Source organism: Trematomus bernacchii, unplaced genomic scaffold (assembly GCF_902827165.1).
Source record: "Trematomus bernacchii unplaced genomic scaffold, fTreBer1.1, whole genome shotgun sequence".
Classification (NCBI taxonomy): Eukaryota; Metazoa; Chordata; class Actinopteri; order Perciformes; family Nototheniidae; genus Trematomus; species Trematomus bernacchii.
The window spans coordinates 2,588,536-2,659,738 of record NW_022987641.1 but is presented as its reverse complement, the minus strand read 5'-3'; the positions used below and the strand labels follow the sequence as shown (position 1 = coordinate 2,659,738).

At 41.0% G+C, this 71,203-nt stretch overlaps 6 protein-coding genes across 9 annotated transcripts in view; 3 read left to right on the top strand and 3 right to left on the bottom strand.

The window, feature by feature from the left end:
• The window catches only part of tspan11 (tetraspanin 11), a 14,858-nt gene extending 11,518 nt beyond the window's left edge, over nt 1-3,340 (bottom strand). For both annotated transcript variants that reach the window (XM_034133643.1, XM_034133644.1), the window contains exons 1-2: nt 3,145-3,340; nt 1,232-1,335 (exon numbers count right to left, since the gene is read on the bottom strand). In XM_034133643.1, coding sequence (XP_033989534.1) covers nt 1,232-1,318 — 87 coding nt within the window. In that variant the 5' untranslated portion in view covers nt 1,319-1,335; nt 3,145-3,340. The remainder of the gene's footprint in view (nt 1-1,231; nt 1,336-3,144) is intronic.
• Nucleotides 3,341-7,689: 4,349 nt separating this feature from the next.
• LOC117484849 (E3 ubiquitin-protein ligase TRIM39-like) lies at nt 7,690-10,143 on the top strand. The gene is given in 4 exon segments (XM_034133286.1): nt 7,690-8,764; nt 8,767-9,065; nt 9,203-9,218; nt 9,917-10,143. Coding segments are annotated over 4 exon segments (1,617 nt in total).
• An 8,058-nt stretch (nt 10,144-18,201) lies between these two features.
• On the top strand, nt 18,202-33,213 carry LOC117485054 (protein arginine N-methyltransferase 8-B-like). The gene is made up of 11 exons (XM_034133650.1): nt 18,202-18,540; nt 18,720-18,817; nt 19,937-20,161; nt 21,877-22,032; nt 22,660-22,723; nt 24,066-24,208; nt 25,079-25,166; nt 26,332-26,447; nt 29,276-29,426; nt 31,909-32,030; nt 32,956-33,213. The coding sequence occupies exons 1-11, from the start codon at nt 18,531-18,533 to the stop codon at nt 33,037-33,039; spliced, it is 1,257 nt and encodes a 418-aa protein (XP_033989541.1). The 5' UTR covers nt 18,202-18,530; the 3' UTR covers nt 33,040-33,213.
• A 551-nt stretch (nt 33,214-33,764) lies between these two features.
• cracr2ab (calcium release activated channel regulator 2Ab) lies at nt 33,765-49,306 on the bottom strand. Of its 3 annotated transcripts, none has more exons than XM_034133648.1 (18): nt 49,218-49,306; nt 48,150-48,505; nt 45,971-46,082; nt 45,342-45,531; nt 45,089-45,235; nt 43,053-43,143; nt 42,747-42,842; nt 41,720-41,907; nt 40,871-40,942; nt 40,655-40,703; nt 40,464-40,546; nt 39,220-39,889; nt 37,764-37,902; nt 36,753-36,834; nt 36,075-36,189; nt 35,500-35,601; nt 35,342-35,418; nt 33,765-34,129 (listed from the first exon to the last, which is right to left on the bottom strand). In XM_034133648.1, exons 2-18 carry the CDS (start codon nt 48,300-48,302, stop codon nt 34,042-34,044), a joined length of 2,454 nt encoding a protein of 817 aa, XP_033989539.1. In that variant the 5' UTR covers nt 48,303-48,505; nt 49,218-49,306; the 3' UTR covers nt 33,765-34,041. The 3 variants fall into 3 exon arrangements, 2 of the variants coding, with proteins under 2 accessions (XP_033989539.1, XP_033989540.1); XM_034133649.1 differs by having other exon boundaries at nt 39,220-39,796; XR_004556192.1 differs by lacking the exons at nt 33,765-34,129; nt 35,342-35,418; nt 35,500-35,601 and having other exon boundaries at nt 36,105-36,189; nt 37,768-37,902.
• Nucleotides 49,307-49,680: 374 nt separating this feature from the next.
• On the bottom strand, nt 49,681-52,411 carry ccdc59 (coiled-coil domain containing 59). The gene is made up of 4 exons (XM_034133651.1): nt 52,156-52,411; nt 51,515-51,872; nt 50,304-50,412; nt 49,681-50,162 (listed from the first exon to the last, which is right to left on the bottom strand). The coding sequence occupies exons 1-4, from the start codon at nt 52,298-52,300 to the stop codon at nt 49,995-49,997; spliced, it is 780 nt and encodes a 259-aa protein (XP_033989542.1). The 5' UTR covers nt 52,301-52,411; the 3' UTR covers nt 49,681-49,994.
• A 444-nt stretch (nt 52,412-52,855) lies between these two features.
• Nucleotides 52,856-70,991, top strand: mettl25 (methyltransferase like 25). Its single transcript, XM_034133292.1, has 12 exons — nt 52,856-53,081; nt 53,361-53,543; nt 53,637-53,743; nt 54,618-55,157; nt 55,418-55,565; nt 60,336-60,430; nt 60,626-60,655; nt 61,169-61,242; nt 62,066-62,159; nt 62,594-62,668; nt 63,083-63,154; nt 70,705-70,991. Exons 1-12 carry the CDS (start codon nt 52,856-52,858, stop codon nt 70,789-70,791), a joined length of 1,731 nt encoding a protein of 576 aa, XP_033989183.1. The 3' UTR covers nt 70,792-70,991.
• Nucleotides 70,992-71,203: the final 212 nt, after the last annotated feature.

The window sequence follows — 71,203 nt, the reverse complement described above, 5'->3', positions numbered from 1 at the left end:
AAACCAGTTCAACACAAATACTTCTTATCATTTTAAATAGGGATGCATAAATCCAACATGTACCAAGGGCAAAAGAGGAGATGGAGACAATGGCTAAATCTAAATGTCAAGATTTCACTGCCTTGCAGGCTTTAAGGCGCGTTGCCAGGAAGTCTGCAAGTGCCGAGTGCTGTCCAAATCCACAATTCATCCAGTCCACAACTGGCCTCAGGCGAACTGTCTGCAGACATCTAGAGAATGCCATTGGGTGCAGAATTCAACACACTTCCCTCATTTAACTACTCTCAACATTAGCAAAATGGAAGAGGGAGAAAAGAACACTTCCTAGTATAGCAATCTGGATTAGAGAAGACAGGAAGTGGCAAGTTTACAGATGAATGGCATAGAATGCAAGGATACAAAAACAATTGAAAAGGAACTGTTTATGTTCTGACTACTTTACAGATGCAACATTGTCGTTTTTTTCCAATTTCAGACCAAAACAAACAATCAACAGTATTACTCGTAAAACAAGCAAGCAGACTCGATGTGATGATGGTGAACACGTCCCAGTGAGTCCTTAGGCTGGACATTTGGAGTCAGCCATTTTGTTTCCTCAAGGGATGAATTTTAAGGAGGTGACGGAGCGTAGCCCAAGCATGAGGGTAAAGCCTGATCCTTTTCCTCTATGTAACCTCCACTACAGACTGATCTGCCTCCGTCCCTCTTCATCCCGGTACTCTCTTTGCCTTTCTTTGAACGTTTCAAAGCGACACGACAAACTCTGTACATTAGCTGTAAGAGCACACACTTTCTGCAGCAAATTGCAGTATCATAAAGTGTGGTGCCAGAGAGCAAGACTGTTCCCCATCGTACAGAGCCTTAAATAATCTATGACTCACTTTGGGCCGAGTCCAGAGCTCAGCCTTTTTGATTTCAGAACTCTGCTTTATTCCCTCCCTGTTTCCCTCTAATGCCTCTACGCATGCAATGTTTAAAGGAACATCTTTACTATTTTATAGCAAACATTTGGATTTCCCTTTCAATAAACATGTCTGGTGATGAAGCTGGAATCACTGTATCCATTAAAAAATGTAATGTAAATATTACAGTCACTCTGAGACCTATAGACAAGGATGAATTGAAATGTTGTGCCACGCTGTGTGAGTATAGTACATTGGTAGTAAACTCAAGTCGATAGAGAGGAAAGAATTATGTGTTTGTGAGTACTACATGTACAGCTGTCACTTACCCAGAAGAGAAAGTTGAAAACAAAGAGCAGGTACTTGAGACACACAGTCAGCCAGTCCGCCTCTTCATCTTTATAAACTGCCGTCATCTTCCTTCAGTTCAATCCTGAAAGTGCAGTTACAAGAGGATAATGGGAAATATAAAATGATACAGCAAACAGATTGGATCCTTGCTTGAATAGCTTACACAAAACAACACTTTTCAGTCAGCATATTGCTCAGGAAAAGAACAAAAAGATGTATTGAAAAATATTGTCTCAGATTTATGAAGTTTGACTCTGCAAGGATGTGGTCAATAATGAGCCATTTTCCAGACTGACCTCAATTATCCATTTAACACCAAACCGTCAAGGGTTCATAATTAACTGTAAATCTCAAACTAATTGTTTAACCCTTTGGTAACAAAGTATTCCAAAAACAATGTGAAAATGAATTTGAAGTGTTAATATTTCTAATATTGCCCGAAATCTAAAGTCAGAATACAATTCAATTTCTATCCTTTTTATATTACTCAAGTTTTGTTTTAGCAACCAGGTCTTACCTGGGGCAAAGTTAAAATAAATACTCTTTACAGCACATATCTCCCAGCTGATCACACAGTAGTATCAAGTAGCTGTCTCAAAGGGCAATTAACTTTGACTATTAAAACAATTAATCATTCTTACAAGTATGCCACTGCAAATGTTGGATGTGAATTTTAACTCCATCTGCTATACATTTACTATGTATAGCAGATGTAAGCACATGTAAGCACATGTTGCTAATGGGTAAAGTGTTGCAGCCTCCGAGGTATACAATAAACTTCTCTTATTATGGCCACAGACCATACATGTAAAATATTCATAGCACTGAACAGGCCATAAAACTTTTAATCTGTAATTGAGATGAGCAGTTTCATGTCTGTAAATAAAAGGCCATGAGGTGGGAAGCACTTAGACCCATAACATTGATCTGCAGGGTGTCTCCCAGTGAATCCACCAAAGGTACAGTAATGGTGCAGGTTTTGTGATTGTTGTCCATGGAGTCATGCAGCAGCTCCAGTCCTTTACATATGACAGTAGAGGCTGCTGTTGTTTTTGTCATTGTTGTGAGAACCACAAAACAAGTGTTCCTATTGGCCCTAAGATAAAGTATAGTTTATGTCCACTTGATTAGTCCACCTGTGACTGATTTTAGCTAATGTTAGTTAGTTACTTAAAAGAAAAAAAGCGAAACAAACAGAAATGGTCTTGAATGTTGCTTAGGGAAGAAGCATGCGGTTTACCTAATAGCCTACTAGTCGAGTTATGTCATAATTATTTTTCTATTTGATGTTTGAAAACTACGGAAGAGGATTAGGGCCACATGAGGATAACAATTTGGGATGCGACTGTAATCTCAGAATACTAAGAAAAAGTCAGTTTTGAGAGAAAAAAATACTTGTTTTTTTCCTGAAACTCTCAGAATTCTTTGTTTATAGTCAATCTGACTTTTTCATAGAATTCTGACTTTAAATTCAGAACAAAAAAAACTGAATATAGAATATAGGTAACAGGTGAATTAGCACCTGAGCTAACTTAGCAAGGCTCTTCTGTGACCGTTTCCCGTCCAGATGCAGATAACTTTACCGGTACGATACGAAGGTTTCTTCTATGACACATGCCTTGGGGATGACGGACTTTGACCACAGCAGGTGTCCTCTAGTCTCAAGCAGGACATAACTCAAGCTAATATGCCTCTTTTTACGCGTTGGGACACACTTTCCTGCCTCCTTTTACAAGGCGGGGTGTATGCTCGAGCATCCTGGTGATGATCCTTCGAGAAAAAACATCCCTCCACCTGCGTCGTTGATGCGCAGGACAAAGTTTAACCAGATAACCTTAGCGTCACATTGCTAAACCAACATTTTCGTAACGTAGGTGAAGAACATACTCACCACACCAGGGTTTAGTGAAGATAGATAGCCTCTTTTTGTTGTGTTTCCCGTTAATTCACAGTGTGTTTCGCTGCAGCAGGGGCGTGTTGTCCAGTAGCTTGTTGCTCTCAGGCTTCAGGGGGTCCGACAGCAGGGCTGTGTGCATGACGCCTTTGGGTGCAGCTCGGATTTTCAAATTCGATAAGCATTACAGAGCTCTTGCTCTCAATAATAGTCGCGCACGCAGCAACCATAGAGATCTAGAAGTAGCTTTTCTCGCTTTAAATATTAAGACTGTTCTGAAGTTTTTTTCTTTCAATGCAAACAAAGAGAATATATACTTTGAACAAATTGTACTACTGTCTAATTTTCCAGGGAGACGATAAAAACATGTACAGTATTTTATGCAAATGCAAGTTACAGCAAGGTCAATGTTAATCAAACCCCCATTTAATTTGCAATAAAATAGAAATATGTTCATGTTAAATAGATAAAGAGCAACATAGGTCAGTTAGCCTATATTGTTAGCCTAAGGTATATTTTTGGGATATTTAAATATAAGAAAATACAAATAATGTCAAGTGTAATGTTGGAAGGGTTTTATTAACTAATGGCTAAATACGTAAGATATAAATAAATCAGGCTCTTTGAAATGCTGAAAACATAGACGTGTTAATTGACTTCTACTTCACGATCATTATCAGATTTCTGATAGTCTTTGAAGGCAGCACAGTGTGAACTTGTGGAAAGGGTCACTGACAGTAAAGGAAATGGAGTTGATCCGATACCCTTAACCACAATATGGCCTGAATACCACGTGCCATTAATAACGGCATAACCTTGGTTACAATGTAACAAAATACCACAGGAACAGTTTCTCAATGAGGTCTAGATTAATAAACAGAGATAAAGAGGGAGGAAACGCAGTCACTTGGTGTGTGTAGGCTTCTTGCAATGCTAGTTTGTACATAAATAACTGTCTATGAATGCATTTACAGTTGAAGCCCTTATTGTTGATTTTTGTATATGATTGTTATAATTTCATGAAAGCCAAATATTATGTTCTAAATAAAGTCAATGAAATGGTCCCTGTCCCATTTTGTTTTTGTATGGATTCCCATCACAACTTCCTCTCGGATCATTGACTATGTTGTTGCCTCTTTTTTCCACCTCAGTAATTCAATAAGCTTGCAAGCTATCAGGAGTATTGTGGCTCAAGTGGGAGGAACTCTGCAGTGGACATCTGGACTGGAGACAATCAGTCTACCAAAACAACATTACAGAAGATGTGATCCATAGTTTGCCTTTGTAATGATCATTCTACCTGAACAAAATGAAAGCACAGAATATCATCGTTCTGTGGGAATTTGGACACTGTCTGTTTTCCATTTCCTCATATTTGCATAGGCGACACATGGTAGAACAAACAGAAATGTGGTTTCCCCGAATGCCAATTCTATGACTAGCCAGAGCCTCTGTGTCCAGTCACATTCTCCTGTAGTTAGTTTGTCGCCCGATAATGCTTTCTCCCACAGGAGCAGGCCATGACTGACTGATCATGCATGCGAAACACAAAATGGTTGAGGGGAAAGCTAACATAATGTGCAAAATCAGTGTGTGCATGTGTGATTGTATGAGACACAAAGAAAAGAATGATGTGTCAAAAAAGAAAAACAACAAAGCCTGCACACTTTTGCATCATTCATTAAAAGTTCAAACAATATTTGACTGATTTTAAGCATCTGTTTGCTTGGATTTGTGCTTGTCTTTTTAAATGGACAGCATGGTGTTTGTCCCATTGTGAAAGTTTTATATAAAGTTAATAATTGGTTAGAATACTTGAAGATAATATAGGTAAATACAATGTTCTTGCTTGAGCGCTATTCTTTTATCAAAATGACTTAAGACTTTGAGAGATAGTATGTTTTAACATTTTATATGTTTTGTATGAAAAGTTAAACCAGTAATTACAGGATCAACTCCCAGAAGTAAAAGTGCAATGGTGTAAAGTTTGTCACTCAGCTTGTGCTTGTTGTGGCTGACCTCTTGTGGTCAGACTCACCTGGAGGCCACATGACTGACTGGCATCCTTAAAAAGAGCAACTGGGGAACATCTTTAGAATGTGTGTGTGTGATAGAAAAAAGTATGGACTTACAGTATAATTATTATTTACAAGTAATGCTCACATTGGCTGTGATATTCTCTATTTGTGCGTTCAACAAAGAAGTTTCCTTGGGTTGTTTACAGGGTTGAGAGAGTTACTTGAAAACTGTAATCCTTTACAATTGCTAGTTATATATTATTTAAAAAAATCAGTAACATAATCTTAGTATCACAATATGAAAGTAATGTAAACTAAATAATATGTCGCTACATTTTGGTTACCTCATTATCAAATGCAATGCAATATATAAGAGAGAAAATAAATAACAATAAGATGTTTTTTATTTTATTTAAAGCAACAAAACAATATGTTCTTAGAAAAAGAAGAAACCAAGATATTTAGTATAAAAAATGAGTCATCTTAAAGGGGACCTATCATGCAAAATGCACTTTTGTACGTCTTTTATACATGAATATGTGTCCCCGGTGTTCCAGGGAACTCACCAAGTGTCAGAAAACACAACCCTCTCTATTTTCCTCCATACCCAAATCTCTAAAAAAGGGGCTGCAACGGATCTGATCAAAACTGATCCAGATTTGAACACTGTCTTGACGTCAGGACGGTGGCGCTACGGCTATTGGGCCAACTCCACCAATCAGGAGGAGACAGCCACGGCCATTGCCGCTCGAAAGCGCTGGAGACGCTGTAGTACATATGCCAGGCCTGTAAGTGGCGCTGTAGTCTGCCACAAAAGCAGCGAAGAAGACTTGGTTACCATGGTTACCCTTCTGTTTATTCTCCGCTGTGGCTTTTTTTTCTCCCTCCCCGAGGCAAGCATTTGCTCCCGCTGCTTTAATTCAATGCAATCCCTCCCCGTCGAGGCAAGCACTGTAATTCTCTCCGGTTAGTCCACCAGCAGATGACAAACACCCACCTCTCCGCCTCTTCCAAGGAACGAGGGGACCGTGCGGCAGAGTTTCAGTTTCAGTTTCTTTCGCCGGTCAAGATGTCCGTTAAAGTTTAAATGTTCCGGACAAAATTAGAAAAGTGCCGGTCAAAGGTCTTCTTTGTTATTTATTGAGCTTTAAAACAAATGAATAACGACTCTATATAGGCTATAATAAAACACGGAGGACGGAGATCTCTTTTTCTCCCCCTCTTCTGACAGCCCAGCAGCTGATCAGAGCGTCTCCCCTCTCTTGCAGGGGGGCGTGGTCAGCAGAATCAGACCCGTAGACAGCAAACAGCACATAGAGCGAAATGAGGCATGGCTAAAATGCATGATCTGTTTGGTATTTCGAAAACAAAAACGTATAAATATACCTTATATAGGTATGGCCCTACAATATATCATTTAAATATAGCATGATAGGTTTCCTTTAAATTAAAGGCAAGGCCCAAAGAATAGTTTACTAATGCTGTTATTAGTTTAAAACATTTATTAAATGCAAACACAGTATTTATGTGTATTTAATCAGGTGGCCACCTACTGCATTAAAACTAAAAAGTATGTTTGATAAATTGATATTTATTTCAAAATGTATTATAATGTTGTGTTGTAGTTATCCCCATTTTTGAAAAATGTACAAAGTAATCAGATTTTTTAATGTATCCTAATTACGTTATCCGTTACACCCACAACCGGGACGTTAATTAACTCTGTCACAGAATAAAATTCATGACTGTAAACATATGGAGAGTGTAAATGTGGTTGTAGCTAATCTCATGTAAATGTAACAAATGGTTTAACATGATAAACATTATAAAATGTAGCTTTGTCATTGTAAGCTACTACTGCTCTGAGTTTGCACTTTAGCACTGTGACTCAATGGAGATGCTAGCATAATGTTTCTCTTCTCCTCATGATATAGGATGAGATAAAATAACTCCCTGCTAATAAAGTTGCAAAAATCAATATGAAGAATCTGATGTTTAGAAGCTGCTTAGTTTTTGCAACAGTCCATGTAAATATACAAAACTTTTACAATTTTCTCGACTAAACATGAGTAAATTATCCTAAGTGACACACACAGCGTTGGGTAGGTCAGGTAGGGCAGCACATAGATGGGGCAGCACGTGAAGGCCCAATTCCAAACCACACCCTACCCTCTCCCCTCCTTTCAGGTGGAGGGTGTAAATGGCTTTTGGGACGAACTTGAAGTCAGGTGCGATGCAGACTCGCTGCTTGATAAGTGTGTAGGGGGCGGTTTGGAATTGGACCTAAAGAGTTCCATTTAAGCGGGAAGTGTAAACTCCCAGAGCAGTGTCGGGGAGGCTTTTGCTGAAACGAAACTCAACCAGGAGTTCAGGACAAGCTTTCAAAGAGCACAGCTGCTTTTTAACCTGCTACTTTACAGGTAAGAGATTCATATTATTATAGAGGAAGATGAACATGGTGTATTTGTATAGCGAATCATTTTATTGTAAGTGTTGTAATTGTTGTATTACTTTTTGTGCAGAAATGGCCACTGCCAGTAGTCTGATGTCCGAGGAGAAGTTCCGATGTTCTGTCTGCCTGGAAGTGTTCACTAAGCCAGTTACAACGCCATGTGGACACAATTTCTGCTCTGCATGTATCCACAAGTATTGGGATGGCAATGATATTTGCAAGTGTCCACTGTGCCAAAGAACATTCTCTCAAAGACCTGAACTACACGTCAACACCTTTGTGTCTGAGTTAGCTGCTGTGTTTAAGACGTTAGTTCAAATCAAAGCCTCAGCAGCAGACCCCCCACGTCCTGGAACAGCAGCCGTTCTTTGTGATATCTGCTCCGAGATGAAGGGAAACGCAGTTAAATCCTGCCTGACGTGTTTAATGTCTTTCTGTGAAGTGCACCTCGAGCCACATCGAAGGGTTGCTGGTTTGAAAAGCCACACACTGTTAGACCCGGTGAACAATCTTGAAGACAGGATGTGCAAAGTGCACAACAAGATAACAGAACTGTACTGTAGGACTGACCAGGCCTGTGTTTGTGTCTTGTGTATAATAACCCATCACAAGAGTCACGATGTTGTCCCGATCGAGGAAGAATTTGAAGTATCGATGGCAAAAAAAGATGAGACCATGGCAAATTTCAAAAAGATGATACAATCCCGGTCCGAGAAGATAGCTGAGATAGAAAGCTCAGTGGATGTGAGCCAGAAAGAAGCAGAGAGAGAGAAAGAAGCCAGTGAGCAGGTCTTCAGCGACTTGATCAGCTCCCTTCAGAGAAACCAGGCGGAGCTTGTTGAGGTGATTGAGGAGAGGTACAGAGCAACAAAGCAGAAGGCTGACGGCTTTCTCACAGATCTGAGGATGGAAGTTGCTGATCTCCAGAGCAGGAGCAGCCAGCTGGAACAGCTGTCACAGTCTGAGGATCACCATCAATGTGTTCAGACTTTCCAAACCCTGTGCTCTCCTTTAAACAAGGACTGGACTAACGTCGGTGTCCACTGCCATCTGTCCTTCCAGGCAGTGAGAGGTGCTGTGGGTTTGCTGAAACAGAACGCTGATCAGATATTGGAGCAGCTTCAAAATGAGATCAAGATGAAAAGAATGAGCATGCAGTGGACTTCACCTTTGACCCTGACACAGCATATTGCTCACTGATCATAAGCCAGGATGGGAAACAGGTGGAAGATGCAGACACATTGCAGATTCTTCCCTCCAATCCAAAGAGATTTGAAGTGTATCCAGAAGTTTTGTCAAAGTTTACAGCAGGGAAGTTTTACTATGAGGTGCAAGTGAAGGGAAAAACTGAGTGGATTGTTGGAGTGGTGAGAGAGTCCTATGAAAGAAAGAAGGACATATATATGTCAGTAGAAGATGGTGACTTGGGGCCGTTTTCATTTCATCAAATTCCCCTCCTCGACTCCCCTCCTCGACTCCTATCCTCAAGACTTAGTCCCGCCCACAGGAGATGCGAGCGGAGGAGCCGAGGAGGGGAACCGAGGAGAGAGGAGGGGAAGCAGCAGGCGGTTAGAGAAATGAGAACTCCTCTCCTCTGAGCGGTCATTTTAAAGAGACGTCCATTAATGATGACAGGAGGCACAGCAGCCCTCTGTCTGATGGACAGATGTGTTCATAACCACTTATATATTTACTTTTAATTCATTGACAGTGCGGTATAATGAGACAATAACAGGCTACAGATGTGGACAAACACACACACACACACACACATATATTTATATAAATATATACAATTTCAGAATCAAACAGAGCACTCTCATAATAACGTAACACTATCAGAGACTGGATATATCCCCCCCCCCCCCCCCCCCTCTGGTGAGGAAAATAAATTACGGGCCAAAAGTTTTATTTACAAGTATTAAAAGTAAGCAGAGGACACCAAACCAACTGAGACCTGTCTGTCCGCTGCATCTACGCACACACTGTACAACACACCTACACCACACACACGCACCTACAGCTCCTAAAGCATATCATCAGGCTACAGCTGTTGTGTATTTTATTATGTGAAGCACTAAATGGTTTTAGAAAAATATCAACTCTTTGTTTGTAGATATCTACTAAACTAAAGCAAATAAAGAGAGTAGGCCTGTTATACTGAGTGATATATATTTTACACACTGCTCTGCTTTCTGCACGGACCTCACAGCTGTTCTCACTGTAAACATCGCGTCACGATGAAAGCAGTTAATAAAATAATATCCAGGGGATGCATGCAGAGCTGTCATTGGCTGAGATAAGTCCGGCCGTGCGTCACGACTCTTTGAAACATCTCTGTTCCCGGAAATGGACTATGATCAGGGAGTGGTTTCTTTCTACGACGTGAACTCTAAATCACAAATACATTCTTATACCGGCTTGCACTTTACAGAGAAAATGTATTCATACTTCTGCCTTTACGAAAATAACAATGGAACAAACTCTGCTTCTCTCATCATTACCCCTGTACTGCAAACAGACTGAGTTCATTACTTGTTTAAAGACCACAGAAAACACTGGTCTCAAATCAGTTAACACCTCTTTATTATCTAAATTACATTCAATCCATGATGGATATGTGAAAGAAGTAAGACACTGCTTCATCATTAGCATTTCCTCCCTCTCTTTACTGTATGTGTGTAGATGTAAACTAATGATACTAATGTTACATAATGTTGTCAGATCCTGTTCTATCACAAGGGTTTAGGTTATCAATGTCATTTTACTTTGTTAAGATATTTCACTGATAAAACAAGTTAAATGCAGTCAAATGTAACATTCCTGCAAAATGACATGTTATTTTTGGCCACTTGAATCAAGACATTATAAATACAACTACTTCCCTGGCTATGATTCATCATAAGGAGAATCACTAAAAGGGACGTTACTGGAAAGAAGTCTGTATATATTCTTAATGTTGTTTTCTTGAGATTCTTTTGTGTATTTGACAAATATTGCTGAATGCACTGTACATGTAAACTAATTCTGTAGTATTTTTAATATTAAAGTGATCGTTGTAAAGCATTTGAACAACTCTTGCTCATTGATGTTCTCCTATAGAGAAAAAGGATGAATTTACAAGCTCTAATTGGACCGTCTCTATTTCAGCGCCTGAACACAAAAGAGAGACAGATGTTTGAACGTGGGACATTAAAGTAATTCAACTATATCTGCTCTCTCTTTTAAGGCCATCACACATTGTATATGCTTCCAGCTGATCTTAAAACCTGCTTAGATTTTCACACTTTTTCCCTTAGTGCATAAAACGCATTCCAGGTAACCAGTCTTGCCAACATTCTGTAATATGAGATGTTAGTTTAAATAAATTGTAACAATTTTATTTATATTGACAACATTTTTATATTTTATACATCTGTATTTTATTCAGTTATAATTGTTAGGGTGATAGTTACTAGGAGATGTTTTAATGTTTGTTAGACTGCAGATGGAAACTATCTGGCACATAGCATCTCTTCTCTTTTTGATATTGATGTATTTTTATGCATGGTCCTTGTTCAATAAAGACATCTAATAATGATAATATAATAATAATTATAAGTATAATAATGCTATGAATAATAATAATACAAATAATATTATAAAAATTATAATTTACTATTATAATACTATAGTAATAATAAAATAACAATAATAATACTATGAATAATAATAACTATAATAATGATAATAATAATATAAATCAGTCCCAGTGAGGTGTGTGTGTGTTGCGTGGGCCGATGTTCTTAAGCACCACGGATGGAGCTCATCCATGACTAAAACCTGGTGCATTGTATTTGTGATTCAAGCCCCTTTTTCTGAGTGACAAATGTCTTGTTATATTTTTCAGAGAAGGTTCCAGCTTTTGACACAGCACGAAATGAGTCAAAAATGAAATGGAGGTGTAGACAGCGTGAAAATGGAAATCAAACATCTAGAAGTAGGATATATTATACCGAATTCTCAGGAGGAAGGCAGCATGTAGTGTGGATATGAATACAACATTATGTAGTGAGAACTCAAAATGGATAAGTAAGTAAGTAAGTAAGTAAAGCTTTATTTATATAGCACCCTTCTCAACACGAATGTACAAAGTGCTTTACAGTACAGTACACAATTCACAGTATAACTAAAATGTAGAATAAAAGGCATAAAAAGGCATACAACAACAGCAGGTAATACATAGGATAAAACATACGATAAAACACCAATAAAAGACAGCTACTAACTCACCTCCTCCGATGCCCCAAAGGCCTGACGGAAGAGGTGGGTCTTTAACTGCCCCTTAAAAATCTCTACTGAGGCAGAGGCTCTTAGTGTCTGGGGGAGTTTGTTCCAAAGCCTTGGGGCCACCACCTCAAAGGCACGGTCCCGATAATACACGTATGTCTTCTTTTCATTGCATTTCTCACATTTTCATTTGCTATTTTCCAAAATCCTATGGAGAAATTGCATTGCTTATTTGTCGAGGGAACCGGAAGCAGCTTACTTCCGGGTTTTAGGACGCGTCGCTGCACCACTCTATATAGCATGAAAAAACAGGGGCAGCACATTTTGGAAGACTCCTGGAAAAGCTGTTGAAATGACCAATCGTGATGCTGTCTTTGGATTCAAAGTGCAAGCTTTTTGTACGTTGAGCCACAGCACAATCAGATTCAGAATACTTCAGTGTCCATAACATTTACATATAATGGAAATGTGTCTTTGGCACTGGCAAATAAGATAAAACAACACTCACTATAAACAGTACAATGTACAATTCATACACACATAAAGAGGGAAATTGCAACCTAAAGTGACTAAGTGGCAGTCTTAATAAAAGTACAGAGTGATACTTCCACTGGCTTGGGTCCATCAAAATATCAGTTGTTTTTTAAATAAATAATTTACATGAAAATGAGGTGATGGTGTTGGTGACCCTAAGAAGGATAATTGAGGCTTGAAAAGATTGAGGTATTGTGTTTTGCTTTTTATTGAAAGAAAAAAGAAAGTTGACTTTAAATAAATATTTTTCTCCAAAACATGTGTGCCACAATTATTGGCACCCCTTGAACATCCTATGATTAAAATCTAACTGAAGTATATTTCCAGTCATATCTTGCATTTTTAGGTTCACCTGTTTGACTAAGAACTCTTAATTGGTCAACCATGACACAGGCCAAAATTCCCTTTGTCATTCATCACTATGGGAAAGACCCGAGAACACAGTGATGATCTGCGACGAAAAGTTGTTTTCAAATTAGGAAATGGATATAAGAAAATCTTGAGACAGTTGAAAATGCCCATTCCCACTATCAGGGCAATAATGAAGAAGTTTAAAGCAACAGGAGATGTTTAGAATCAGCCTGGAAGAGGACGTGTGTGTACATTGACACCACACACAGTGAGGAGGATGGTTCGACTGGCAAAAGAATCGCACAGGATCACAGCTGGAGAATTGCAGAGGTTAGTTGAGTCTTGGGGTCAGAAAGTCTCCAAAACTACCATCAGACGCCACCTACAGTACAGTATACTCACCACAAGTGGTTTGGGAGGGTTGCCAGAAAAAAGCCATTGCTGTCAATTAAAAACAAACTAAAGCGCCTACAGTTTGCCAAACGTTACTGGGACTTTGAATGGGACAGGGTTATATGGTCAGATAAGACCAAAATAGAGGTTTTTGGCAACAAACGTCAAAGGTGGGTTTGGTGTAGACCCCACTGTGAAGTATGGTGGTGGATCTTTGATGTTGTAGGGCTGTTTTTCTTCCAAAGGCCCTGGACATCTTGTTAGGATACATGGGCCCTTTCTCATTTCACTAATTTCCCCTCCTCAAACCCTCGAATCCTCGGTCCTCCGGTAGTGACCCGGAAATGGATTTCAGCGCGCCATGTTGAAGGACATCTCATTTCTAAATGCACTTCGAGGACCGAGGATCGAGCATCGAGGAGGCTCTCTGGAGGAGCTATAACCGAGGATACACTGATGGGTCCTCCGCGCCAGTCCACGGGGATATATCCAGTCTCTGATAGTAGTACAGCGGATAAGCACAACAATTGTGCATTTTATGAGAAAAGCATGACATTTCTAACATAGTTAGTGCATACCATAAGGTTTATTTTCAGATGTGGAGGGAAGTCAGATTTGACCTGTGAGGACCGTGAGAGGTCAAATCCAAGATGGCCGCCAGTCTCTCGGGTCAAATGTTCAAACACGTTTAATTTTGGAACCAAACATTGTAGAAAAACATTTAAGGTGTCATATTCAACTAAATTAGGGATGCCCAATCATTTGATGATACTTTTGAGATCGCCAGAATTCAAGAAAATGCATTTAGGTGAAGATAAAGGTAGAAATTGACCAAAAATAAGCTGTCAATCAGTTGAAATTTGGTGTGTGTGTGTGTGTGTGTGTGTGTGTGTGTGTGTGTGTGTGTGTGTGTGGTCACCCAGCGCTAGCATTAATACAGAGACTGGAGGAATATGGCTTTACTTGGCACAGTATGCATGCTGAAGCAAACATTTGTTTTTGTCTTCAAATACATACTTACATGATTGTGACGAGCATAATATTTGCTCCCCGCCCAACTCTCTAAGTGCTTGAACTCCGTGACAGGAGGATGAAGTATGTATAAATGGATGGAACTATCAACAAAACAACAGCGTTTTATTCCCCAATGTCATATTTAATAGAAAAATAATGATGCACCACTTATTGGAGAAAGAAGAATGGGGAACAGAAAGGTTTAGAGAGAGACAACATGCTGAAACCTTGCAACTTCAGTGCCAGAGAAAAAAGGTACTGTGAGTACACTTGTGGTTATTGTCCTCATGTTGCACATAGAAAATTCAATTAAGATGTTTACCGCATGTGGGCAAAAATCCATCAATCTTTCAATTTTCTAAAACTTGTTATATCCTTAGAGTCATTTAAAATGAGTTTTTTTCTCCATGCCATGGAGTCTAAATGGGTAAACCTTTGTATTTGTAATTGTACAGCCATGCTAGGACAAACAAATCCCCTTTGCCAATGTTCTCTCTGCCACACACACAACATACATAACCCTTTCTTTGCATGACCTCTAAATGTCCATGTGAGCCACTAAAGAACAGAAAAAAAGCTGCGCTACCTTGGCTTTATAGGTGGACAGGCAGGGAATCGAACCCCAACCCTCTATAAGTGGAAAGGGACAGCGGTGAACCTTATAGTTGAGTGCAGCCCTTTGTTAACAGCGAGGGTTAAGAGAGCTGTTTGTGCTCTACATGGAACTGTTTTCCATCTCCCTCTTTGGTTTACATTATTATTATTATTTTTCTATTAAATATGACATTGGGGAATAAAACGCTGTTTTGTTGATAGTTCCATCCATTTATACATACTTCATCCTCCTGTCACGGAGTTCAAGCACTTAGACTTAGAGAGTTGGGCGGGGAACAAATATGATGCTCGTCACAATCATGTAAGTATGTATTTGAAGAGAAAAACAAATGTTTTCATCAGCATGCAGACTGTGCCAAGTAAAGCCATATTCCTCCAGTCTCTGTAGTAATGCTAGCGCTGGGTGACCATAAATCCACTGGAATATACCACACACACACATTTTGCAAATTTCAACTGATTGACAGCTAATTTTTGGTCAATTTCTACCTTTATCTTCACCTAAGTGCATTTTCTTGAATTCTGGCGATCTCAAAAGTATCATCAAATGATTGGGCATCCCTAATTTACACACACACACACACACACACACACACACACACACACACACACACACACACACACACACACACACACACACACACACACACACACACACACACACACACACACACACACACACACCTTATTTTGGTCAATTTCTACCTTTATCTTCAACTAAATTCATTTTCTTGAATTCTGGCGATCTCAAAAGTATCACCAAATGATTGGGCATCCCTAATTTAGTTGGATATGACACCTTAAATGTTTTTCTACAATGTTTGGTTCCAAAATTAAGCGTGTTTGAACATTTGACCCGAGAGACTGGTGGCCATCTTGGATTTGACCTCTCACGGTCCTCACGGGTCAAATCTGACTTCCCTCCACATCTGAAAATAAACCTTATGGTATGCTCTAACTATGTTAGAAATGTTATGCTTTTCTCATAAAATGCACAATTGTTATAATATGAGAGCTTATCCGCTGTACTATAGTGTTAGGCTACGTTATTATGAGAGTGCTCTCATACTTGTTTGATTCTGAAATTGTATATCTTTATATAAATATGTGTGTGTATATGTCCGCATCTGTAGCCTGTTATTGTCTCATTATACCGCACTGTCAATTAATTAAAAGTACATAAGTCGTCATGAACACATCTGTCCATCAGACAGAGTGCTGCTGTGCCTCCTGTTATCATTAATGGACGTCTCTTTAAAATGACCGCTCAGAGGAGAGGAGTTCTCATTTCTCTAACCGCCTGCTGCTTCCCCTCCTCTCTCCTCGGTTCTCCTCCTCGACTCCTCCGCTCGCATCTCCTGTGGGCGGGACTAGGACACGAGGATAGGAGTCGAGGAGGGGAGTCGAGGAGGGGAATTAGAGAAATGGCCTCTGCCCGGAAGCTTAAATTGGGCCGTGGTTGGACCTTCCAGCAGGACAATGATCCGAAGCACACCTCAAAATCTACAAAAAAATGGTTTACTGACCACAGAATAAAGATTCTGTATGGAAGAATGGTCTCAGATCCCGTGCCATGTGATCACCTCATCAGGCATTACAGGAGAACGAGCTGTAATCCTGGCAGGCCCGATTCTACGGGGGTGCATAAGGGTGCATTGCACCCTCAGTTGAGTCGTTATGCACCCTCATTTGAAAAATGAAAAGTGAAAAATATTACATATATAATAACAATAACAATAATAATAATAATAGTAGTAATAATAATAAGAAGAAGAAGAATATAGTTGAAATAATTTTTTTTTAATTGTGGTTAAATAACATTGTCTGCTGCATTTATTTGGTCAATTTAAACGGTAAGTAACGTTATTATGTCAGGTGCGCGTGACCTGTGCCGCTGCACGTTCGTCATCTGCAAGGTGCTTACACAGCACTCAATGATGGACATCAGAAAATTGGTAAAACAACCAGCCCTTATCGCCAGCAGTAACACTGCATCTACTGCAGGTACTGTAATAACAGTTCAGATCATGGGGACATTACATTACCCGCGGCCACTGTCGTGGACACTAACGTCCTCCCGCCCGACTCGCCCACGGAGGCGGAGCAGCCGCAGCCGTCTTCGTTGCCCCAAACACCGCCACCCCTTCAGCGGCCCGCAAGTGCCAGAGGACCTCGGCAAAACAGAGCCTGCCCACGTATATTAAAAAAAGTACCCAACTCGCCTGTACAGTGGGGTAAGGCGCTCATTTTGCAGCTCATGGTTTCAAAATAGAGATTGGCTGGAATATTCATGTAAAAAAGATGCCATCTTCTGCTATGCATGTAGACATTTCGGTCTTAAAAGGGGAGTGATTTGTCAAATATCCATAAAGAAAAAGTACATCTGTTTACAGTTCTGTTTCATATGGATGTTGAGATGTATCCATAGATCTCTTCATTTTGCTCTCAAAGTGCACCAGATTGATGGTTTTAACTTGATGGTTTAAAAAAAATCTTCCCGGGGGAGCATGCCTCCGGACCCCCCTAGAGGAGGTGAGGAACCCCCTAGAGGAGGTGAGGACCCGCCTAGAGGGTGTTAGGTCCACTCCTCACAAAAAAAAATATATCACTTTACCACTGCACCCTCTCTAATCTCAGATGCACCCTGAGTCATTTTGTTCTGGAACCGGGCCTGAATCCTGGCAAAAGGAGGCTGCACAAAATATTAAATGAAGGGGTGCCAATAATTGTAGTTTCATGATAAGAATTTAATGGTTCTTTCAATTATGTTGCCTCAATTAAAGGTTCGATTTTTGTTAATATCTTTGAATGAAATATCATGAGGAAAGACATTTTTTGCATCTTGTTTTGCTCATTTTTCTAAAGGGGTGCCAATAATTCTTGAGGGCACTAGTTACTATTCTATCTTGATTGTATACATTTAAGAGTATTTTAGTGTTGTTGTTTGTCAACTTGGACCAAATTTAGATAATGTGTACATTAGTAGTACAGTATTATACCTACTAAATCAGCAAATCATGTGTTTTTTATATAAATGAGTGTTAAATAAATGTAGTGGAGTAAAAAGTACAATATAATCATCTCTGAGATGCATACATTATAAGTATGAAGTAGCATCGAAAGTAAAGTACAAGTATCTTGGAAGTGTACTTGAGTTAATGAATTTAGTTACTTTACACCACTGCACGTAGTCAACAACGGTATGATCTCCCAACACGTAGAACACCTCTGTTATGTAAGGAGCGGCTGAAGCTCATTGGTTGCCGGAGAGCTGGTTTCTGGGGGGGGAGTCTGCTATGAGGGCGCATCTGTGGTTGGGAAGCAGAGATTTACCCACCTTTTCTTGGTTTGTTACTGTTATATATTTTTGTCACGATTACTTTCCTGTCAGTCGAGGGGCTCGTGTGTGTGATGTGTGTCCCGGCCGGCAGTGCACACGCGCACAGTTTGAACCCATTTTAACTTTCTCTCCGGGAAAGCCCTCGGGATTACGCGCAGCCAGGACTTTCCACACGAAGATAAGAATGTCTGTGTGCCTGTCACAAAGATGAGAGATGTGAAGGGATTCCGAGAGAAGTAGAGGAGAAGACGCGCTCTCTTTTTGGTGCTCATTGCTTGCACATGGACACCTAAACGGGGCGCCTGGATGTTGATGGACACCTGCTGGAATGGAACCCGCAACCTTTTAGCCCAATACATGACTCTGCCACTAAAACAGCCTGTATCACATTTACAGTATGGATTACGGTACGTTTCACAAATCAATTAACCAACTTTTCTCGAGGAATGGATTTAATTCGGTGGAAACTGATACCTTTCTTATTATGACTTTCATCTTTACGCGTGTTGCATACACACATCTGGCTGTTTAGTGTTATTTTTGACACGTTTCTATTAAGATTGTTACATTCTCCGTACATTTAAAGAGTTGCAGCCTGAAATCTCGTCGGCTCTCATGGGACTGAGGCACTCGTCGCGGTGTTTGCTGCTGCGGCGGAAGATGGCGGAGGCGGACAGCTCGGAGGTAGGGAGCTCGTGCTGTCCTGCTCCCGGCTATAGCGGGACCGGGACACTCACTATACTTGTTTTAGTAGGGAGCGATATATTTGATATGTTATCTATGCATCTTGTGTTTTTCCTAGCCTATCATTGTCGTATCCACGCTTAGAATCAATGTTGCACCATCGCGTGCGTGCAAAGCAAAGTGCATGGTCCTGCAGATGTTGGGGCGGGGAGGTTTAAGTAGACCACTCTGATTGCAATAGTAGTGATAATGCACGCAGAGGCTTTGCAGGGGGGATACATGACCGGTTTTGGATGCAGTAACTGTCCTTGGTGCTGAAACGGTACCATGCATCCAGGCACGTGCAGCGGATGTTAGAGAGGAAGGGGCTCAAATGCATTAAAGGACACACCGGCGATTTTTATAACTAATTTAATAAAAAATATGGCTGGAATTACAATGTTTGCGACAATGTTAAAGTAATATTAAAATGTAGCTATTTCAAACAAATCCACGATTAAGGTTACACACTGCTGCATGACAGTCGTTTCAAAATCAATCCAGATAAATGAAATAATTTAATTGATTTCAGATCATTTTTACATAAAAGGCAAGCAAACACAATACATACAGTGTAACTTGGCACAATTGTACTGTATGTCTTTTCATTTTAAATCTGATTCACTACACCTGATATTAAATACATAACAAAACACATTTTGATCAGAGTTAAAATAGGTCAGTTGCTTCAGCCAAATATAACACTGCAATTAAACCCTCTATGCAACGATTTTATACTCTCTTAAGTGAAATAAAGTTATCCAACCTTTAATGCTAACAGGTTTAGGAACTCCAACCCTTTGTGAACTGGGTAACCTGCACAAACATTATAAATGACATTTGAAAAAGGGCACTTCTCAAATAGCAGGGCAAAGGGCAGGTGCTACCCAATGTCTATCTGAGCACGTGCCTGCCTGCATCTTTTACCGGTCCTATTAGAGTCTCCTATTTGAATGTGAATCCAAGACTGCTTATTATAAGAATCCCCTTTTACTTGTAATGTATTAACCCATATTAGCCCATACTGTAGTTTCTAAATCCTGATACAAACTATTTTCTTTCCTTTCTCTTCCTTAACAGAGGCAACAGCCGGTCGCGTCCCCTCACTCTCAATCTGCCCAGCCCTCCCCACTGCCTAAACCAGTGCCTACTGCCCACCATGTGCCCTGCGGCCCCCCCGCGCCTCATGTAGCAGCCCTGGCTACTTGTCCTGGTCGAGGCAAGATTGCCAAGTTCCTGAGCCCGGAGGAAATGACATCACGGGACTACTACTTCGACTCCTATGCCCACTTTGGCATCCATGAGGTAGGCTGACAGACGGCAGCTTGGTATGTATGAGCAGGGGAAAATGCTGACACCAGATGTCTAACCTGAACTCGCCAAGGAATTTCAACCCTGTTAGTCTGGCTTTCTGTCGGCAGGATATGTCAAACACCACGGCTGTTTAATCCAATTGACAGATAGGCAGTAGTATTACTTAAACCAAACACTTTTGTGAATATGACATATCTCAGAAGTCAACATATGAAGCAGCTTAGAGCACATCCAGTAGAAAATACACATATGTAACTTAATGATTCCCCTAAATAAGACAAAAACTCGAACATGAACCTCAAACGGAGCTGTCCACCTACAATTTTGTGAGGAGAGTGTGTCTTAGCTGACAAAAGACAAGGCTTTTCCACCACCAACTCACATTAAATAAACCAGAAGCAAGATAATAGTCCATGTGAAGTATTCCAGAAATGAAAACAAGCTGTGTCCGACTTACAGCCAGTGAATCGCTGTATATTTGGAAAGCTATACCGAAGACAACGACCTTGATTTGCGAAAGGAGTGGTGGTGGAAAAGTTTGGGGACGTATAAACCTGTTTAAACGTAGCATGTGGGTCAGCTTTTTGTCGTCTTGCACACAAAGAGAATGTCCTGATTAGAGCAGTGCAGAGCCCGGAAAGTGGGATGTGTGAATGGGTTCAGGGATATGGATATCAGCCGTCCCCAAAGGCTTTGTGTTGTACTCCTGTCTATTTCAAGAACCACTGCCACTGTCACACAGGCTCTTGGCCTAAATACTGCCTAATCTATCTCTTTATACATGTAAAAAACAGCTATTCACATGAGGAGAATATGCATTACACTCTAGCCCATTATGTTCTTTGTATTCCTTTGAGCATTTATGAGTCACACTATTCTTTAGGTAGTCTATACCAGTTCAATATAGAAGGATAGTGCTTTGCTTGTTATTAAAGGTCTCCTATCATGGAAAATGCACTTTTGTATGTCTTTTACACATCAATATGTGTCCCCGGTGCGTCAGGGAACTCACAAAGTGTCAGAACACAAAACCCTCTCTCTTTTCCTCCGTACCCACATCTCTAAAAACGGGGATACAACGGAGCTGATCCAGATTTGCGTCCGATATAACGTGATATCTGAAATGTGGGCTGGCTTTACGCCCACGGGCCTATCAGAAACGTTGCTATCAGAAACAATGCACAACGTTTTGGAAGTGTTATGGTCTTTGTTTACATTAGCAAGCATCGCTAACACTCAGAGCTAACCTGTACTGGAGAGAGTATTTGTAAAAAAGCAGGGAATAGGTACTCACCTTGTGGTAAACCTGTGAGAGAAAAAGCATTTGAGCTCCATACTGTTTCAGAAATAATCCTTGATGTGGTTTGGAACATGATATGGCGTTTAATCACGGCAGCATTTAGCTGTATCTGAATTCTCCTGATCAGATACTCAGCATAAGCTCCTCCCCCTTTTTCTTTTTTTTTAAAGCTAAGGACCCAGAATCAGCACTTTTCTAACAGTGCTGAAATAGAGGGGTATGAGGCATGGCTAGGATGGGAGATCTGTTTGGTATTTTGAGCAGAACACTTCATAGACATGTTTCTTATATATTTTTATATATCTGAGACCCATAATATATGCCTAAAAATAGCTTAATAGGAGACCTTTAAAGACTGCATGTCCTTGAGTATCATGGCTCTTCATTTGACCTCTAATCTAAACAGGAGATGCTGAAGGACGAGGTGCGGACGCTGACCTACAGGAATGCCATGTACCACAACAAGCATGTGTTCAAAGATAAAATCGTCCTGGATGTGGGTAGCGGAACGGGGATCCTCTGTATGTTTGCCGCTAACGCCGGCGCCAAACACGTCTACGGGGTGAGACAGATACACAGTTTGACCACAGACAAATACTCCACAGTTTATATTCTTCATTTAGAATCCTCCAACCGTACTACTCAGGCTTTAACCCTTTTAGTGTCAAAAAGAATAGCCGACACAGTATCTCTCATCCGTATCCTTTCTTTTTTGCATATGAAACAGTAAGACATTTATTTCTAAGGGCCAGTTTCTAGTGTTCCTCTGAGAGACTGTGAATCTGTTTCAAACAATCTTAGGCACAGAGGCAAGGAGAGACATCTGGCTGTAAATCACAGGTTACACATTGCCGGCAGAGTCTCTGACACTTATGGATGGGAGAGAAGAATGATGTATTCGTTTTCATGCTGCACAGGGTCTGAGATGAGCGATCAGGGACATTAGTGTGAGGACGGATCGGCATGGTTTGATTACATTTGCCCTTCTGATATCACCCCAAAGGTTACCCCACAGTATATAGGGAATGGGGCAGAAATATGGTAGTTTACACCCTTGACCACGAAATAATCTTTTTCCCAGCTAACATATTTCTCATGAATTATTAACATAAATGTGTTATTTCTTTTACTAGAAAATGTAGATATTGCAACGAACATTCAACACTTTCTTGTGTCCTTGTGCCTACAGATTGAATGCTCAAGCATATCAGAATATTCAGAGAAGATCATAAAGTCCAATCACCTACACAATGGTAAGTCCAAGAGGTTTTCCCTTGCTATTATGTTTCCTATATCCATTTGTCTAAATGCAGAGCAGTATGATGAATTCTGGATCAGAAGCGCTGTGAAAAATCTGCATATTTCCATCGTGACCGCCACCCTCGACACTTTTGGACTCAGTTCTGATGGTTAACTGGCCTCTGATGTCAAATACCTATAATCCCTGACATCAATCAGAAGTCCCTTACTGGTGCTGATTACCATTGTAAAAGACCACACTCAACTTCACAGAGTGGCAACCCAATCTAGTGGGCTTCATTTCATCAGGCTTTTCTTTTTGTTTCATCTTTCCTGTTCTAAAGAATTAAAAGCTCATCGTCAGTATTAACTATATAATTAGTTTACTTGCCAGCAGTGTGAACCTGGACATGTTGAAAACGCAAACGTTTTATGATAGAAATCTATAGGACAGGTTGTTGGGCAATTTTCACAGTTGGCCTAAGTTGCGTCAATTAGAATATGGCTGACAATAGCTAAAAAAAAAATAGCTTGGCCGATTTGGAAAATGTTGGTGTGGTATTGGAGACGTATTGAGGATGTTGAATTCATTTCTGCCATTTTGAGTCCCCTAAAACTTTAAAATCAACAAAAAAATCCATCGTAATCAGCCCAACAGGACTACAAATATGGCCACCTCTGGCTTAAACTGCCATTTCTTATCCTGGAAATGTCAAAAACTGATTCGAAATCCTCAATAACCTAGAAAACCACTCTGTAATTGTCCGAATCTGCCAAGCCATTCTTTAGCTTTCGTCTGAATATGCTAATTAATGCAACTCATGCTAATTGTGCAAATTGCCCAACATATGCAAGTTAGCATCCGGCAGTTTCTATGTGCTGGGGACCCCTACAATACATATCTAACATAAAACTTGGGGGGACTCCACATTTCCGGGTTCACAACAGGACCCTCTGTCCTTAGACCCTCACATCGTACAAGGAAACACTTCCAAAGAAACCCCACAGTTTAAAGGGGAACATGGGAGAAACCTCAGGGAGAGCATCAGAGGAGGGATCCCTCTCCCAGGACAGACAGACGTGCAATAGATGTTGTGTGTAAATCGAAGAGATAATACGTTTTACAGCGTAGGTAGACCAAATGTTTGGAAATGCATGTGTCTATAATAAGAAGATGAATCCACGAGGATGCCAACAATCCTGCGGGAGCCATCAGGGAAGTAGTATGATGAGAGTCAGGCAGGACCACCGGCCATGTTTTCCTTTTAAAAATCGATCTCTTTGCATTAATGTTATAGAGATGCGCTGAAGTCATTTGTTTGTTGCCTGCTGTTTCTGTGTCTCTCCACTCGGCAGTCATCACCATCTTCAAGGGAAAGGTGGAGGAGGTGGAGCTGCCCGTGGAGAAGGTGGACATCATCATCTCCGAGTGGATGGGCTACTGCCTCTTCTACGAGTCCATGCTCAACACCGTCATCTTCGCCAGGGACAAGTGGCTGGTATGATGCTGCTGGGTTTAAGAATAATAAAGCTTTATTTGTATAGCACTTTTCATATAGCAGGTGCATCTCAAGGTGCTTTAAGAACATGGCACACATCACAAATGAAACAGAACAAGAATTTCACATCAGGCTAGACGTTAAAACCTTTTGGCACATATGCGCCATAGCAATATGATATAACAGTTTAAGAGTTTAACAGACACAGGAGGCAAAAGGTATGATAATACATTAAAAAAACACAGTAAACAAATAAATGTGGTAAAATAAATGAAGACAAACCCAAAAAATACGATAAAATATAAAAACCTATAAAATAACAAATAAAACAAAAATAAAGTAACAATAATAAAAACAAAATAAATACTAAGAATAATAAAGGTCGCTCAGAAAATTGTAAAATTAAATTAAAAAAGTAAAAAGCTATAAAGAAAATAAAACAATACAAAAATGTCGTTTAAAAATGTCCACTGAGTTTAGTGTGTGTAGCTGGCTGGAGATATGAAAGGCCTTTGACTCATAAACACAGCAGAGATGAAGTAGAGGATTTACTGCCCAGATGTTGAGGTCGCACATGACTGATGTGGTTCTGACCTCAGGCTTCAAACTCGACACAAGATCTTACAGTACATGCCAGGTGTGTGAACCATAAAGGCGATTAATGGCCTTTCTGTGTGTGTGTGTGTGTGTAGTGTGTGTGTGTGTGTGTGTGTGTGTGTGTGTGTGTGTGTGTGTGTGTGTGTGTGGTGTGTGGTGTGTGTGTGTGTGTGTGTGTGTGTGTGTGTGTGTGTGTGTGTGTGTGTGGTGTGTGTGTGTGTGTGGTGTGTGTGTGTGTGTGTGTGTTAATACCTTGAGTTTTCTCTCGTTCAGAAACCCGGAGGTCTGATGTTTCCCGACAGGGCGACTCTCTACGTGGTGGCCATCGAAGACCGGCAGTACAAGGACTTCAAGATTCATTGTGAGTAATTATGGAAGATATGCTCTCAAGTTGTTTCCCTCTCCGTCTCACGCTCAGCGCTGCAGTGCATTATTAATGACCGCTGTGCGAGTGAAATCAAAACAAAACTCAAGTTAGATATCCATTTTCTCATAAGGCACTTAAAGCTGTATCTAAAAGAGCTGGGCTGCAGACTGTGAGGAATTAATAACTCACTGCAAAAAGCTCATAGGTTGATCAATATGCTCAGCCAGGTATTAATGATAACAATGCTCACCTTATAATGATCAGGTTTGGGTTTGAACTGTTTATAAAATTATTGATAATTGGATTTTGGTCTTCAGCACTTTTAAATATGAGGTCAACATTTCTGGCTAAGTTGACTTAAGTAAGCTGAAGACACAAAGCAAGTTATGCTAGGATATACAATCATTTTTGCACAATCTTGCAAAGCAAATTATATATACAACTGCAATACAAACAATTTATTAACCATTAATAAAGCTAGTAGTTTCAAAATGACAAGCCCGGTGACAGATTTGCCGTATTTAGAAGCAGTACTGGCAGTATTTACCCCATCAGGTGTCTTGAGTACAGTACAACCTCTGCTCTGAACTCACTCCATGTGTTCTAATATCTCTCACAGCAGGAGTGGATATTAAAGGTGCCATGTACTTAGGCATGGAATAAAAACTCCTGCTGAGTTTCCTTTGACTGCACAGGTGGCATCCTTTCTTCTACACACACACACAAAAGGTTCATGCTTTCACATAAATCCCAAAAGAATTCAGTCTACCCAAACTCTTGCGCTCTTATTTTTAGTCTCTCTGTGCGTCGGTGGCATTTTCCACCTTCTCATTGTTCAGATTTAGCACTGGCCCTGTGACAAGGCAAGGTGGAGTGGAGGGACAGAGGGACTGGGGGAGGGAAAGCCTTCTCAGTCCCAAATTATAATAAAAAACAGCCTGCCAGACATGGTGGAGGAGGCGGAGGACGTCTATTTTCAGGCCCTGTCATCCTCCACACAGGGAGGCCGGACAGAAAGACAGACAGTACTGGGACTGCTTTCTGCTTTGTTTAATTTGTTCTCCTACTTGTTGTTGCCCTGACTGCTTGTCAAGAAGTGGCAAAATAGCTTTGCAAGTGATTTAAAGTTACACAAAGTAACTGTGTTTTGTACACACAGGGTGGGAAAACGTGTACGGGTTCGACATGAGCTGCATTCGCAACGTGGCCATCAAAGAGCCTCTGGTGGATATGGTAGATTCCAAGCAGGTGGTGACTAACGCCTGCCTCCTGAAGGTTAGTCTACTGTATGTCTCTGTGTATATAATGCACGGTGACTGAGTGTGAATATTTCTCAAGCATTTGTCCCCCTCATCGTTCGAGTCCTTGCAAAGCCTGCATGTTTGAGGTATTTATCGTTTTTGGTTCTGCCACTAACTACATGGATCCTAAATGAAGTCAGAGAAAGCGATCAATCCCGATCAGTCTGCTGAGACTGTTTTCTAGAAGTTTCCAGGGAGCTGTAATAGTCTGCAGATCTGTTTTCCAACAGTTGCTTGTTTTTCATCTCACAAATAAAAAGTACATTTGCCTTTTTTTGGTTTGTTTGTCCCTTTTACCTTTCATCTTATTTCTTTCCATCTTTCGCTGTTATTTCTCTCTATGGCTGGGCGATATGAAGTAAATAAACTTTCAAAATATTTCTGGTAAAATCCATTTATCTCGATATAGCAACGATATGGTAGGGTTGATCGTTGGTGCTTTCACAAAATATGTTATAAAAACTATTTTTCAAGTAATAGGCATCACTAATGTGGAGATAATGGCTACATAGGTAGAAGCAAATTATAGAGCCGTTTGAATGGTTTGGTATGTTCAGAAGAATGTCATCCAGTTAATGAATCCTTTAAAACCAGGAAAAGAGTCTTTACGACATCAAAAATCGAAGACCATATACTCTCATATCACATAACTGTTGTAATATCTATATATTTCCTTATCCTTTTTCTCTCTGCCTTATATTGCATTATATTTCCATTTTGAGTATATCACATATCTGTATTCCTCTCTCACATCATTTGGTACGCTTAGTGCTCGCTATTTCCTTCCTAATCACTTTCCTTCCCTCCATCTCCTGTCACATTCTCTGATTGAACTAATGTCAGAGCTCTTACTCTCCATGTGATGTCACATAGAGCAGCCTGGAGGATTCTCCATCTCTTATAAAAGCACCAACCCTCCTCTGTGTTCAAAGGTGCTTTCAGCGCTGTAAAGTCATTCAGTACATTGAATCATGTACTCTACTTAAGTACACATTTGAGTTACTTGTGCTTTACTTGAGTATTTCCATGTTATGCTACTGTGTACTTCTACTCCACTACAATTCAGAGGTAAATGATGTACTTTTACTCCACTACATTTATTTAATACCTTTACTTTACAGATGTGGATGAATGATGTGAAATATATTCAAGTCTTAAATCAGACTTTAGTTCCACCTGGAGTAAATTCACAATATATAGACGCAGTATACAAAGTCATTCAAACTAGCTGCACCTTTACCAGCTTTGATCAGAGGTTGAAGAAGAAGTCCTGCATTCAAATTGTACATAAGTAAAAGTACAAAAGTATTAGCAAATCAAAGATATCAGAATAAACTTAAAGCACCGAAAGTAAAAGTACTCATTTTGCAGGTTGGGCTGATTAAGCACCAAATATTTTAATAATTGTATTCAAATTATTTATGAATGAATATGTTCAACACTGTAATGTTGCACTTACTCAAAGGTGGGGTTTATTTGAATGACTTTATATACTTCTGGATAACTCAACCTATAATAATATATAATAATGTATTAGGTGATTTATATTTTGTATTAATAAAGTAGTTAGTAACTATACCTGTCAAATAAATGTATTGGGGTAATAGTATAAAGTAGCGTAATGTGAAAATAAGTTACCTAAAAATGTTTACAGTACTTGAACAAATAGACTTTGTTACATTACACCGCTGGCTTTAATAAGACTCTAATGCATCAATAAGTATAATCAAAACATATCATATATATTATTCTCGGGCCAATCAGCATAACCATTTTTGGGGGTATTTTAAGTATATGTTGATGCCAATATACTCTTGTGCTTTTACTTATAACAGAGTATTCCTACACCCTGGTACTTTGACGTAAAAACAAGATCTGAGTACCTTCCCCACCTGGGTGCTTTACATGTCCGGTTAGAGGGCGGTTAGTTAGTTAATATAATTCCTACTGTCTGTAACTCTTTCACATGAATATATACCCCCCCCCAACCCACCTCCCCGCTGCCAGCCACTTCACCCCCTCTTAATTCAAACTGTCACTCATTCCTCACACGCTAAAATTACAGAATCTCTCCCGGAGACTTCTTCTCTCTCCTGCTACTGGCCTGGTGTCACTGGAAAGGACGGAGGTGTTAAATCACAATCTGTCATGCTGACGCCACATGGCCCAGTGATCTGTGTACCCAGCCCCCCCCCCCCTTTAATTCAACATCATGTACATGCATAACCAGTTCCAATCCTTTTTTTGAGGCCACAATGAAGCCTGCCGGGTAACACCATGTGATACTTTACTGTGGGGCAATATTCATGAGGCAGTGCTTGATATAGACACACACACACACACACACACACACACACACACACTCACACACACACACACACACACACACACACACACACACACACACACACACACACACACACACACACACACACACACACACACACACACACACACACACACACACACACACACACCACACACACACACACACACACACACACACACACCCTCCATTGCACACTCGAGGGAGGACACCCACTCAGCATGTGTACTGTGAGCAGGCTCAGTTTGCCAGCCGTGATTCAACCTGTGGGCTTTCACACACACACACACACATACACTCACACACAAACAATGGTGAATAATCATGAGGCTTTGACATATAAATGTACTACATGTGGGTGGTGTGTCTGTGCTCGTACCTGTGGAGCGCTGTTTTATTGCGATATAGCATTTCATGAATTGTAAAATACGGACAAAATAAGCAATAATAAATGATTGTTTGCCTTTTTCCTGCAGGAAGTGGACATCTACACCGTGAAGCCCGAGGACCTGTCCTTCACCTCAGCCTTCCGTCTGCAGATCCACCGCAACGATTACGTCCACGCCCTGGTCACCTATTTCAACATCGAGTTCACCAAGTGTCACAAGAAGACCGGCTTCTCCACAGGTGATATCTGTTCACACTGTTCAGAGGAGAGGGAAAGGAGAACAAAGAGAGTCATTGGATAGTGGGAAAGCAGACACATCAATGAGAATGTGTCCAATTATAATATTATAGATAAACTGTTGCCAGGGGCCTCCTTTATAAAGGGATATACGCTCAAAAAATGGCGTACGCCAGTTTCTACGCAATGTTTGCGATTTATAAAATACTAACTTGACGGGAAAATGTGCGGTCCTCCACGCAAACTCTAACCCATGCGTACGCACTAAGCACAACAACGGGAGGGACGAGAAACTGCGACACCGTTGGCAGAAGGAAGAATGGAGAGAAATATGTGGAAATAATACCATAAATAAAATGTTACCTCTCATTTATCAAATATGAAGAATTCATTTTCAAACATTGATTAAAGCCAATCTTAAAATGATTAAACAAACGCCTGTTTGAGACTCCTCAGTGCACACAAAAACATAACTTGGAGAAATAAATAAATACGGATATGTTATTTAAAACCACCTCGAATATGTTGTGTTAATGTTATGAAATGTTTTCTCATAAATGATGCGGTAAGCAGGAGGACAGAATAACGTCTAAACTGACGCCGTTTTGCATTTCTATAGGTTGTAGATACGAGCATGGTTTTATATACTATCACGTTTAATCGTGTTTTATGCCGTTTGCCAAGACTTGATAAGTCGCTCGTAAAACACAGGAGGTATGGAAACTAAGAACACCCTATGTGGTAAATTGTACAGCTAATATAACACAACACATTAGTTGTATTTCCTTTAACTGGTGGATTATGGATATATAGTTGCTGATCGACAGCTGGAACACAAACCACCAAATACAACACAATAATTCAGATCCAGTCGTCATGACTCCACTCCGGAGGGATTCCCCGATCATTTCTTACAGTTTCTCATCAAGGGGGTGTCTCCTGTCCCCGGGACAAACACACTGCCTGAGGAAGGTTATGTGTATTTGTTTTGTCATTAACTTTTTTCGGACCACTTATTTATTTATTTTGGTGACGATCCGACCTCCATGCTGCTACTCTGGTTCAAACTGCATCCACCAAACAATATGATTTATCTCGACCTCCCCAAAATAACCTAAATCTGACACGGTGTGAGATGTCTTTTTTAGCTGTTCTGTCGTCATTTCCTGCGATCTTCTTCATGCAGTCAGTTAAAATGAATGAATGAATGGGCGTTTCTTTGACTATTTATAGGCAAATATGGGCGTTACGAGTCGATTGTGATTTATAAAGGGAAACAGGCGTAGGAAGTGCCGTACGCACTTCCCTCGCCGGTACGCAATGTTTTGTGAATCGGAAAATGGCAGAAAATGTATGTACCTATTTTTGTGCTTTGTACTACGTAAGCAACCTTCCTACGTCAATCCTACGCAAGGCGTTATAAATGAGGCCCCTGATCTTACCTTTGGCAGCACTGTCCAAGTGTTTTTAGAGTTCATCTTCCAAGAAATAGTCCTAAACAATGCCAGAACCCGTCTGTCTTCTTCTGGAGGTTTTTCTAACCTCCCTTTTTCTCTCCCTTGATCATCCCTAGCTACAGTAATTGTTTTGCTTAGCAGCTGTGTGTTATCGAGTATTAACCACCTCTGAAATGTCCGAATTGACCAATCAGCATCAAGTATTCATCTAAGCTGTGTTATAATGTTTTTTTCAAAATGCCTAGGTATCAGAAGACTTTGAGACAGTTAAGACAGGCAGCATTATCTTTGCAGAAAATGTCTTGACAATTCACAGAATATGCTTCGGTCAGAACTACTTTCGACCAAATAAATGGTACTAGGGAAACTGTTAAAAATGGTAAGGCATAAATCCCAAAACCCATGGAAAGACAACATTATAGCTATTTTAAAAAGAAATGTTCTTCATCGCACCAGTTAAGCAATGGTTTAAGCTTGACGTCCACAGAATTATTTAAGAGTGCCACCAGTACATTCAGTTTTCTCCTCCCCTAGTGAATTATCCGGCCAATATTCCAAATGTCCTTCGAAGTATATAAGCATTTTATAGCACTTCACAGCATCTTAGCTCTTGGCCACACTCTGCAGGTGTTACATTTGCACCGCACAGCGCTCCTGGTGCCATGGCGCCAAGGACACCCATTATAGAGTTGCTAAGCTGTTATGTAAGCTTATGTTAATACATGTATGCATCCAGTTCTTACATAATATTGTGTAGAGGAGGTTCTATGTTTGGCCGAGTCTGTTGGGCCTGAGGCTGAGCGTTACTGAAGGAGTTCTCTCCTGTCAGCCTCTGTATTTCTCCCACCGGGTGAGCCATTTTCAGCTGCCTTGCCCAAGGGAGCCGAGTGCCCAATGGAACCAGTTTTTTCAAAGTCCTTATGCTCCCCTTTATATCCCTTTCTTCTTCTCTCTGCCTCTCCATTCTGCTCTACTTGTTTCTCTCTTTTTTCCTATGCATATATTCCTCCTCCGGTCCTCTCCTCAGCTCCAGATGCTGCCACCACACACTGGAAGCAGACAGTGTTCTACCTAGAGGACTACTTGACTGTCAAGAAGGGAGAGGAGATTTTTGGCAGTATCGCTGTCAGGCCCAATGAGAAGAATGTGGTAAGAAAACGAAAATCTCACAGTCGTAAATACACATTTCTCTAGTATCTTTTACTGTATGTGTGTGGCATCTTCATTCTTTGTAACCTAACTAGTACCTACAGTAATAGTCTAGTTGTGAACACAGAAATGTGGAGTACCCCAAAGTTTTATGTTAGAAATGTATAGTAAGGGTCCCCATCACATAGAAATTGCCGGATGCTAATGTGCATAATTATGTTGGGCAATTTGCACAATTAGCATAAATTGTGTTCATTTAAATGATAGCCCATGAAGACAATAGTTAAAAAATGGCATGGCAGATTTGGACAATTTTGGAGTGGTTTTGAGGGTTATTAGGGATGCTGAAACCAGGAATGTACAGGATCCAAAATGGCAGTTTTAACCAGAAAGTGGCCATATTAATTTGTACTCCCGGTGGGCTGATTTTGACTACCAGGAGTAGTGTTGCGACCATTGGATATAGAGAGCACAAGATGAAAAATATTTCCTCTACTGTGGAAAATTCTTTTTCAAATGAGTCCCCTAAACCCTCCAAATTGACCCAAAATGTATCAAAATCAACCCACCGGGAGTACAAAACTGGCAATTTTTGACCCTATAAATGTCATACATAGATTAAGCTTCCTCAATAACCCCCATAACCACTCACAAATTGTCCAAATCTGCCAAGCCATTTTTAAACAATTGTAAACAAAAGATACAATGCTAATTAATATTAACGCAACTTATGCTAATTATGCTAATTGCCCAAATATGCAAGTTAGCATGCGGCAATAGGACTCTATAAGCTGCCAAACAGACTGTTAAGTAAAGGTGAGTGCATTTTTTTGTCTTAGGAAATGTTTGTACACTTTTATGGATTTAACCTACTAATTTCTACATTAATCAACTCAAAATGTTTTTATGTTTTTTATGTTTGTAGCGTGACCTGGAGTTCACCCTGGAGCTGGACTTCAAAGGGCAGCTCTGCGAGGCGGCCATTTCCCACGACTATAAAATGCGTTGACCAACCGACTACCCTCAGCACCCCCCCCCCTCCTCAAAGACTCGGAGAGGGGGGGACGGCACACGCTCTCCAACAACGATTCCAGTTGGCCAGCCAGGGCGAACACACGCATCTGATTGGATGCCGTATTGCCAGCGCCCAAGTGATGTCATCAGAGCAGTTTCTATCAGCAATAGTGCCGTCAGCTGTACCAACGCGATAAGCTCGGGCACACTGAATGTAACATCCTAACTGAACTTGATCCTTTTTTTGGGTATTATTTAAAAACAACATTTGAGTCTTTCTATAGTTAGTGCAGCTTATTGACAAGTTTTGAGGGTAACTGATTTATTATGCCGTGTGTAGTTGTATAGAAGCAGTAAATAATTGTGTTTTATTCTGTTATTGTTGATTTGCAAGTGAAAGATGTTTGCTTCATTCATTTTGGAAAAGGTGCCGAATGTAATTTTCTTTATTTCTTTAATTAAGGATAGTTCAGAGCAAAATGTACTTTGGTGCCAGAATAAAACAGAACAACACAGAATGATCAAAAACAAAGATGCAATATGACATGTTCCACTTTGTTTAGATCGGACGAACGAACAAAAAAAACACGACGATGAATAAAGTGTGAAAGAATCTGACTTTTTACGTGATTTTCATTGAAACAGTTATAATGAATTACAAATTATTTACTTCATTTTGAGAGTCAACATTAAATAAAACTACATTAACATATTGGGTAAAGATTAAAAGTGATTATTATACAGAATATATTTCCATTTTAAATCTTATAGACAGCACTACTGTGATTAGGCAGCACAGCATTATTTACAGGAAATAGAAGCACCTTATTATCAATTAAGTCTTCCTCTGAGCCTAATTAAAACAGCAGTTCTTCAAGTTTGCGCCAAAAAGACGGTTTGCTAGAAGACCTTCTACGATAAAGTCCAACAATGATTTCATTGCTGTCTTACAACACGGCAAAAAGTGATGTAGCACTTGGCAGATTGAGTGTCCCCTTCACTTGCAGCAGGCCTTCTTCTTCACGGGCTGAGCACTCAGAACCACTGTGGTGTCTCTCACCCTGTCCTCCTGCTCCATCAGCACTCTGAGGGCACACACACACACACACACACACACACACACACACACACACACACACACACACACACACACACACACACACACACACACACACACACACACACACACACACACACACACACACACACACACACACACACACACACACACACACACACACACACACACACACGCCGTCTGTTTATCATGAGCAGAGTGTGTAGAGCAGAGTGGGAAGTAACCAAGTACATTTACTCAACTGCAATTTTGAGGTAAACAAAAAAACTGAAATGTTGACTTTAATTAAATGTATTATGTCAACAGATTTCACATAACTGTATTAGGTTAGTTGAAAGCAATAATATTAAGTTGAACCTACATATTGTTTATTTAAACTTAATAGTATTGCTAACCTAATACAGTTATGTGGAATCTGTTGATGTAATACATTTCATTAAAGTCAACATTTCAGTTGTTTCAGAGTGTTTCCATTTAATGCTACTTTATACTTCAGCTCCACTTCATTTAAAAAGGGAAATTATATAATTTTACTCCATCACATGAATTTAAAGCTTGAGCTACTTTTAACAAAATGCATCTCTAAATAATAGTGGAGGTGGATACTAGTGGACTCTCTTTAAGTCACAAAAAGAGTCAAATTATTTAAATATTTTACTAAAAGTCAATCAGAACTTTGTTTGTCTTCAACAGTTAAATGCTACTTGATGTAACAATATTATCTAGAAATGTCACTTATATAAATATAATTATATACACATAAAGGCAGTTTTTCTGTCCCATAATTACTTTTACTTGTTATACTTTAAATGATGCTTGCTGGTAATACTTTTGCAGTGGTGGGAAGTAACTAAGTACATTTACTCAAGTACTGTACTTGTGTAAAAATATGAGGTACTTGATTGTTTTCATGTAATGCTACATTATACTTCTACTCCACTACATTTATTAAACAGCTTCAGCTACTTCTAACAAAAAACATCTTTATAAACTAAACTAGTGGACTAACTCTTTGGGTCACAAAAAATACATTATTTCAATATTTTACTCAAAGTCATCAGAACTTTGTTTGTCTCCAACAGTAACATGCTACTTGCTGCAGCAATATTATCTAGAAATGTCAAGTATAATTATATACACACATATTGGTACTTTTACTCAAGCATCTGAGTACTTCTTCCACCTCTGGTGTATAAGTGATTCACAGTCTGCCTCTTACCTGGCCAGGTGCGTCAGGGACTCTGTCACGTTCTTAGAAGTGTACGCGCTGACCTCAGAGAACATCACCTTGTTCTCCTACGCGGGGATCAAAACAGAAGAATGGTTTTGAGTGAGCACGTAAACTAGAATGATCGACAAGCTTGGAAATAAACTCACGAAGGCCAGTTGCTCGGCTTCTTTGAAGGACACCTCCCTCTCTGCATCCATGTCCATCTTGTTGCCCAAAAGGAGGATGGGGATCCCTTCTTCTGCTGCCTCCTGAAAAAAGAGGAGTGCACTGATTTAGCACAGGAGACATCTTCAGAATCTTTCTTACATGTATGGATGGTACAATTGTTGAACTACTAGAGACACACGCACGAATAATGAATAGTACAACCTGCAAATGATAACAACACTTAAACCAGGGGTATCAAACTCATTTGAGCTCAGGGGCCACACAGCCACATTTGGACAATTAAATCATAGCATAATAACGACAACAAATGCATCCCTTTGTTTATATTGAAAATGTTCACATTGAATGAACTATCGTTTTAAAAACATTATGAGCAACCTGACATTTCTTAAAAAGTGCAATTTCAACAATTGAATACATACATGTTGACACTTGACAGTGAGGTCCACATTTTAAAGTAGGATATTATTAACATTAAGCGTAAGGAATAGCATATTCAATTCAATAAAAACTGAACTGTGCTGGGTCAAGGTTCAAAGGTCAAAGGTCAGACCTGGACGTTGGTGAGCCAGGGTTTGACGGCCTTGAAGCTCTCCTTCACCGTCACGTCGAACATCACCACCACCCCGTCTGCCTTCCTGAAGAACTGCTTGGTGATGCTGCGGTACCTGGGCCAATCACAGGGCAGTCACCACACTGATCCACTCAACACATGTATGACTATCTGAAGCTCCCTAAACACGACTACTGGACTGTATTGAAAGTACATCTTGAAAAGTGCAACAAAAGGGATTTCCTTCAGTCAATCAATAAAGCATTCTGCATAATAGTACACGGAAATCTACTTTAAATTGTGCATATATTTCAACTCATATTTTAAATATATATACTAATTGTACACTGATATTTGTTGATTTGTACTTTACTAAGGAAAAAAACACCTAAAGTTGATTTAAATATTTATTTATTTAGGTTTAACCTGGGATTAAAGAAAGTATTTATACTTTTATATAGTATTACAAGTTATGTTTAAGCTGAACATATTCAAGTTATTTTTCTCTACTACAACTGTTATTATTCTCAAGTTGTTTCATCCCTCTTTTTCTTTTCTTTCTGAGAAACTACAATAAGGGATCACAATAACAAAAATATAAAGAATATTTAAAAAAAAGAAGAAAACATCCCATGGCTGCACTTGTTTCCTATCTCAAAGATATAAGAATAAACTCACCTCTCCTGCCCTGCCGTGTCCCACAGCTGCATGGCCACCTGCATGTTGTCCAGGGTCAGGGTCTTCACACTGTAGTCAACCCCTGATCGAGACACAACAAAACACCAGAAGGATGTCACACAAAGTCATCTGAGTAGAAGTTTAATACAGAACAGCTACACTTCTCTTTAGTATACTCAGAGGTGGGAAGTAACTAAGTACATTTACTCAAGTAGTGTAAGCACAATTTTGAGATACTTGTACATTACTTGAGTATTTCCATTTTACGCTACTTTTTCAGTCTATTCCACTACAGTTCAGAGGTAAATCATGTACTTTCACTCCACTACATGTATTTAATACCTTTAGTTACTTCACAGATGTGGATGAATGATGTGAAATATAATCAAGTGTTAAATCAGACTTGAGTTCCACCTGGAGTAAATTCACAAGCTACCCTGCAGTATACAAAGTCATTCAAACTAGCTGCACCTTTACCAGCTTTGAGAACACTTATCATGTATATTATTCTGAAATGGACCAATCTGCACAATGACTACTTTTACTGTCGGTACTTTAAATATATTTTGATGATAATACTTTATACTTTTACTTGTAACAGAGTATTCCTAAAGCCTGGTACTTCTACTTTTACTTAAGTACTACAGTCTGAGTACTTCTCCCACCTCTGATTTAACTTAAATTTGTCAAATACATTTTTTTTTGACAGAGCGAAAAACACAAAAATGGCCACTAGGGGGTCTGGAGAGTCGGGATACTTACTGTTCCTCATTCCAGAGAAAATGGGAAGAAGGGAAGAAAGGGGGGTTTGAGGAGGGCAAAGTGAAGATAACAAGGCTCGAGTGAGGATTTGGGAAAGATGAAAGCAAGAGGAAATATTTATCACAAGTGACATAATCTGCAGTACAATGTGTGCCAGGCAGTGTGACTCTACAAGCCCCTTCATGTGATGCAGGTCAGAGGTCACCACCCTCCCCATGAACAATATCATCACGATGCTTCTCTTCTCACCCACAGTTGCAGTGGTGGAGGGGTGGAAGCGGCCCTCACAGAAGGAGCGGAGCAGAGACGTCTTGCCAACACTCGAGTTCCCCACCAGGACCACTTTAAACAGGCGGTCCGGGACAAACAGGGGGGCTTCATGGGTATTCTGGAGCAGATAAAAGAGGCAGGGGCAGATACTCAGTGGTGAAGAGTAACTAAGTACATTTGCTGTCTTTTTATGTTCCTTTATACTTCTACTCCAATACATTTATTTGACAACATTAGTTACTTTTGCAGGTTTTTAATTATTAATACAAAAATTAAATAAACTAATACACTAAGATGTATTATAATGGAAGTACCTGGCAGTATAACAAGTTATTAATGTTATCTCATCCTTTAACAGCTGCCAAATAAATTCAATGGACACATTAATGCATCACTAATTATAAACAAGCGAACAACCAACTTTCTTTTTCAGAAAATTAAAATGTCACTGTGTGCTGTGTGCATAACATAAGATAAGATAAAAGGTAATTTATTGATCCATTGGGAATTTAAACAAAACAAGGCATTGCACATAAGTAGAATGTATGTGTGACAATTAAAGAGGGTTTCATCCTCCTATTCTATGTAATACTATTGTACTTTTACTTAAAGGGGACCTATCATGCAAAATGCACTTTTGTACGTCTTTTATACATGAATATGTGTCCCCGGTGTTCCAGGGAACTCACCAAGTGTCAGAAAACTCAACCCTCTCTATTTTCCTCCATACCCAAATCTCTAAAAAAGGGGCTGCAACGGATCTGATAAAAACTGATCCAGATTTGAACACTGTCCTGACGTCAGGACAGTGGCGCTACGGCTATTGAGCCAACTCCACCAATCAGGAGGAGACAGCCACGGCCATTGCCGTTCGAAAGCGCTGGAGACGCTGTAGTACATATGCCAGGCCAGTAGATGGTGCTGTTCTCATAGAATCTGCCCTTGCAAAAACAGAGCTAAAAAAATGTCAAATTAAGCAAAATGAGGCATGGCTAAAATGCATGACCTGTTTGGTATTTTGAAAAGAAAAAGTATAAATATGCCTTATATAGGTATGGTCCTACACTATAGTATTCAAATATAGCATGATAGGTCCACTTTAAGTAATATTCTGAATGCAGGACTTTTACGGAGTATTTTTAGATTGTGGTACTATAACATTTACATATTGTCTCCACAGATGTTTCTGTCTCTAACTGAGCTTAATATGTTCTGTTTCATGTACTTCTTTTATCCTGTTACTTTCTTTAGTACAGGTCACATAAGGAGAACCAATTAAAACATTACAGGAAAAAAAAAGAACTGGACTAACTGGACGAAGCCCAAAACCTACTATAAATCTAAAGACGAGCCAAAGTATGAGCTTAAATTCAAAAATAGCAACTTTAAGACTTTTCAAGATGTCTAAAGGGGTAAAGTAGTAAAGTGGACATACTTGCTGGGTCTCCTTCCCCACGGGCTGTCCTCTTGGAGACATTGGCGTATTTTTGGCGCGGGTAAAGCGGGATTTCCTCACTGATGCTACTGCTGACACAGGATTTGAGGATGGGCTGGCGGAGAGGCCTTCTCCTATGACAACACTAGTTTCAATGTCCCTCTGAGGTTCCTCATCCTCATCCTCCTCCTCCTCCTCCTCCTCCTCGTCCTCTTCCTCACTGAGCTGGTGCAGTAAAGGTTGAGGCCCCCCGAGGAGCAGGTGGGGCAGGTGGTCCTCCTCGATGGAGATGACCCTCCGGAGGGGCCACCCGTCCGGGGGGGCGTCCAAAACCTCGTCCTCCATCCCCGTCTTCTTCTTGATGTCCACTCTCTTTGCTCTTTCCCTCTCTTTCCCCGTAACTCGCTTTGTGGCGGCCATCTTGCCGGGTGATTTTTTGGCCTTTGCCTTCACGTCGTGTGCTTTGGGTGGAGCGGGGTGGGCGTAACCGTTAGCTAAGCCAAAGTTTTTCCTCCCTGCGGGGCGTTGAAATGTTGAGGTGCTTACAGTGGAAGGGGGGCTAGGGGTGTCGTCCTCGCTACAGGAGGAGGAAGCAACAAACACGATTTGAAGGAGCTCTATAGGCAAGGCCTCCAGAGACTGGTAGGACCCGTCCACAAACAGTGGGGCTCTTTAGAGAACAGAGGAGAAACAGAGGGTATGCTGGGTCAATATACGGAGGCCAAAGCACTCACATGTTTCTGATTGTAGTCACAGAACAGTTACTTCAGATGATTGGGTACGGAATCAGATATCCTCTGTTTTTCCTCTTTAGAGTTAGGCATACACAATCAAATAAACACAGATAGATACATACATTAACAATTTAGAAATTAGGTTAAAAAAAAAAACATAAATTGTAATTAACTTATAAGATATAGCTTAAACATAATGGATACAACATTAATATTCATACGTACATTCATTGGCAGATCTTACCACCTGGTCATTATAAATGTCTTCTAATAATTTCCCCATCTTTCATCAAAGATATGAACTTGGTTTCTGATTCTCATGGTGATTTTCTCCATTCCATAAATGTCATCTACTAGACTCTTCCATTGTGAGTTATTAAGTTATTATCTTTTTGCCAATTCCTTGTAATTTGTTTAATAATTGCCATTGTTATCGTCTTTTTTGAGGCAGGAATTTCTTCTTTGTCCCAGATGATTAGTGTTCGAGTGTTTGGAAGATAAATGAATCACCTTTTGGGCGGCTGGCTGCTGTCATCGAACATATTGTTGAGGCCCGCTCTCTGTTTCTGCTTCTTTCTGAGGGACGTTCGAGGCTTATTGAAACAGATGGGAAGTATCTTGGTGTTAGATGGGTATTTTATCCATCAGGCGTTGCCATGACAGATGCTGCAGCAATGCAATTCGATGAAATGTATACTCACCACGCCTCGGCATATGTCTCGCTCATCTTTTAAATGTTTGTTCATCTCTCTGTGAAGATTGAAAAGAGAAATGAATGAGAACAATTAAACCTGCTGTGCAAAAAGTATGCATAAAGAAGCATAAGCAGCACCTTTGTTTCTGCAAAACTTGCTTTAACCAAATGCAAAAAAGTAAAAGTAGAACCCAGATGTGTTCATGGGATGAAGTGATTATACCTGAGGAGGTCAAGCTGCTTCATGAGGCTCTGCTTCTCTCTCTGCAGTCCCTCAGTTACTCTGTACATTTCCCTGAAACAAGAAATAACAACAAACTTTATATGTTGTAGAAGTACATCTAAGGAAACACTTTTTAAAGCACACTATGACATTTTCTGCCACTAGGGGGCTCAAAATCAAAACAATAACAAAAGACAGCATTTGGTAGCGTCGTGAAGTAGCGTGGGATCACGACCCATGTTTCCTCAATTTAATAATCTGATAAGTTAAAACCCTAAATAGAGCAGTTTTAAGTTAAGAATCATTGTCTCCTGTCCACGCTGCTAGCCATCCGCTAATGTTAGCTCTGCTTGTTTCTCTGATAACTAAAATCCTTCATCTGGTTATGATGAAAACAACCAAGATCTAAACATCGGTTGTAAAAACGTCGGTTAAAACTGGTTATAAGGGCAATTTTTACTATATTTGACTGTACTAAGTTTCTCACTTATTTGTATTTTGTATTGTCTTTATTTTAAATTTTTCGCAACTGCTTTAAATTAGCTTTAGAAAAACTGCTATTTTTTGCTACGTATTATTCTTTCTGTGTCTTTGTATGCACCATTTAAAGCAAATTCTTCACACATGTAAACCTAATTGGTAATAAAACCAATTCTGATTCTGATTTAGATATTATGACAGCTGCTGGCATTAAAAACCACGAAACTGACACAAGCTCAAAGGGGAGAAGATGCCATTGCACGCGACCAAAAATGTGAAAACATAGGTCTAATGTGAAAATGCAACATATTAGACCTTTAAATGAATGTTAAAAAACGATACTCAGTCATGTGTTGGAGGTGTACCCACATCTCCTTCTCCTGCTGCAGCTGGGCGGCCTGCTCCTGCAGCAGGCCCAGCTGATCCTGGGCCAGCCCCAGCTCCTGGCTGGTGTTCTCTAGCGCTCGGGACAGCTCGTCGTTGGTCATCTTCAGCTTGACGTTCTCCACGTGGCTCTCCTGCTTCTCGCTGTTCAGCTCTCGGCACTGGAGCTCTAACTGAGAGAGGGAGAGGGGAATGTTCACAGGAATGAAATGCACTAATGCCGGGTGAGAGTACTTAGAGAGTGTCTGCAGAGGAGAGGGAACCGTGTGGCGGCTCTTTAAATCCCTCCCTGCAGCACATGTTAGCTGGAGGGAAGGATTAATACCATACACTGTAGCAAAACCACATACATTCTGACCTGTTTTTGATGTATTTTATTTCGTTTTATTTGTATTTCGCATTCTATCATGTCTTTTATAATTTTCTTGTCATTTTAATTATCTCTCACACTGTCATCTATGTTTGTTAATCAGTAAAGCCCAGAGACAAACGTGTTTGTGATATTACTACACTGGGAAAAGTACTTGGTGTGAACGCCCCTAATGATGCTATATGAATAAACTTTGTTTTGATTTATGGAAAAATATATATTTAAAATTCCTTATTTTACAAAGTATCAGGAATATTGGCAGTAAATACACACTGCATCTTGCTCATTTGAAACAAAAAACGTGTGCCGTATGTTTAATATTTATTTTAAACTTCTTCTCCAGAGGTTTTTCTTTTATATCATTATTTATTAACATTAACATATTTGTTTTCCTCTTTAAGAGAAAATAATAACTTTTCCATGAAATATATTTCATATTATATTTGATATAATCTATCTTTTCATGTTTTTAAGTTTTAAAGTATATGAAATATTTGAAAAAAAAGTTTGTTTTCGCAAGAATAGAATCCATCTTTTTTTCTCTTAATTATTTATATTGGACATAATTCCAAAGGTCTGTTTAACGAGCCGTTTGAAGAGATGCTAATCTATCTTGACTCATGGGTTAAAACATGAACTCACCCTTTTCTGCTTCTGGAAAATATGTTCCAGCTCTTTCTCTTTTGAAGACAGCTGGTGCTCCAGGTCGACGCTGCGCAGCTGAAGACGCTCAGAGTCCTGCTCGACCAGGAAGAAAGGTTAAAGGTCATATGGTGATGAGAAGTGACATGAGTAAAATACCCTTCACAAATAAACCATTCCGCAGTGTGAAGGCCAAGGAATCAAGTGAAGAAATAAAGAAAACACATTTTTGAGTGGAGTGGGACTTTAAATATCTGCTATTTTGTTCTATTGTTGCTAAAAGAGGTGTGTGTGTCTGAGCTCCACCTTCAGTATCAGCCTGTCCTTCTCATTTTTTATCTGCGCCTCCATCTCTTCGTATAAATACCGGATCTCACTGTCATGTGTTGCAGACTTCCTGCACGGGGACAGTAAAGACATTACAATTATAACGTTGAATCAATGACATAATACAATATCTAGGAACAGAGCGCCATTGTTGTCTCAGGCCGGCTTACGTGAAAATACTCAACACACAAACCTGCAGACACGCAGCAACTCAGCTTCATTTTCAAAAGAGTACGGAGAGGTGTTTACTTCACTCTAACAGTTGCTAAGACCCAAACAGCTGATTAGTCAAATCTAGAGGAATAACAAGCTGTTGTGCCAGGGGGAAAGTATGCAGGTTGTAGAAATCACATATTCTTAGTACACTGCAGTTTGTAAATGTTGTATAATGCTTTCCAAGATGCTGCTGGTGAATCTATAAAAACAAAATGCGTATCACTTTTAATTTCCTCTAATGCACAGTCTGAATGGATTTGCCCAGCAGCAGGAGGTGGGGGGACTTCAGAGCGGGCCCCCAGATTACTGGTCATTTGACATGGATGAAAGGGTTGTACTTTGGAGAATTACAAGTAAATCCAGGCAAACATGTTGCATGCAGGCTGCAGGACCAACGTGGGGTAGGGATATAAACACACACACACACACACACACACACACACACACACACACACACACACACACACACACACACACACACACACACACACACACACACACACACACACACACACACACACACACACACAGATTATTTTGGCGACTAGGAGAACGTTAGCTTCACATGGTACATAAAGTACAGTACTTAAACACTTAGAGTGTGGGAACCAATTGAGAAATGTGGACTTTTCAACCCAGAATCCTCACTGCTGCGGTAAATACACTACACTACACAATTGTATCCCAGTGTTTCCATTCTCTCTTTCCTGCATAACCTTTTTCCTTCTGTCCCTCCACAGCTGAAGGGAATTCTCTCTCTTTTTGAGCTACAAGTACATGTGTGTACTGCCCAGTGGTGTGAGAAGTACTCCAGATTTGGCTTAAAGTGGACCTATCCTGCTATATTTAAATGATATATTGTAGGGCCATACCTATATAAGGTATATTTATACGTTTCTGTTTTCAAAATACCAAACAGATCATGCATTTTAGCCATGCCTCATTTCGCTCTATGTGCTGTTTGCTGTCTACAGGTCTGATTCTGCTGACCACGCCCCCCTGCAGGAGAGGGGAGACGTGCTCTGATCAGCTGCTGGGCTGTCAGAAGAGGGGGAGAAAAAGAGATCTCCGTCCTCGGTGTTTTATTATATAGAGTCGTTATTCATTTGTTTTAAAGCTCAATAAATAACAAAGAAGACCTTTGACCGGCACTTTTCTAATTTTGTCCGGAAGATTTAAACTTTAACGGACATCTTGACCGGCGAAAGAAACTGAAACTGAAACTCTGCCGCACGGTCCCCTCGTTCCTTGGAAGAGGCGGAGAGGTGGGTGTTTGTCATCTGCTGGTGGACTAACCGGAGAGAATTACAGTGCTTGCCTCGACGGGGAGGGATTGCATTGAGCTGCAAACGCTTGCCTCGGGGAGGGAGAAAAAAAGCCACAGCGGAGAATAAACAGAAGGGTAACCATGGTAACTATGGGCGGGAAGTCTTCTTTGCTGCTTTTGTGGCAGACTACAGCGCCACTTACAGGCCTGGCATATGTACTACAGCGTCTCCAGCGCTTTCGAACGGCAATGGCCGTGGCTGTCTCCTCCTGATTGGTGGAGTTGGCCCAATAGCCGTAGCGCCACCGTCCTGACGTCAGGACAGTGTTCAAATCTGGATCAGTTTTTATCAGATCCGTTGCATCCCCTTTTTTAGAGATTTGGGTATGGAGGAAAATAGAGAGGGTTGTGTTTTCTGACACTTGGTGAGTTCCCTGGAACACCGGGGACACATATTCATGTATAAAAGATGTACAAAAGTGCATTTTGCATGATAGGTCCCCTTTAAGTAAATGTACACCACTGGCACTACCTCTGCAGGGCGCTCTCCATCTCCTTCTTCTCCTGGTGGGCTTCTTTGATCTGGTGTGTGACCCTGGTCAGGAACTCCTCGAAATTGGACAGAAGGTGAGGCTCATCCCGCCGGAGCTGAGCCCAGAGACTGCGCACCTCACCTGGACTGGAGGGGGGGGGGGGGGGGGGGGAGCAGAAGGGTATTCATGTGTCAAGAAGGAATTATCTTTGCTGAAACACACCAAAGAAAACCACACAGGGATTGCACTCACTCCTCAAATACGTTACTGGCCCCCAGGCTCTCCAGCAGCATACAGAAGTGTCCCTCCTCTTCACTATCAACCCCCGACAGCTTGGCTTCCCATTGGCTCTGATAGAGGGCTTCTTTGGCCCTAATGCCGTGGCCGAGGGCCGGATTCTGCTCATCAGTCACAGAGATCCTCCGGCCATGCAGGAACTGACCTGAGAGAAACCCACAGAGGATGTATTCATGTGTTGCAGCAGCATGGGAAACAGCATGTCATTTTCTCTGAGAACGACCTTCTGAGTTACCTTCTGGACTCATATTTGATTGTCATTTGAAAGATAATAATAAAGCTTTATTTGTATAGTATTTTTCGCAACATGGCACACAAATCAAAGCAAAAAACAAGAAATTAACTTCAGGTCGAACAGTAACATCTTTTTGCATGCATGCAGCATGAGAACATATTATAATAGATAGACAGGGACTTTAGGATTATTTAAAAAGCCATTTGAAGAGGACCTCAGGGCTCGTCCAGGGACATACAACTAGAGTGAATCGGTGAGATATGAGGGTGCCGAAGCATTAAGAGCTAAAATAGTGTAAGATCAAAGTAAGCTGTATACAGATAGAAGCGTTAGAGGGCAGGAGACCTACTGAATCCAGAGGAGAATGCCTCCAGCGTGAGGTAACCCGTGTGGTCCGTATCCAGAGAGTCGAACACGTCCTCCAGCTCCTCTGCAGACAGAGGCAGCTGTCTGTGGAGCCTCTGCAGGAACACACACACACACACACACACACACACACACACACACACACACACACACACACACACACACACACACACACACACACACACACACACACACACACACACACACACACACACACACACACACACACACACACACACACACACACACACACACACACACACACACACGATGTTCAAATGCTGCCATACTAAACTCAGCAGGGAGTATCAGCAGCGCAAATATTAAGTTGGACGTGGTTGGGAGTTAGATTCAATAAATGTCACCTATAAACAGTAGTGTAAAGTAACTAAGTAGACTTACTCAAGTACTGAACTTAGGTACAATTTTTGAGGTACATGTGCTTACTTGAGTATTTCCATTTTTCGCTACTTTGTACTTCTACTCCACTACATTTCAGAGGTAAATTGTGTACTTTTACTCCACTACATGTATTTAGTTACTTCACAGATGTGGATGAATGATGTGAAATATAATCAACTCTTAAATGAGACTTTAGTTCCACCTGGAGTAAATTCACAAGCTACCCTGCAGTATACAAAGTCATTCAAACTAGCTGCACCTTTACCAGCTTTGATAACACTAATGATCAATCATTATAAAACATATCATATATATTATTCTGAAATGGACCAATCTGCACAATGACTACTTTTACTTTTGATACTTTAGGTATATTGTGATGCTAATACTTTTGTACTTTTACTTGAACAGTGAATATAGCAATTTTACTTTTTAAAAGAGTATTCCTACACTCTGGTACTTCTACTTTCACTCACAGTAAGTACAAGATCTGAGTAGTTCTCCACCTCTGCCTGTAAAAGTGATTGTAATCCTCCAGCTCTGTTTTGATAGTGAACACTGGAGCAGAGTTGTTTTTTACGTGTCACTGAAGAGAGCTCTACTTAGAAACCCTGAACACAAACAACAGCAACAAAAGGCCTGACGCTCACAAGAGTCCTGTCCTATTTAACTGACAGCTCGGACACTGTTAGCGCTTTGAAGAGGCGCGTGTGTGTTGTTACCGCCAGTAAGATGATTTGTGTGTGTGTGTGTGTGTGAGAGAGGGAATGAGGTGAACCTAAACATTTCCATCAATGGTGCTTCTCTGCCACTGTCCGTGTGTGTTGAGTGGGTGAAGTGCTCCTTTAGCAAAGGTTAGGAAAAAAACAACCAGAATTGAGCCGCGAGGACGGCACAGTGACAGAGTGTTTCCCGCTTCCCGTTCACTGTCATTACAGCACCACTGGACACTGAACTAGGCCCAGGTAAATGTCTCCTTGACCTATTGTTCTTCCTAATGGAGGCTTAATGCTAAATGCTTGTAGCACTTTGGGATCTTAACTCAGATATGAAGTGCGTTATAAATTAAACCCATTATTATTATTATTATTATTAATGCATTCGCAGAGCAGCATTACATTTTCAAAAAAGAATAAGAGACTTTAAAGGTTGAGTGTGACACTGAAAACAAACTTCCATAAACAAATAGTTTGTGCTTTAAAGGAAATATAAAATCAGTAACGAAAGTGTCCAGCAGATTTATCTTGAAGAATATAATCCTGTGTTGCACCTTGGAAATCATGCCATCAATATCTCTCCTGATACACTAGAAAGCTTAGACTTTCAACAGCGACGACTAGTAGATTAGTCAGATCAACAGATTTACTATTTGATAATCCTTCACGGAATTCTTTGTGTAAAAATGTCAGAAAACACAGTTTTAAGCCTCTGAAATATGTAGAGGTCTTGCTTTTCTGTTTTTGAACTGACAACATTTTAACTGATAAACTGGGATGGATTTTTTTGATGTCCTTTTATGGACATTATAATAATACATTTTAATAAAGATTCCTGCATTCCAAATCTTACTTAAGTAAAAGTAAAAAAGTATTATCAGGGCAATGTACGTATTCAAAGTCAAATAACCTCAAAGTTGCACTTAAGTGCAGTACTTGAACAAATGGACTTCCCAACTCTGATTTACATGTTTTAACTTCAGTCTCTCCATCCAACCTCAAGCTGACACACACTTTAACAACACACACAGCCTGATCTCTAACCCTCATGTCTGTGCGGCTAATGAAGCCTTTGCCCTCCACGTCGCAGGTCTGGAAGAACTCCTTGGTCTTGTCCAGCAGGGCGATGCTGCCCCAGTCCGAGCGCCTCCTCCCTAGGCTCAGGCCGAAGCCGTTCACCCGGCCCTCCTCCTCCATGTCAGAAACTTTAGGGAGCAGCGCGGGGTGTACGCAGCATGTATTTCACTGGCAGTCACAAGGGGAACAGGACATCAGGCCTCCTCACTGGCCCTGTATACAAAGCTGTGGGGCTTGCACAGTCGCCATGACGACGGAGACAGGACGTAGCATCAGATGGTGAGATCACTGATAACTGTGTGGTTTAATCTGAGAACTGGCTCCTGTGAGAGAACAGCAGAAATACAGAAGACATTTTTGAGACACAAGTGATCAGAACAGGAATGCAACAGTGCATCACTTGTTACACCTATACAGTACTTCCCTTTTCTTATAAGCCAGGAACAACTCACAAAGGTATGTAAACACAGTGTAAAGGATTATGTTAAGACCCCGCCATACAGAACACATGACAGCATAATGCCTGCAGGAGCCGTTACCGAGAGGCGGCTGAATTTAGAGCTGTAATGTACCACACAACACACGCCATTCTTGTTTTCCCACCACCATTTCACAGCTGTACTGTCTTTTCTGCAGTGTTAAGAGCCGGGGTAAGAAACAGACATGTTATTTTGAAGGCAAAATATGTTTTCTTAACTGTTGTGATGGGAAAGTGTTTTTTTACTGTAAATTGAACATAAGAACCATACACTCCCCTTTGTATCCTCAAAAGACTTCTTGAAAAAGAATAAAGCACAGATCTCAAGTATGTGACCCTCTGCTGTTTAAGATTACTGTCTAAATCTGTTATACTCCACTAAATATGTAATTTTAAAACATAAAAGGTTGCAGCCTTTCTTTAAAACAATACCTTATTGTGGGAAACTCTTTCTGCTCCAAAACCTCTCAACTTAACTACATATGCAGCTTTTAAAATACTTTGCGGTTACCTACAAATGGCGTCTTTAAATAAACCAGAAACAGAAGAAGTCTTACCTTTTGACAAATGAGGAGCAGAAGTGAAGCCCTTTTTTCCGCTCTGAGTGTCAACAGAGCAGCGGCTGCGCTCGGTGTTTAGGAAGTCTTGCCTCAGATGAACGTTACAGAAGTCACTCTGTGACCATGTGATGTCATGAGGAAGCTGCTGGAGGCTTTTCAGCCTGCGTCCCACAGCGAGAGAGAGGGGGGGGGGGGGGGGGGGGGAGATCTCTCAGTGGGCTACATGTATGCAACAGGTTTGTGTCTGTAATCATGACAATAGCAGTCTAATAACACTTAATTTAATTGTTTATACAGGATTTATGACTACTGTAAAAGCAGCCACTTGCAGTTTACTGAAGTTGAGTATGGATTTACATTTTTAAAGGTTAAACCTAAATGACTGATTAGTGAATGATGATTTTACGTCATGGTAAAAGCTACAACTGAAATGTCTTTGCCATATGAAATTAACAACACGTTACAGAAAGATAAAACATTTATTGTGTAATAATATCTTACATAAGCACATTTTCCCTTCTCCTCATGTTTTACAATGCCACCTTGTGGTCTGATATTAAAAATGAACAGTTTAATTCCTGGGGCAAAATACTGAAAAAAGAACAGATCACCACTCTAAACATAAATCAGCACTGAAAAGAGATATTTTTGTGTGAAAAGTTCAATCCTGGTCGTCCTCGGATATTCTGTTTTTTTTTTTTTTTTTTTTTTTTTTTAAATCGCGCAATCAAATACAGGCAGGGTCCCATATATTCTTCGTTGAGATCTCTTGACTCATTTCCCAGCTCCTTGAGTGATCTTTTGAAGCAAATACTCCATTTGTAAGTTCAGATTGGGCTGTCCTTTTTTGGTCTTTTTGCTGAGTATCTGAAAAGTCTCCTCCTTTTTCTGTTTGTACTTCTTGATGGCTTCGTCTCTCTGCTGCTTGTCTGTCAGGAACTCCTGGAATACATACAAAAGAATAAGAAATGAGAAGAAAAAGACAACCCATCAGTAGAACGTCAGACTGCTTTTGAATTGAAGTCATAAAAAACAAAATACTTAAACTATGTTGAGTCATTATTAACATAAAACTTCTTTCACCTCTTTCTTCTTTTTCCGTTTTTCTTCTACCGTCTCAAATTCCTCTTTTGTCTTCTCGTAGGACGTCTTTTTCTGCATTTTCTTCCTCATGCGGTTGCTCATTGGAAGACTAAAACAGATTATAAAGGCAAATTTAGTGTCAAATACTGTTATTTAAAAGGTCCCATGTCTTGGCCATTTCTATTGATCATAATTCCATTGTTGAGGTCTACTAGAATAGATTTACATTGTTCAATGTTCCAAAATCACATTGGTTTCTCATACAGCATCTCTGTATAGTATGTGTATTCACTCTCTGTCCTAAACGGCTTGTTGGAGCTCCTGCCCCCCCTCCCTATGAGCCCAGTGTGCTCTGATTGGTCAGCTCGCCCACTCTGTTCTGATGAGTCCACCACCGTTACAGCGGAACATCAGTGATTATGTGTTACAATGGCGTTAGCAACCAGAAAATGACACCAGTAAGGACAAACAGATGAGAATGCTGCGTGGGGTCTGGGTGCCGTGTTGGCGGGACGTTTTGAGGCTCGCTGCTGCGAGGAGCGGACAGTGTGAGCTGGCTTACTGGTGTGGTTTCCTGGTTGCTGCGTGGGGTCGGCGAGACAGCGAGACACAGCAAAACCCAGCCCGAGCACACACCCGCAGCCTGGCTGTGAGTCTGTGTGCTTACACACAGACTCACAGCGTCCCGCCGTCTCAGGCTGAGAAATCCGCGGAGCTGCAGCTGCCTGACTTTGCAGACCGTTTACATGCAGAAAGCGCTACATAACACACAAGGGGACAGGTAATAACCGGAAAAGCATGTCATGGGACCTTTAACTACTTAATATCTCACAAATGCAGGTGTTACTGCTCACTTAATGTCAGCACTATGCATTAAGATAAGATAGTACTTTATTGATCCCAATTTGGGAAATGTTTGTGTTGCAGCAGCATAAAAAGACATGGCATTGTACAATACAAATTAAAAGACAAGAAATAAACAAGAAAGTAGAAAATATACATGTTGAATTTACAAATTAGCAATAACAAGATATAAAGCAAGGTATTTTATATACATAAGTATGTGACGGATGGAATATTAAATATTAAACTGAAAATCTAAATCTAAAATGTACAGTGTGATTTTATTCCAAGAGAAACTATGGAGCAGAGAGTTCTCTGCCTGCCAGAGGTGATTTGTTATAGAGCCGAGTGTTCAGATGTTTTCTTACCCGTCTTTCTCCGAGGATGCTGCTGGTTCAGAGTTCACAGGTCCAGCATCTGTCTGCTCAGATCCACCAGCATCTTCTGGAACTGGTTCAGCAGCTTCGGCTTCAGCAGGAGCATCATGTTCAGCTGTCTCTTCTCTTTTCTCCTGCCCTAACAGTCTCTGCTTGGTCCTGTTAAGGCGATGGGCCCAGGCCTCGTTCCTCAGTTTCTCTGCCTCGGCCACGTATAGATGCCGGAGGTGTTCGGGGTACTCCTCTTTGTAGAGAGCTTTGGACGCAGGGGTCCTCCTTTTCTCCTTACGCAGCAGTTTGTTGTACTCATGTTTGACTTTTTCCTTTCTTTTTAAAGCAAACCCTTGTCCTGGAGACAAAAGGCGTAGCAAGAATTATTAAGATGACAATTTATTTAAATGGAGAGTGGTGAGATTTCTTTTAATTCAAATTAAACAATTGAATTAGAGTTTATAATGAATATATTTTACATAATATCCACAAACATTTTAAGAATATGAAAGAGTATAATGTTTCTCTAAAAACATGTATATGCATGTGTAGTGTTTGCATGTGGGTGAATTAACTAAACCCCCAATAATTATATCATTACTGTCTCGTTCTACCTGTAAGTGTACTAGCTAAAAGCGTACCTTCTTTAACACTGCCTTCAAATACTTTGTTGTCGGGGACCCATTTCCTCTTCTTGACACCATGTAGGGTATTTTGTGGTTTCTTCCAGTTACCAGCTTTCGCCACAAACTTATTATCCTTTTTTTTGTAATCTGTCGGTGCCATTTCAGTTAGAACTTGCCAGGAAAAGTGAAATGTTTACAAAACTCATGCGGGTTAAGTTTAGGCTGCATGCGACTTGTGTTAAAGACGCGATGTGATGACGTACACGTGCCAGTCATGAACAATCAATCGTGGAGAATTCGATTTCGATCCAAAATATCTTGATTCTTGAGGTGATTCATTTAATATTAGGACATTCCTATATTTGTTACATGGTGGAAAAGTGTACTCAGCTGCATGTTTTTACCGAACGGGCTGACATGCTTGAATATAATTAGTTTTAAAGTTAAATCAATAACATTGTGTTAATAACATGCCAAATGAGGGTATTCGTTATTTTACTTTTTATAACGTGCCGCTTGGCTTGACTAAAATTGCAACATATTGTGCAAACGTTAAATGTATTCCCTTTTATGTTTGCTCGTCATATTTTAAAAAGGGTTATAGTTCACATTTTATTATAAAGCCATCGAAGAGTATTTTCTACTACTTTTGCCTGTGCGTACATGCAGGAACACTTCATGCTTCACTCGGGCTGTCTTTAGAGAGCTTTTTAATATGTCATCCTCCTCATACTGCCTGACGGAAATACAACGTCGTATAGATGAAGTTAAGCAGTTTCTATCTATAACTCTGAACATCGCTAATGCTCACACTGTGGAGTTTTACACTCAGGACGCGTGGAACCGATTCACGGCCGTGCCACCTCAGGAGGTCCTGTCAACATTTAGCTCCTGTAATGACGGCAGTGACCAGCAGAGGGAGCCACAACACAGAGCAAAGGGTAAACAAATACACTTTTCATATTAAGCTTGTAGAGAATCATTATGGAGGCCAATATCTCATAAGGCATCATGTATTCAGGTTTTGAAAGTTGTAACAAATGAAATCACTAATAGTGGTTGATAAATGATTTACTACTGATTTAACTTAAGTTTTGGGTTGCCAGGTTATTCATCCTACTGTATAATTTCTCAAATGATGAATTGCATTAGGGGTGTTGCCTAAAACCCTAACTATCCTATAATATTACATTTATTTATGTGTCTGTCTTCCTTGATAGATCAATCCAAGACCACATTCGGGTTCTGCAATGAAACAGACCGGCTGGTGGATGCTTGTGAACTGTTGCGGGCCGCCAGAGCTCACTCCCTCCCTGGCCTTGGAGTGTGTATGAGCAGGGACGAGCTGCTGCAGGCCCTCAGAGAGAGCAGGGCTGAGTCCAGAGCTCCAGCAGCAGCCATGGGTATGTCTGAACACATTGTTTCATGTCATGAAAATTATTTAGGAAACATTTTGGGTATGTATGGCTAAAAAACATTTGTTCTTCCTAACCTAGGTGCTGAGATGGAGACAGATGAGTTTATGAATTCCAAGAAATCTCATGAGGTCCAATCCATGTCTGAGGTGGTGGCCTGTCTGGCCCAGCACTGTGGAGTGAAACAGGTCAAGTTACATTTTAAAAGTTTAAATGAATACCCTAAAAGGCCATGTTAAAGGTGTCCTATCATGCAAAATGCACTTTTTGATGTCTTTTATACATAAATATGTGTCCCCGGTGTGTAAGGGAACTCACAAAGTGTCAGAAAACAAAACTCTTTCTCTTTTCCTCCGTACCCAAACCTCTAAAAACGTGGGTACAACGGAGCTGATCCAGATTTGCTGCCAATATGACGTAATATCGGAAATGTGGGCTGGCTTTACGCCCACGGCCCTATCAGAAACGTCACTATCAGAAACAATGCGCAACGTGTTTTGGACGTAATATGATCTGTGTTTACATTAGCAAGCATCGCTAACACTCAGAGCTAACCTGTACTGGAGAGAGTATGTGTAAAAAAGCAGGAAATTAAAAAAAAAGGAAATCACCTTGTAGTAAACCCGCAAGAAAAAAAGCATTTGAGTTCCATATTGTTTCAGAAATAATCCTTGATGTGTTTGGATCATGATATGGCGTTTAATCACGGCAGCGTTTAGCTGCATCTGAGCAGAGCAGACAGCTCGTCACAGAACTCACAGTGTGCCTTGCTGTGCTCAAAACGGGGCGGGGCCAGCAGATAATCAGCCATTCTCTAACAGGGCTTAAACAGAGGGATTTGAGGGATGTCTAAAACGCATGATCTGTTTGGTATTTTGAGCAAAACACATCATAGATATGTTTTTTATATATTTTTATATATCTGAGACTCATAATATGTGCCTAAAAATAGCATGATAGGAGATCTTTAAGGACAGACTTGAACCCTCAACAGGAGGAAGTTTATCTTAGTAGCCTGAGCTTTGCTTATATTTCTTCTTCCATCGTTCCTCTCCCCCCCAGGTGATAGATGTAGGCTCAGGGAAAGGCTACCTGAGCTCCTTCCTCTCCCTGCAGTACGGCCTCCAAGTCTACGGCATCGACTCCTCCAGCTCCAACACCCACGGAGCCCAGGAGAGGAACAGGAAGCTGAAGAAGTTCTCCAGGGCGTACCAGAAACACAACAAGGCAGCGAGGGCACAAGGAAAGGCTGCACATTCACCTCAGGAGGTGTCAGAAGAAATAAAACCTGGAGTGGAGGGAGACGAGGATTCTTCACATGTAGACGGGGTAGGGTTGTCACAAGAGGAGGAAAAAGAAAGGGATTCAGAGCCAAACCAAGAACAGGACTTCTTCCTTAGTGCCCTATCAGTGGATGTGATGCAGCCTTCATCCCCCAGAGTTCCCTCCAGCCAGCTCACTGATGAGGAGAGGGAGAGGAGGAAGAGGGAGAGCCTGGAGAGGAAAGCTCAGAACAGAACCAGTGCCAACGAGATGTTTTCCCCTCTCACTTCTTATGTTACTGCGGAAACTGAGCTCCGAGAGCTTATCGACGAGCTGGAGGTGAGCAAATCCAAAGTATAAAAAAAGATCAGAAAATATTTAGTGGTTGCATATAGCTGCACGATTCCCACTGGCGCTCATGAAATTACGAGTCTACCACAGCAGCTGGAGGTTGCATTGCTGGAACAAGTGTGGGGCGTTATCTCGGTGCCAAATCCGCAGCGCGTCATCATCAATAAACTTAACCATCGATCACCACCCCTCCCCTCTTTTTCTTCTTCTGTTCTCTCCTTTCCCTGCGTGCTTTCTTCAAATTCCAGGATGCGGTCATGGTCGGCCTGCACACGTGTGGCGACTTGGCTCCCAGCACCCTGAGGATGTTTGTGGCTAAACCGGAGCTGTCCGCAGTCTGTAGCGTGGGCTGCTGCTATCACCTGCTGTCTGAGGAGTTTGACCCTGCTGGACAGGGTAACCTCACACACACACATGCACGCACGCACGCACGTACGCACGCACGCACGCACACACACACACACACACACACACACACACACACACACACACACACACACAGAGAGACAGCACTCATATCAAGGTTCAAGGTTCTTTATTTAGTCATACGAACATAGCTACAGTGTAGTTATGCCGATGAAAATCTTGTGTCACAGGCTTCTCCAACAGGGCAACACAAAACACAGATAAACAGAAAAAATATAGTGCAAGTAAATAGTAATACAAAAAGAAAAATAATTTTGAAATAGTGCAATAAGAGTCTATATGCAAGTTATTGAAATAGGATATATTAGGTAAATAGATAAATAATTTAAAAATATTTTTTATGTAGCAGCCAGATGAATATTATGGATGTTGTTTCAACTGTTCAGGTGTTTAACAGATTTTGCTTCAACAGTTCAGGTGTTTAACAGTCTTATTGCCTGTGGGATGAAACTGTCCCTGAGTCTGGTGGTTTTAGTCCGGATGCTGCGTTAACGCCTGCCAGACGGCAGCAGACAGAACAGTTTGTGGCTGGGGTGATGGGGGTCAGTTTTCACCACCCTCTATAAAGCCATACGATTGAGGGCGGTGCAGCTGCCGTACCAGGCCGTGATGCAGCCAGTCAGGATACTCTCTATGGTGCACCTGTAGAAGTTGCAGAGTATCCTCGAGTCCATGTTGAACCTCCTCAGCCTGCGGAGGAAGAAGAGCCGCTGTCAAGCTTTTTTGGTGATGGTGGTGGTGTGAAGAGTCCATGTCAGGTCCTCAGTGATGTGGACACCGAGGAACCTGAAGCTGCTGACTCTCTCCACCGTAGTCCCATTGATGGCGATGGGGGCGTGTCCCTCTCCCTGCTGCTTCCTGTAATCCACAATCAGCTCCTTGGTTTTGCTGATGTTGAGATGGAGGTTGTTATCCTGGCACCAAGATGTCAGGTTTTCGACCTCCTCTCTGTACGCCATCTCGTCGCCGTCGGTGATCTGGCCGATGACGGTCGTGTTGTCGGCAAACTTCACGATGGTGTTGGAGCTGTGTGTGAACAGGGAGTAGAGGAGAGGGCTGAGCATGCAGCCTTGAGGGGCTCCGGTGTTGAGGATCAGGGTGGAGGATGTGATGTTTCCCACCCGCACTGCCTGGGGTCTGCCCGTCAGGAAGTTCAGGATCCAGTCACAGAGGGCGCTGTTGAGCCTGGCTTGGAGGGCACAATGGTATTGAAGGCTGAACTGTAGTCAATGAACAGCATTCTCACATATGTGTTCCTCTGGTCCAGGTGTGAGAGGGCAGTGTGGATGGTGAGGGCGTCGTCTGTGGACCTGTTTGCTCTGTAGGGAAACTGCAGGGGGTCCAGAGAGTCAGGGAGGGAGGAGGTGATGAAGGTTTTGACTAACCGCTCAAAGCACTTCATTATGATGGAGGTGAGTGCTACTGGGCGGTAGTCGTTGAGGCTGGTGATTTTTGTCTTATTGGGGACAGGAACGATGGTGGAGTGTCCATTGTACGTATATCTCAGCCTTTCTCTCTATTTGTATCTCTTTCTCCCACACATGTCCCATAAACCCATCTCAGACACCTGCAGAGCTCATTCTATATCTCTGATCCAATCTGAAATGAAATATTAGCTTCCCACATAAACACTAATAGCCATATTTTATAGTAAACAAGTCAAATGTTCCACTGAGAGCCTGGAGACTCAGCCAAGTTACACTTCTGGAGATTGAGTTGGGCTCTGTTAAACCCATTAGTGTGGATTTATGTAATAAGGATTGCTGTTTATGCCTGCTGAAAATAGCTTTTTTTAACTTTGATTTATTCTGAAACCAGCATGTTGTATACTCTTAGTTATTTAACTAGCCTTTCAAACTGAGGAGATGGTATGTCATCCTCTACACCTGAGGTTAATTCAGGTGACAAAACACAGGACCATACATTGATGTCATCCTCGCTTCTTCACCGCTGAGTTTAACGGGGTATGTAATTGTCTACATGTGTCCTCATGCTGTGACTGCAGCCTCTGTAAATCCTTAGGGAGAGCCGTCACTACAGTGGATACGGTGTCCCGTCATCTCTTGTTAACGGCGTGACCTTCGATCCTCACGTCATCTCGGCCCGACGCAGCTTCAGCCAAGAGCCAGCGGAAAATGATATCACAACAGCTGATTGAAAACACTCCCATCCATGCTCGTTTCTCAAGTTACGGCTTTATGCTTTAAAGAAGTGAACAAATGGCAATCACACCGACACACACTTTCTCTCCCCTTACAGTGCAGTCTGGGATGCTGGCCAGCTCCTGTGGTGGCTACCTCACTCTCAAAAAGAGCTGCAGAGCTGAAAAGCTTCATTATAGAAAGCTAGTTATGTGAGTCACTTTGGTATCATCAAGTCGCTGTTCTAGACCAATTTTACTGGGGGGGCCGCGCTGGGGGCAGTTATTTTATGAGAGGAGCACATTTAACGCGCTACAAAGACAAAATTGCCATGTTACGGTACGAATCGTGATTAAGTATGAAGTCAGAGCCCAAAGAAAAACAATAAATACAATAATTTGTGTTTTTTTTTTGTAAGAGAACTTTAGTCAATGTCTAAGTTACATTTTATTTTACTATCAGAAATTGCATTATCATAATTATTTATTTTGGAGGGGAGCCACAGGGGGGTCCAAGCTCAGTGTTATAGGGGCACTGGCCCTTGTTTCCCCCCCCCCCCCATGGTATTATCCTTAAATGCATCATCCTTGTTTAATGCCTTATGTGGAATAAGGACTCCAAAAATCATTCTGTTGACATAAACATCTTAAGCACATTCAGGCGTCTCCGGTCTGGAGCCAGAATGTCTCTACACAAAGTGTACAATCGAACACAAGGACTTCAGAAATATTTGCCTTTTTGAATGGGGTTGCATGTATGTGGCCACTTCAGATGTGAACACGAGACCAGCTTCTATAAACATCTCTGTGTACGTACTGTAATCAGCAGGAGGAAAGGCCTGTCCACTTTAATTGCCTCCGAGGGTAAACTCTGTGTCAGTAGGCCATGTGCCGCTGCAGAAGGGAAGCTAACATGATTGCTAACATGTTAGCGTGTCCCAGGCTGTTTGCTAGCAGCTGCACATGTTATTACTGCTTCCTTTGACCGTGTCCCTCTGGATTCACTGCGCCTTGGCCTCAGCCACTGACCCCTTTAGAAATGACATGAAAAGGATGGCTGGCTGTCAAGAAGTCACACTCAGTACCCTCCCAAAGGGGGTGGGTGTGTGTGTGTGTTGTGTGTGTGTGTGTGTGTGTGTGTGTGTGTGTGTGTGTGTGTGTGTGTGTGTGTGTGTGTGTGTGTGTGTGTGTGTGTGTGTGTGTGTGTGTGTGTGTGTGTGTGTGTGTGTGTGTGGTGTGTGTGTGTGTGTGGTGTGTGTGTGTGTGTGTGTGTGTGTGTGTGTGTGTGTGTGTGTGTGTGTGTGTGTGTGTGTGTGTGTGTGTGTGTGTGTGTGTGTGTGTGTGTGTGTGTGTGTGTGTGTGTGTGTGTGTGTGTGTGTGTGTGTGTGTGTGTGTGTCTTCAGCTCTGCTATGGTTAGAAAGGTGCTTCACATTTGCTCCAGCATTTAGGTATTCAAACTTTTAAAGTTTTTTTAAGGAGAGATGAGTTTTATCCTATAAAGGTTCTAACCATACACTTTAAGCATATTAAAGAAGAAGCTTGAGATTCTGGGAAAAACGTTAGCCAGGAGACAGTTAGCGTAGCCTAGCACGAAGAATATAAACAAGGGGAAACAGCTAGCCTGGTGAATTTAGCTAACCGTTTCCCCTGTTGTTCCAAACGTTATGCTAGGCTACGCTAACGGACCGTCCACACAGCAGCGTTAAAAAAAAATCTTGGAGGTGGGCGTATCTGAAGCTTGGGGATTTTTTGCGAGCAAGGCACCAACAACCAATCACATGAATCTCCCGCCCCCGACATACGAAGCAAAAAAGTTTGAAGTAAACTGGATATAAACTCCCCAAACAGGCGAAAACATACCACTGTCTCTGCCACCTCCCTCCATGCCTGGCTCCTCCGGTTTATATCCCGGTAGGTAAATAGGGACTGGTCATAAAGCACCGGGTGATTCCCTACCGCTAATTTCTCCTCCATTTTTTGGAATATGAGGAAATGACCTGCGGTATGTCTCTCCCAGCATACACGCCATTTGATTGGCTAGAGCTTGAACTGTCAGATTTGCGTACACGGGATTTGATTGGCTGACGCTTCCACCTCAGCCTCAAAAGTTGAACATTGCTCAACTTTTGAATCCTGAAAATCCTGAAAATCACAATGCAGTTCGGCGAAAAGTGAGGGAAAGTGACGTCACCCCATTCAAAGTGAATGGGCAGAAGCGTTTCAAGATTTTTTAACGCTGCTGTGTGGACGGCCCGTAACTGTTTCCTGGCTAACAGCAGCTTCAGATTACACAGACAAATATGAAAGTGGTATCAATCTCCTTTTTCATTTACCTCTGCGCAAGAACATTTCCTTTTAAGCGGCTTTTTGACACATAAACAAGTTAAAAACCTCAGTAGTTTTAATTCCAGTTTAGAGCCCTTTAAGACTGTCGCAGTGAAAGAAAAGGATAGAAGTCCTTATGAATTAATGTGTTTCCTACTCCTGCTCTCTTTTTCAGTAGCCAGGCAAATATTTAAAATGCAAACTCACTGATTGCTGTTGTTCGATAAGCTGATCTGTCATTTCAGTGCTATTATCTCTGTGTGTTCCCTCCCAGAGTGTTTGCACGGTGTGTGTGGCTTCCCTCTGAGTCAGTACCTCCGCCAAGGCTCCTGGTTCTGCGGCAGAAATGCCAGGATGTCAGCGTGTTTGGTGAGTTTTGATGACAGCACAAAAAATGTGCACAGCAGCAGCTTTCCTAGAGAAACACATGATCTCCAGACAGTCTTTTTAGTCACTGTAAGGCTTGTGGATGAGTGTTTTTTACTTTGTATTACTGTGGCTATAGCTCAGTTTTTCCCAATAAATATTTTTGTTTCAACGCTTCACAATTTTCTCCAAAAACAGGCCCTCGAAAGAGTTTCACTCGGCCAAGGGGTAAGTAGGACATCCGTATTTATTAAAAATATAAAATAAAAGTCATCATCGCACAACAATGAGGCTCAAATCTCTTTCTATTCTCACTCCCCACCCATCAAAACAAATCCATCACATTATTTAAAATATCAAATATGGGTGTTCACAATCACTCAAGACTGTGTTATCTTCATAATGATCTAAAACAATCAGCACATTGATTCTGCTATTGTTTTAAGTCCGTGATTGACTGCAGTGTATTTATTTCAAATGGAGCTCGGGGCAAAACGCTTGCTACATGATACCACCAGCCATTAATATGGAATGTTTATAAATATTAATGCAATCACTAGATTGATTTCTTGTTGGAACTGGGGTCTGAATCTGGCTTGATTGCCTGCTAGTCTTGCATCAGGCTTGGAAAGTGTCAGGAGTTATTTATCAACTGTTCATACAGACGCTGAGTGAATCGTAAGGGGAATTTAAAGTAAACTGCATGATGTTGAATCAAGTTATCTTTGATCTTGTGTGCAGATTCAGATGGAGTCTCTGTTTTACCGAGCCGTCCTTCATGTTATTCTGAGGGATCACTACAGCTCCTTCAAAAGGTAACAACGCTTTACATCTGCCATCACTTTCATATGAAAAATGACAGCAAGTGTAAAGCTATTAAACATTTTCTGGGTATTATTTCACAGTGTCCACATAGTTTAGTTATTTATGGTTGTTTTAAACATATACAGCTAAAATAAACATGAGATTGTTAAAAGTGTAACAGACCAAAGGAAATGTATTAAGTACGTCACAGATTTATTTTTTATTTTCTCTGAACCAGAAAGGAAATGTTTCTTCTTCTTCCTCGGTGTTTTTAAGGTTATAAACTTCTTTATATTTTATAGACTGAAAACCAAATAAGGAAAATGGGCACATTATTCGATAATGTAAAAAACATTAATTGCACCCTTTCAAGGCTTTAATATTTATAAAATCTATATTTTTCTGGTAATATAGTACCTTTTAAAAATAAGAAATAAATGGCAGATTAGGCGGGTCGTTAGCTTTTATTTTGATTCCTTATTTTCAGGCATTTTAGTTGAATTTGTTGACGGATTATGATCTTGCTGTCCTCTTATTAAGTGAAATGAACTAAAGAAGTGTCTCGCAGATTCCACTTAACCTTTATCGAATGTGCTCAGTGACCTTCAGTGTGATGACTAGATCAGATCAGGATGGAATATCCATTACTTTTCTCTAAGAGCGCTTATTCATCACTGTTCACTCCTTTTAGAAGTGTTCAATTCTGATTGCTAAACTTTGATTTAAAAGCAAAAAAATGCAAACGACATGTGAGTAAAGGAGTGGAAGTTGTTTACTTCACTGAGACGTTCAGGGACTGATAAATGGTAAATGTATGACTTGTTTGCTCTGCAGTGAAAAGCGAGTTGGGAATGTCTACTCCAAGGCAAAGTCCTTCGTGGACTATGTTCACCGAGCTCTACTCAGACTGGAATTGGATGAATCAAAGGTATTTTAAAATAAAATAAAAATATTTTTGTCTTACAACACCTTCTAGAAACAAATTGTGGAAAAACACTGCACTCCGGGGGAAATGTTCCATATTTTGGCCGGATAGAGAGAATATATTTCCTCATTGGTGTTTACCCATCAATTCATATATATTCATATAAATTGTGTAAACTTAAGGAACTACACAGGTGGTGGGATTAAGATGTTGCCAGAAACCAGGATGTTGAGCTCATCTGGCAGAGCTGCGTATCCATGGGAATAAGGATGATGTATTTCTGTCTGTGCGCCGTCACATACAACTCCAAAAGTCATAAACCTCTTTCTCTCCTACTTAAACTCCTTTTCAAATGTTCCCTACATGTCTCACTTTTATTCCCCTTTTTATATGCCCTTATATTCTGACTCACTTGCACAATACTCTCTTTCTCACAGCTCTCGGACAGGGACATCCAGGATTACCACGACACATACAAACCGCGAATGGCCGAAATGCATGCTTTTAATTTGGTAAGTCATCGATAACATTTTAACTGGACTGGTAGGCACGGAAATCTGTTAGTCTTGTGAAATAGGATGAATAATGCCAAGAAGCATTAAGTGAGATCATTGTAGTCTGCGAGGATGATTGTACAGAATGGGACCAGCCTGTGGTTTCAGATGAGATGAGGCCACTAATGGTGGTGTCACCCAACATACCAATTTTCTTTCATGACATAAAGCAGTAAAACATGTTTTTTGGGGATTGCCCACCAGCTACTGGCAAGACACTTGTCATGGTGGGAATTTGTAGTCTCAATTTTGGGAGTATAAAAATAAGCAGTTTTGTACCAGACAGACTTATAACCTTGTCAAAAGCACTGATGTGAAATGAAATCAACCAATTTATATTCAAAGTCATCTCATGTCATTATTTCTGTGCAGTTGAAGGTGACCCTGGCTCCCTGTATTGAAGGTCTGATTCTCCTTGACCGCCTCTGCTACCTGAAAGAACAGGTAAACTCAGTCGGGACACTCTCATAAATCATTCAAAAATAATAGGAATTATTTATTTTTAAAGGTGCGGCTCTGCTCCCATGTTTGACTCCCCTTAAGCACAACCTGGAACCTGGAAACCTGAAAATAGAGTAAGACTCTAAAAGGAAGTCATACTGAATAAACACAAAGCCAAGAAGAGGCAGGGGAGGTTAGAAATAAAGAAATAAACAGGTGTGTCTTCAAAATGCTGGTTTAAAAAAAGGAACTCTTTCCAGCAAATCCAAAAAATCTGGTTTAAAATAACAATTATTTTGATCTCAAAATTGCTTTTATTTAGTGGAAATAGCCAAGCCATAAGTGGAAATCTTTTATTTTGTATACGTTTTATCACTTCAAATCTTAAAGGTCCCATGTCATGCTTTTCCGGTTATTACCCGTCCCCTTGTGTGTTATGTAGCTTTTTCTGCATGTAAACGGCCTGCAGAGTCAAAAACCCTCAAAGTACACCCTGTAGCGAGTAAAACTCTAACACAGAAAAGACCTGTCTATGCTGCCCCAGAACGCCTCGTTGGAGATTTTTCATTTTCCATTTTTTTCTTCCTGGGTATGGCGACGTAACCATACCCAAATGGACCAATTGGCGGAGTCGTTACGTTACGTCCGCGGAGCCGTTACGTTAAGTCCGCGGATTGGTGTGTGTGTTCCTCACACACACACATTATTTTCTCAGCTGCAGCTCCGCGGATTTCTCAGCCTGAGACGGCGGGACGCGGCGAGGCTGTGAGTCTGTGTGTGTGCTCGGGCTGGTTTCGGGCTGGGTTTCGCTGTGTCTCTTTGCCTACAGAGCAAACAGGTCCACAGACGACGCCATAGCCCTCACCCTCCACACTGCCCTCTCACACCTGGACCCGAAGAACAGGAACACATATGTGAGAATGCTGTTCATTGACTACAGTTCAGCATTCAATACCATTGTGCCCTCCAAGCTGGCCATCAAGCACAGAGACCTCGGGCTCAACAGCGCCCTCTGTGACTGGATCCTGAACTTCTTGACGGGCAGACCCCAGGCAGTGCGGGTGGGAAACATCACATCCTCCACCCTGATTCTCAACACCGGTGCCCCTCAAGGCTGCGTGCTCAGCCCTCTCCTCTACTCCCTGTTCACCCACGACTGCGTGGCCACACACAGCTCCAACACCATCGTGAAGTTTGCTGATGACACGACCGTCATCGGCCAGATCACAGACGATGACGAGACGGCGTACAGAGAGGAGGTCGAAAACCTGACATCTTGGTGCCAGGATAACAACCTCCATCTCAACATCAGCAAAACAAAGGAGCTGATTGTGGATTACAGGAAGCAGCAGGGAGAGGGACACGCCCCCATCGCCATCAATGGGACTACGGTGGAGAGAGTCAAAAGCTTCAGGTTCCTTGGGGTCCACATCACTGAGGACCTGACATGGTCTCTTCACACCACCACCATCACCAAGAAAGCTCGACAGCGGCTCTTCTTCCTCCGCAGGTTGAGGAGGTTCAAAATGGATTCCAGGATACTCTGCAACTTCGACAGGTGCACCATAGAGAGTATCCTGACTGGCAGCATGACGGCCTGGTACGGCAGCTGCACCGACCTCGATCGTAAGGCTTTACAGAGGGTGGTGAAAACTGCACAGCACATCACCAGGACGGAGCTGCCATCCATGGAGCACCTTTACTCCCAGCGGCTCAGGAAGAAATCACTACGGATTATCAAAGACCCCCATCACCCCAGCCACAAACTGTTCTTTCTGTTGCCGTCTGGCAGACGTTACCGCAGCATCCTGGCAAGGACAAGAAGATTCGGAGACAGTTTCTTCCCGCGGGCAGTGAGACTGTTAAAAAATTGAACTGTTGAAACAACTTCAAAACATTCATCTGCTACTCAGTATTATGTATCTAATACCTAATATATATATATCATTCCAATAACTTGTATATAGACTTGTACTGCACTATTCCACATCATCACTTTATTTTATAACTATTTTTCTTTTTGTATTGCTCTTGCTCTTATTGTTATTATGTTATTATGTTGCATTGTTGGAGAAGCCTGTGACATAAGATTTTCAACTACATAATTACTCTGTAGCTATGTCAGATTGACAATAAAGAACCTTGTCTCGCTGTCTCGCCGACCCCACGCAGCAACCAGGAAACCACACCAGTAAGCCAGCTCACACTGTCCGCTCCTCGCAGCAGCGAGCCTCGCAACGTCCCGCCAACACGGCACCCAGACCCCACGCAGCATTCTCATCTGTTTGTCCTTACTGGTGTCATTTTCTGGTTGCTAACGCCATTGTAACACATAATCACTGATGTTCCGCTGTAACGGTGGTGGACTCATCAGAGCACAGTGGGCTCACAGGGAGGGGGGGGCAGGAGCTCCAACAAGCTGTTTAGGACAGAGAGTGAATACACATACTATACAGAGATGCTGTATGAGAAACCAATGTGAGTTTGGAAAATTGCACAATGTAAATCTATTCTAGTAGACCTCAACAATGGAATTATGACCAGTAGAAATGGCCATGTCATGGGACCTTTAAACTGACTCTGAGAAAACAAAGAGAAATTGAACAAACTAGAAAAAAACAAGTAACTCTAGCCGCGTTCACACCGGAGTACTTTTCACCGTACTTTTCGCGTTTAGTTCCGTTATGTCGCGTTCACACCAAAAATCGTACTTAATCTCGGGAACTTTTACCCCCATTTTTAGTGCCCGCTGAGAGATCGTACTTTCCTGTGGGTAAAAAGTGCCCCAGTGCTGATTGGCTAGGCGAATTGCAAACCACGCCCCGTACAACTGTGAAAATGTTGTGTAGAGCCGCCATTGTTTTTCCTCGCTACAAAAACCCAGCGCACCGACGGAGAGTAGTTTGTTTTTGAAAGCAGTTATGGCAAGCATCAAGAAATGATGAGGAGGTGTCGGCGCTTCTGGAGATCTACGCCGAGGACGCGACCCAGGGAATGCTACTGAAGCCAGTTCAGTAGCTTTCACTCGACCTGGGAATCGTGCACAGCCCCACGGCACACCGGCTAAAAATAAAGAAACTCAGGCAGGACTACAAACGGCGGATTCAGTGGCCAACGATGACGACCACGACGAAGGTAAAATCAACTACATGCACTGGGGTTTTAATCTGCACAATAATGGTCTCAGATGTACTTTTATTTGCTCAGTATATCAAGCTAGCCATGCTAGGCTGAATAGGCTAACACCGGCCCCGAGCTAGCTACATCTAGCTAGCTAGATATTCTCGGCCGCTATGAAAACGTTTTGACTTGTGAATAACTGTGCAGTGTTTCTGTAATTTGCTTCACTAACTCATGGCACTAATCGTCTGTTTCAGGCGAGGATGGACAACTCTCGGGATTGGAAACAAGCGAGCTTTGCATTCTAGATCACAGCGCTTGGTCATCCCCCTTACCAGCAACCAAACGCAAAGGTACACACACTGTAACTTTGTCTTGAAAGAACGTTACGCATCGAACTGATGTTCACAATCATGTTTATTTCCTTCTTGGTACAATTATGAAACAGCGTGAAAACGTATTCGCCTAGACCGGCATTTACAAATGTTCGCGCCTTTTTACTCTCTCACAAACATTGTAAACATCCGGGCTAGAGGTCACATGACTTCCGGTAAGAAAACTTGCCTCAACAACATTAAACAAAGTTCAAGCATACATGAAGCACTCTTCAAAAAGGAACAATCCTCCGTGTTTGAACCTCTTAAATCGCTGCATAGCCGATTTATTTGGACTGGATTATCCCAGAGGGTCTAAACATTCTTTATAACACAGTTTCAGATTTGTGAAACCTTAATTCTATTTGTAAAAATACAAAAAAGGGAGATTTCAGTGCTTTTTTTACATGTAGACCACATTAGACCAGGTCCTGATCTAAAACCACTATACCTAGACTCATCAAATCTGGACTGGATTATCCCAGAGTCAAAAGATTCTTTATAACACAGTTTCAGATTTGTGAAACCTTAATTCTATTTGTGAAAATACAAAAAAAACATTCCTAGTATGTTGTAAAACTACATGGCGACTAAACAGATCTTGTATCTTGCTTATTTTCCCCTCTTAGGAAAGCGGACACGGGATGCGAATTTCTTTGACACCGTCCAGGCGTTGGAGGACCGGCGTGCCGTGGTGAAAGAGTCGATGCACGGGGATCAGATGGTGCTGTTCACCAAGGCCCAGGAAACGGAGGACAAGATGCTCACCAGTTCATTTTATATTATTGTTATTACTGTTATTATATAGTCTTGATACAACTGACACTTTATTTTATATTGATAATGTTAATTTACATGTACAACTTCTATTTTATTTACATAAAAAATGTGAACTTCTATTTACTGTTAAACAGATCCTGTATCTTGCTTATTTCTCCTGACACTTTATCTTTAGTGACCTGTGTAGCATCCTATACATCACATGTAAGTGATTATTCTGATACCATCATGTTTCATCGGTTATAAACTGGCAAAGCTTTATTTGTCATTTATTTATCATCAATGTTGCAACCTTGTGGAGGAATGGCAGGGGCACATACACAAATATGATAATTTATATAATTTTAAATATTATTTGACCTAAAACTAAATGTTTTTATGATTGTCCTCTGAGGAGGACATGGGGATTTGCAAACTTTTAATTCCCCCCCCCATTTTACACAACACAAAATGGAGTCCACTATGGGCCGAAACTAACATGTATGTTTCCATAGTGTTTATGGCAGACGGATGCAGTGGGTCTCAGGAAGATATATATATAATAAAGGTGGGTTTGCTGCTGAGCATATTTACTGTGCATACAACACACCTGGCACAGTTTATTGTTATTATATTGCCACACTGTACACTATTGTAATGTTGCCTGTCTTGACTGGAAAATAAAAGAGAGAAACAAAAGCACTGTACAAAAGATCAGCTTTATTGTCAAAATGTTTACAATGTACAATTTACACGCTATTCAGATGCCTCATAAAGCTGGGTCGCCGGTAAGGCAGTCCATTCGTCCCTGTACTCATCATTACTTTCACAAAGGTTATGTAATATGCAACATGCTGCCACCTGGATTTTGATCTTGTCCATCTTGCAGTCGTTTCTTTTCATCAAGCACCGCCACCTGCCCTTCACTCTGCCAAAAGCGTTCTCCACCACCACTCGTGCTCGGCTTGTTTTGTTATTGTACGCAAGTTGCTCAGGCTGCATTAACTCAGTTACAAAGCTGTATAACATGAGCACAAACAGCACAACTTCAGTCGACTCCATCTCCATCATGTCTGAGGTCGGAAGGTAAACAACAGACGCCTAATGTACAGCGAGTGGGTGGGCGTTGCAGTATACGCGGGAAGTTTTTCTTCTTCTTCTTCTCTTGTTTTGCAGCGGATTGAAAACAACTTTAAGGTGCATACCGCCACCTACTGTACTCGCCGTGAAGTGGTTTGTGGCCTGCCAGTAAAGCCAAAGCAGAAGAAGAAGAAGTGACGTCAGCGGCTCATTTGCGTAATCTTCCCTCAGGGAAAAGTACTCCGGTGTGAACGCGATCTGTACTAAGTGCCCTGGGGTAAAAAGCGCCGGGGCTCTGAGTGCCGGAACTAAGTACAGGAAAGTACTTGGTGTGAACGCGGCTATTGAGTCATAATTGAACTAACAGTGATTTTCACAAGCACCCTAGGGACACGCATTCCTCACTCACTCTCTTTGTTCATCTGGAATCATCTTTAAAATGTGCTCGTACAGTTCCTTGATTAGGATTTAAAACTTCTTCAGATGATGAAAGCGAAGACGCAGAAATCTCAGCTGAGATCTCCCACCTTTTTTTTTAAATTAAACTCCACCGACAATAATATAGGTGTCGGCTAAATTAAAGCCAGCTTGCAATTTAACGTCTTGTGCATCTGCAGCCAAACTCAACATCCTAATCTGTAGCCTGAGTCACTGTGATGAGATATGTACAAGCTTTGAACCTGTGATTACATGCATGGCTGTGTGTCAGATGGACTTCCTTACTAGGGTCATGTAATCAAATGATATAACGTACTGTACAAAGCGCTGGTCAGCTTTGAGGGATCTCCCCCAAGGAGGAGCAGAGGGGGAAAAGGAGGTGATAGATGTGAATATGATCCATGTGATGATAAGTGTGCTGAAGCATGTTCAGCCTTAAAGGATATAAACACACACTGATCAGGTTCTGAGCCGTGATTATTATCCAGAAACATACTGTATATTTCTGTATGTTTTCATAAAGTCTTCAGGCCCTAGGTGAAGTGTTGAAAGTCAAACACTGATGCACTTATTAAGCAAGTCTACACTGTGACGGGATGTCTGCTGAAAAGTAAAAGCACCAAACAGTATATGTTAAAATAGGGAATATTTTGCAAGGGTATGACACCACTGTGTTGTTTATTTGCTTTACCCTGCCATTGCAACACTGAAAAGAAATTGAAACGTTGACTTAAATAAATATATTATGGCAACACATTAATCATAATTGTATTTGAAAGCAATAATATTACATTTGAATACAAAATAATAGGGTTCAACTTAATACTAATGCTTTCAACTAACCTAATATAATTATCTGTTGACATAATACATTTAATCAAAGTCATTGTTACATTTTTTTTTTCAGTGAACTCGGGACATGCGTGTTACAACATGTAAACAGGACCGTAATCACAGAGGTCCAAAAAGCACTAGTTTGCCTTTTAACAATACAACCATCATGTGGTCAATATACCTGCAGTTAGCATGCTAACAAGCTAGGACAACCGAGATGTGAACATAGTTAACATTATATCTGATAAGCCTGAACAATGTTAGCATATGTTATGATGATAACATATAATATAATGCTTTGAATCTTGAAAAATCTTGAATCATTGCCTTTTTTAGCATTATAGTATGCTGATGTTAGCATGCTAACATGCTAGGATAACTAAGATTTTAATCATGCTAAACATCAAAAAGTTAGTATTGTCATTTTAAGCATTTTAGTATACTGATGTTGGCATTCCCAAAATAAAAAAAATTCAAAATGTCCCACTTGGTAAACTACCAAAGTTTCAACAAACTGGGACCAATAGCTATAGTTACCCTAAAGATCACCACTGCTAGCTAGATCTAAATACAATTCAAAATCAATACTAATTCAATTAGAATCAGCTCATCACCAATCAAAGCACTGTTTGTGTCCAGCTTCACTTATTAAGGAAGTCAGCCAAATAGTAGTTGCATAAGTAGCATATAGTCTTGTTACTATTCCAAAATGTCCTACAACGTAGGAGCTAGCCATCAAGAAAGACACACTTGTCGTACACATGAACAGGAGTCCACCTGACACAATATTTGCACAGATGTTTCTTCTCTGGGGATTCAATAGAGACATCTTTTATTGGGAGAACATCATAGAGAGGCAAACTGGGAGGAGAGTCAAGGTTGTGATGTCCATGTGTTTTTTATCATCTTCTTTTGTTTCTTATTGTTTTTGTTCTTTGTGTCCTGCAGGAGGATTTATCATTCTCTGCTCTGGTGCAACTCTTTGATCCCCTCCTGTCACCGAGATGCTATGCTGTCGTTGGGCTGAAGAATTAGAAAGACACAATTTCATCTTGATGATGATTATAAATCGCTGCTGGCGAGGTCATGATTACACGTGATTATATCAGCAATCACACTTGAGTGGCTGTGTTATGTATGTGTTCTTTTCGTGTTCATGCAGCCTCTGTTTTTCTTACAGCAACATCTTGTTTTGTTTTATATTCTTTTACTGTTTTCGATGAAAAATAAATCTTCAGTACTTTTGACGTTTAGTCCTTGACTGTGTGCTTCCTCACGAAAACACATGCTCACAACACCTGGAAAAACTGTCAGTCCAGTCGCATTTGATTGTATCCATCTCAGCCTTTTGTTTTTATGTTTCGGGACTCTTAAGAAAACGCTTGTTTTTTAGGACCGTTCAGGGAGCCAGGGGCATTGTGGGATTTAGGAAAGCTTTGTTGACAGG

Excerpts from the sequence above, each read along its gene's own strand:
- LOC117485054 (XM_034133650.1), top strand. Across the intron at positions 25,167-26,331 it reads CAAGGACTTCAAGATTCATT|GGTGGGAAAACGTGTACGGG; the intron begins GTGAGTAATTAT and ends TTGTACACACAG. Across the intron at positions 32,031-32,955 it reads GGCCCAATGAGAAGAATGTG|CGTGACCTGGAGTTCACCCT; the intron begins GTAAGAAAACGA and ends TTATGTTTGTAG.
- cracr2ab (XM_034133648.1), bottom strand. The coding sequence starts at position 48,302 with ATGGAGGAGGAGGGCCGGGTGAACGGCTTCGGCCTGAGCCTAGGGAGG. Across the intron at positions 45,532-45,970 it reads GGCATTCTCCTCTGGATTCA|GTCAGTTCCTGCATGGCCGG; the intron begins GTAGGTCTCCTG and ends GGTTTCTCTCAG. Across the intron at positions 40,943-41,719 it reads CTGCAGCAGGAGAAGGAGAT|GGAAATGTACAGAGTAACTG; the intron begins GTGGGTACACCT and ends TTCTTGTTTCAG.
- ccdc59 (XM_034133651.1), bottom strand. The coding sequence starts at position 52,300 with ATGGCACCGACAGATTACAAAAAAAAGGATAATAAGTTTGTGGCGAAA. Across the intron at positions 51,873-52,155 it reads TGAAGGCAGTGTTAAAGAAG|GACAAGGGTTTGCTTTAAAA; the intron begins GTACGCTTTTAG and ends TTTTGTCTCCAG. Across the intron at positions 50,413-51,514 it reads GCATCCTCGGAGAAAGACGG|TCTTCCAATGAGCAACCGCA; the intron begins GTAAGAAAACAT and ends AATCTGTTTTAG.
- mettl25 (XM_034133292.1), top strand. The coding sequence starts at position 52,856 with ATGTCATCCTCCTCATACTGCCTGACGGAAATACAACGTCGTATAGAT. Across the intron at positions 55,158-55,417 it reads AGCTTATCGACGAGCTGGAG|GATGCGGTCATGGTCGGCCT; the intron begins GTGAGCAAATCC and ends TTCAAATTCCAG. Across the intron at positions 60,656-61,168 it reads GAGTTTCACTCGGCCAAGGG|ATTCAGATGGAGTCTCTGTT; the intron begins GTAAGTAGGACA and ends TCTTGTGTGCAG.